The sequence below is a fragment of the Hyperolius riggenbachi genome, chromosome 1 (assembly GCF_040937935.1).
Source record: "Hyperolius riggenbachi isolate aHypRig1 chromosome 1, aHypRig1.pri, whole genome shotgun sequence".
NCBI classification, from domain to species: domain Eukaryota; kingdom Metazoa; phylum Chordata; class Amphibia; order Anura; family Hyperoliidae; genus Hyperolius; species Hyperolius riggenbachi.
Window position 1 is genome coordinate 116,792,335 of NC_090646.1, and position 72,089 is coordinate 116,864,423.

Below are 72,089 nucleotides of genomic sequence, written 5' to 3' on the forward strand. Positions count from 1 at the left end.
CATATGGGCTTGAAAACCGCCACGGCCTACACTCTCGCCACGGTGTGCACCAGTCCAGCATGGCCGTCACTACGCAAACAGCTGTTTGCGGTGCGTTACACAGTGAATTTGGTGTGTCAGTGTGAAGCAGTACTCTAATTACACTCCCTGATTGATGTATACACATGCAAGATGTTTTAAAGCACTTTAGGCCTGCAATTTAGCATTCAATGTGATTTCTGCCCTTAAAACACTGCTTTGCGTCACATCCAGATTTTTCCCCGGGACTTTGGGCATGTATCCCACTCCGCCATGCCCCCCTCCAGGTGTTAGACCCCTTGAAACATCTTTTCCATCACTTTTGTGGCCAGCATAATTTTTTCTATTTTTCCAAGTTCGCCTCCCCATTGAAGTCTATTGCGGTTCGCGAACTTTTCCGCGAACCGAACCTTCCGCGAAGGTTTGCGAACAGGGTTCGCAAACCTAAAATCGGAGGTTCGCGACATCTCTATATTCCTATAGTTCAAAGTGCAGCACTGTGGCATGGATCTAAGAGAAGTAGCACATCTGGGGAAGATGGAGGAGGAAGAACATAGCGGATATCTTGTGATGTCTGGATGAAGAATACATTTGTTATAAATCTGCTACACTCTTTGCAATGTATACATGAAACCACGTTTGGACTTAGTAGGAGCAAAGTTTTACTTTAAAGATGAAATAAATTTAAAGTGCCCAACAATAATACAACTTCAGTAAACAATCGACATTCCATTCAATCAGATTGGCTGGTGTTGATGGTGCCAATTGTAATAAAGTCATTGATTCATCAACCATATTGTTGATTCATTTTGCAAACTGACTCTATTGGTAGTGATCTGATTGGTTGTGTTTTCAGTCTCATTTATGGGCTCGATTGCTGATTTCAGATCGCTTTCTTCCAATCACAATTATCGGATCAGAAAATTGATCTTTCGCTGATATCAGGGGTATAACTGGGGGGCAGCCCCAGAGGTGTGAGGGACCCCCACTACTCACCTTCCCTTTCACCGATACTCCAGATCAGGTGGTTTTGTGACTACACATGTTATGGACGTGGAGATCCTGATGGCCACTCTCGTTTTAGGATACTTGTATGATGGTCCCTCATGTTGTGATGGTCACCAAGGGAGGCAAGGGAAGGGGTGTGACCATGAAGGGGGCCCCATCAAATTTTTGCTGGGGGACTCCATGATTTGTTGTTACACCCCTGGCTGATATATTGTTAATGGGCACCTTCACTTTTATATACAGTATACCAGGGCCGGCCTTAGGTTTCACAGCACCCTGAGCGAAACCTGATTTTTGTGTCCCCCCCCTTCTTCATCCTCCTTGCATGCACACACACACACACACACACACACACACATACACACACACACACACACACACACACACACATACAGGCCCATATGCAATTCACCCTTTCTCCTGAGATATCTCCTAGGAGCTCAGCTCTCCGTGACACATCACATACGTATAATAGAGTGCATTGTCCTGAATACACTTAAAAATAAATGCTAGAACCTTTCAGGAATATTAATAAAAATCAGTGGGACAGTTAGCTGCCCCCCATTTAGAATGATAGCACAGTACAGACAATTTGCACCATGCGTTATAGCCAAAGAGATGCCATCAGACTCAGTATAAGTAGGTAGCCAGGTATAGGTGCCACCAGTATAGGATGTCATGTGTAGGTGCCCTCAATATAGGTTGCCAAGCATAGGTGCCCCCAGTTTAGGAAGTCAGTTGAAGGTCTCCATCCCACCCATAGGTAGCCAAGCGTACTTGCCTCCAGTATAGGTAGCCAGGTGTTGGTGCCCTCAGTAAAACTAGCCAGCTATAGGAGCCCCCAGTATAGGAAATCAGGTATAGGTGCCCTCAGTATAGGTAACCAGCTATAAGCGCCCCCTTGGAAGGTGGCGCCCAAAACGACCACTCCAGTCGCTCAGGTCAAAGGCCGGCTATGCAGTATATTCTCTACATGTTTGCTTCTCCATACTTTCATTTGTATTTTGTATTTTATACAGAACATGTACAGTATTTGTTGATTCTTCCTCTACAGGTAATCTGCATAACAAGAAATGTGTTGTGCATTCTTGCAGGACAACTACTGAGCTGAATGAATAAACCACATACATACTCCTATATGAAAGTGTTTGGTCTTCTTACTTGAACTTTCAATATCTCAGGCTGTTGCAGTCAAAGGCAAAAGAATGAATTAACCTCTGACTCTCCATGCATATCAGCACTACTGCACACCTCTTGCATGGAAACCTCTAGCTGCCTGAGCTGAGATGGACTCCCACTCTTAAATAAATATTCAGACAGCATTTCATTAATAACCAAGGATCAGCTGTGACTGCTTTACAATGGAGAAATATCTGCCTTGCTGCACTGAATCTTTTTTAAAAGGATGGCAAAACACTCACTGCTTTGGACCAAAGAGGCACTCTTGGTCACTTGATCACTGTGATGACCAATTGCAATATGCACAGTTGCATATTAAAAAATGTTATAATTACATTTCTCTTCATACTTAAAAAAAATCAACATGTTATAAAATTAAAAATAAATGTTTTATTACAATTTGTATCACTCTGTAGCCCATTTTCTTCTTTCTACCCTCTACAGAACAAAATTAAATTGCATCATTTAATCTATTGGCACCAAAAGAAAGTGCTCTAGTGTCCTAAAACGCAGATTGAGATTGCTTGAGCGGACTAGAAAACAATAGAGCAATTCTATTAAAAATCTGTCACATTTTCAAGGCCTGAAACCTATTCTGGAGATTTAAATTAAATAGCAAATTTCAGTTTAGTTAACCTCCTTGGCAGGTTATCATCACAAGTCAGGGCTCAGGGTGGATAAAAGAAGCCAGGAGCGGTAACCCCGAGCGTGACGCGTGGTAGCTGCCAGCAGGACTGTGCAGAGCATATTGTGTGTGTATTTTCACCTCCCGGGGGATCCAGATGCCGGCAGCCATTCTCCTTCCTGTCCTCTGAGTCTCTGCATCCGTAAGTGAGATCGCCGTTTATCGTCATGACTCACTACTGGGTTACAGTGCGACCCTGAGGATGGAGGGAGAACTGCAGGGCTGGATCCCAGGGAGGTATGCTACAGATCTCTCTGCGGTGTGATTTTTTTCCCCCAGTTTTAGGGTCTTAAAGTCTGCAAAAAAATTGCACCACTTTTAGACCCTAAAATCTGGAAAAGAATTAGACCACCAGGGGGTTAAAAAAAGGAGAATAATATAACACATCAATGCTATTCAAGTAATTATATGATTATGTCTCATTAAAGATGACCTTTTTGTTCCAGTTTGTAGCTAAGTATGATTTTTCATATGTAAGATTTACTCAGAGAACCATCTGACACACCAATGTTGGAAATCTTGTAAGTCTTGTATTAACCTAACCAACCCTTTGAGGATGGGGGGGGGGGGGGGGGATAAGAGGCGCCCCATGTATGTAGATCATTAAAATGAATAATAATAAAAGAATAAGGTAAGGTCAGCTTACCCACACCTGGAGGTGTAGGCTTGTATAAGCAGGAAATGTTTATTGCAAGAAAAGACAACGCGTTTTTTGGGCTACAATCCCACTTCTACAGGTCAATAACATGAGTGATAGCAGTAGTAATAGAGCTCTGAGCTTTTATTTGGGTTCTATGGATAACAAGTTTGCAACCTTGTTACGCACACAATACAAGACACTTTAGGGCATGCCAACCGAAGATGTCAAATTGTCTGTTGACAAGCAACCTTGAAAAACAATTGTAGGTGGAAAACCTATGCACTTTTTTCGAAGGATATGTTTGATGAAGGAGTGGCAATCCCTATGTGCACTTTTACTCTAAGTATTCTACTGGCATACCTGTGGCATACCAACGGAATGCCTTCTAAAACTAAGAAAAAAGACTCCTGCAATGTTTTTTTATGTGTGGTTCTGGAGGCTAACTTTGAGCACCACTAAAATTTCTTGCATTATACTATAGGGAGATTTCACACAAAGGGTAAGATTCACCAGTATTTTTTTTTCCACACACAGCACATGGGAATAACGGTGATGAGTTCATTGTACAATTATGTATAGGGGAAGTACTGAACAGAGCAGGGTGAGATGAACACAGATTGTAGATTGTGGAAGTTCTGGCGGTCACAATGTACCTTCCAGAAGAACAAAAACAGAGAGAGCACCACAAGCCCTATATTGTGTAGTATACCAGGAAAATGGGACCATTGTGTACAAATCAATACTCACAATTCTGGCAAACATGTTGAGATGCCTGAGGAGATAATAGGTCAGTCTCCACTCTGAACACAGGTGATCCTGCTGGGCTTTGCTGAACTAGTCAGCACTAGCCTTGTTGTCTCCTTTCAATTAACCTTTAGTTTAGAGTTAAATACAACACTGCACATTTGCTTTATTTTCTGTTATCACCTCCCTGCCCACTAGACAGGAGGGTCCTTTTCCACTAGCTGTGATTCAATCCAAAAATCACATAGCTCGTGTTTTCAGATCGGTACAGCACCCCGATTAACATGTAAATTGTGGTGCTGTTTTTCCACTAGTGTGATTCATTTTTTTCTGAATCGCAGTTGCTGGTCTGCTGCATTTTTGCTTAGTTTTTATGCCTATACAACGTATAGGAGTGCAGGAAAATTGCATATAATCATACTGCTATGCAATTTTTCCCAAAATTCTGCCATTCAAACTGATTTTCCCGCCAAGTTTTTTATTTCCTCCCATCGGAAAATGCAAAACCACCGTAACTGTACTATACCTCTGACGAAACAGATCGGATCACGGCAAACTCACCGTAGTGGAGATAGAAAGAAACACGATCGTATTGCAGCATTATCACGATTGCAATCGCGGTCACTATGCTATTAAGGAGGAAGGAGATAAAATACTGTCTGTACTGTAGACTGTAGAGTCTACTGTCATTTAAAATCTATACAGTTTTTGTTTTTCCTTTTTTTTACAGTCTCCAAATGAGAAGCAACTAGAGAAAGAAAGACTGAAAATGGAATGAAGACTAAAGGAAACTGCAAGCATTATTTAAATTACGGATTAAGATGGATTAATACCTAGAAGAGAAGGATTAAAACTGCAGTAATAAGTCACATAAACACATTGAGTCTTTATTCCTGCCAATGCACACATACCAGGCCATAGTGCCTGAGTATTCACTCCTGGCATGGCAGCACACTGGAGGGGGTAAATAAGGACAATACATATCATTCTCTCTTCAAATTAAATAAATAAATCAAAGGTTAAAAAACAAGTATCCTCATGGATGAAAGTGTTGTATCTTCAGCCTTGTGTTTTCACCACAACAAGCTAAAACTTAGGCGAACAGTGTTCGCCACTGTTCGGGTTGTGCAGAACATCACCCTGTTCGGGTGATGTTCGAGTTCGGCCGAACACCTGATGGTGTTCGGCCTTTTAGTTTGGGTTCGCCCAAACTACTCAATGCCCCCCGAACAGGGCCCGAACAGGGCCCTGTTCGCCCGAATACGGCCCCCCTATGGGGTCGCAGGCATAAGGGGGGAGCATGCCCCAATCGCGGGGGGGGTCGGAAATTCCCTCCACCCCCTCCGCTAGCGTTTCCCCCTCTGCCCGCTTCCCCATAAAAAAAGTTTGCGGAAAGTTAATAGTACCTGGTGCGGCTGGCTGGCTGCTGACAGTGACTACTAGGAGACGCGTTGAGGCCGGGCAGCGGGCGGTTCAGCGGTAGTACCCTTGTGGTACTTCCGCCCTTTCTCTGACCTCACGTCCTCTACGTGATGACGCATACGAGGGTATGTGTGACGCACCTCTCATAGGCATAAGCCTATGAGAGGGATCCGAATGTGAGCCACTCCGGGGGACAGCCAAGTGACAGAGCTATCCCCAGCACAGCGCTGCGCTAGTTCACTGCACTGTACAAAAGAAAAAAATGACTTCCTAATAGCCTGCCAGTTGGCACTTGGCAAGCTGTTTACAGAGCGGAGCTCTGTCACTCAGCAGGAATGCGCATGTGCATTCCCTGGTAATCTCCGCTTCCAGGACTTGACACCAATCGGCATTAGGCTGCCCTGGGGGAGCCACTCAGCAGCTGCCATTCAGCGTTAGGCGGTCGCAGAGCAGTTAAGGAAGAATAAGACTTGACCCACAATTTCAGTGAATAAAAAGGCAATGTACGCTACACTGGAGTTTGGACAAGACAAAAGAAATGGTAACTTAAACAGGAATTAGTAAACCTTACAGAACACACACACAAAAAAAAAACAAAAAACAAACAAAACACACACAAAAAAAATTGTTTAGCGCCCTCCCCCCCCCCAAAAAAATGAGCTTAGGTGACACAAATATCACATATCAGATACATATAAACAATTTTTCTGACCGTACAGTGGGAATTAATACACCTAATAAATATTAATCACATCCCTAAATCCCCCAATACCACCACCATCCTTCATTGTTACAGCAGCTAGTGCTGGAAACAGCTTGGGTAGTAATGTAATATCCAGTTTATTCTGCAATCATACACTGCTATTTTTATTTTTTATTTATTCATTTATTTTTTGCTGTCAGAAATAAAACAACAAATGTATTTGTCTCCTAGAAGAAAATAAAAGTACTCAGGCTTTCAGGCAAATAAAAAGTTGGTTCTTAGAACTTACACTATTTTTGCTAATCTGTTGGCGCACAGGGGACATTTTGAATGTAGTCCTGCTTTAAGTGGACAGTGGACTGCACCAAGCTATAGCAAGTTTACTGTAGTCCTGTGGTCTGTTATCTCAGCAAACAACTCACTCCATGAAGTTGTATGGGGTCCAAACACAAATTATTGAATTCTTCAGAACTTTATGTGGATTTTCATATCAAATAGAGGGCCTTATGTCAGACACACTGTGATGGAGATAAATTAGACCTCATTTGCCAGAGTATACTAAACCACTTTTGAGGCCAAAAGTGACAGGACCACTCACAAGTGGTACAACACTTTTCTAGCTCTCCCATTACAATTTCCCTCCCTACTATGCACTTAATGACAACTGGACAAAACGTTTTTGTGAAGAGTGCACCATCAGTTTGTTACTAAATGAGGCACATATGGTATCATTTCTAACCGAGACGAGTTGTGGAATACATTTTGGTGTGTCTTAAAGCCTGGGGACACAGCACATAGAAAAATAGGTACGGACAAACTCAATCCAACATAAAAAAGTCATTTTCTAAATTATTATCAAATTTGGGAAAGTTTTAGCAAAACTACAAGAGACATATGTATAGTTTTAGCCGTGATAAGAAGTAGAATAGAGTTGAGAAAGTTTTAGGGTTGAGGCCCATGTCTTGTGTCTTGTGTATAGTTTATAAAGAGAACCAGAGACTAAGCACCCGCATGTATTTTACCTTATAAATCAGTGGGAACATGACAGTAAACACCTAATCTGCTCTTTGTTTCATTGTTCTCTGTTTAATCTGACTGTTATCACCTCTGATAAGAAACCCCAACTGAGCATTCAGTCTGGCTTTGCTACGGAATGATTATAGCTGAGTCTGTCCTCTCTGGTGTCTTTTCAAGCTCAAGCCTGCCCCTTGCGGCTCTGCTATAATGACTCAGCAATAATCATTCCAGGCAAAGCTAGACTGAATGCTCAGTCTGGGATTCTTATCACAGCTGATAACAGACACTTTTAGCAGTGAGGATGAAACAGAGAGCAGGGTAGGTGTTTTCTCTAATGTTCCCACTGATATATATGGTAAAATACATGAGGGTGCTTCGTCTCTGGTTCACTTTAATCGCAAACTGAATCAAAGGCAATAAAATTTTTACATATGCTGTACCAAAATAAAAGTCTTTCACAATGAAAACAAAGTGACAGAATATGAAAAAAACAACATATATTGTTACCTTAGAAACTTGGCGTTTTAAATATGTATGTCATAAGGGTATATTACTATTATTTTTTGCAAATAAGGTCTTATAATCATGGGCGTCTGCATAAAATTTTCCAGGGGGGGAAAAAGGAAGGGGGAGAAGTGATGCGGCGCACGTAGCACGCTGCGCTGAAAAATGGGTGGGACATTAGACTAGGACAGTGGTCACGAACCTTTTGGAGGCAGAGTACCCAAACTGCAACCCAAAAGTCACTTATCTAACAGCAATTTAAACTAAATACAAACGTTTTAACTCACCCATGAACATTATGGAAAATCCAAGTTGAAAATAAACTGTGAAGATAAACAATTTCATCCATCCTACTCCTGAAAAATGTATTCATTTTTTTAGAACCTCCTAGTTTTATTTTCCATTTTAAAAAAGCTAAAACAGTAGGTTTAATGCTATTGTCTCATATGATGATTATGATTCAGCTTTTCCCATAGTCTCGCAGTTAGCAATCATGTGACCCCCAACAAGTCAAATTCAGCAATCGTGAGGCCCCCAACAGGACAAATTCAGCAATCATGTGGCCCCCAACAAGACAAATTCAGCAATCATGAGACCCCCAACAAGACAAATTCAGCAATCATGAGGCCCCCAACAAGACAAATTCAGTAACCTTGAGGCCCCCAACAAGACAAATTCAGCAGCCATGAGGCACATAAATAGACAGCATTTAACATGAATAGGCAGAATGCCCCGTTAATATGGTAGACACCTTTCACCTGGATTCTGAATTCTCCTCTACTGGCTGCTGTGCCTGTCTGGCCTGGCAATACTGTTTTTGGCTGGCTTGGGGATGATGTGCGGGCTGAAAGGCCTGGTAGTGATGCTGTGGCCTGGCTGGTGGTGATGCTGTGGCTTGGCTGGCGGTGATGCTGTGGCTTGGCTGGCGGTGATGCTGTGGCTGGGCTGGCGGTGATGCTGTGGCTGGGCTGGCAGAGATGCTGTGGCTGGGCTGGCGGTAATGCTGTGGCTGGGCTGGCAATGATGCAGTGGCTGAGCTGGCTGGCGGTGTTGCTGTGACCTGGCTGGCGGTGATGCTGGGCTGGCCTGGCTGGTGGTGATGCTGGGCTGGGCATGGCTGGTGGTGATGCTGGGCTGGGCATGGCTGGTTAAAGTAAATGCTGGCCTGACTGGTGCTGATGCTGTGGACTTTTTGACAGTGATTCTGGGCTGGTTGGCTGGTGGTGATGCTGAGCTGGTTGGCCTGGATAGTTTAGGTAGTGACAGGTGCCCCCAAGTTTAGGTAGCACCAGGAGCCCCCAGTTTAGGTAGTGACAGGGGCCCCCAGTTTAGTTAATGGCAGGAACCCCCCAGTTTAGGTAGTGACAGGGACTCCCCAGTGTATGTAGTGACAGGAGTCCCCAGTTTAGGTTGTGACAGGGCCCCCCAGTTTAGGTAGTGACAGGAGCCCCCCAGTTCAGTTAGTGACAGGTACCCCCAGTTCAGGTAGTAACAGGGACCCCCAGTGTATGTAGTGAAAGGTGCCCCCAAGTTCAGGTAGTGACAGGGACCCCCAGTGTATGTAGTGACAGGAGCCCCCAGTTTAGGTAGTGACAGGAGCCCCCCAGTTTAGGTAGTGACAGGGACCCCAAGTTTAGGTAGTGACAGACATCCCCCTCACCTTAGTGAAAGCCAGAGCCCAGAGTCAGACCTCAGAATCAGCCGGCGACCAATCAGCCAGTGAGAAAAGGTGCACGGTACTCCATGAACACCACGCTGCATATGCAGACGTGATGTCACTTACCTATATTAGTGCGGTGTCCGCTAGTTCCTAGCGCCCGCACTCAGTGGTCACCGCTGATCAGAGGTTTGACACTGAGCTGCCTGGCAGTGGGGATGGCCGGGGGGGGGGGGGGGGCAGCTGGTGGCCAGGGGGGGGGGGGGTCAGGCGCCCCAATTTGCCCAACGTGCGGACGCCCATGCTTATAATCAGCAAAAGAGTACAATGAGAAAACAAAAACGACACCTTTATTTTCAAATACAATATTGTCACAATACTTTGTGCTAGGAACATAATCTAAATGTTGTTGTAACCAGGATGTATAAGCAAATAAAATTCGTGGGTTTAACTTATAGTTAGCACTGTTTATTGTAAAGCTATCATGGATGGAAATGGTGAAATAGTGTGTTTTTCAGGGTTTTTTTTTCTCTACTTAACCCTTTAAAATACATTGAAAATAAGGTAATTACTAAACAAAATTATCACACACTAAAAGCCTAATTTGTCCTGAAAAAAAACAGTATAGAGATAATTTAGGTGTGATAAGTAGTAATAAAGTTATTGGCAAATGAATGGGAGCAGTGCTGATATGTGAAAATACATTTGGTCCAGAAGTGGTTAAAGTGCTCCTTCATTTTTAATTTTGAGTAACTGACTTTGACTTAGGACCAGATGTGAAGCTTAGGAGCTACGGACCCAGTGTGGGTTTAACACTGTGTTCCCTTAAAATAAGTGTCCAAGGAATAAAAAAAAAAAAAAAAGATCCACTTACCTGGGGTTTCCTCCAGCCCGTGGAAGCCGTCCTGTGCCCTCACCACAGCTCCGGAGGCTCCTGGTCTTCTCCGCCACAGAACCCGACCTCGCCAGGTCGGGTTCCGGGTCGGCGTCTTCTGCGCTCCACCACGCGGGTCACGTGGTCCGGCCGACGTCATCAGGACGGTACTGCGCATGCTATACATAACATATGGGCAGAGCCGGCCTTTGGGGGGGGCAAGTGGGGCAATCGCCCCAGGCCCCGCGTCTGAAGAAGGCCCCGCACCCAGCAGACCTATTCCCTGCTCTAATGTACTCATGTGCGCACCGCAGTTACGTCCTGAGCGGCCGCATAGGCTAATCTCTAGGCTCCTTCTCCTTCCCTTCCCTTGCTCCACTCCAGTCAGTCACTAATCCCTGCTCCTCCCTCCAGCCAATAGAAATGAGTAAGGCAGCCGTGCCCGACCCGCCCCCACAACAAGTTTGTGGCAGCTGCAGCCCGCGTTCTGGGAAAGAAGAAGAACATGTCCCCAGACTCCCCACAGCTCACATGGCAGACAGTGGCAACTCTATCAGCAGCACACAAGGAAAACAGTGATAGCTGGGTCACAGCACAATTCCCTGCATCCAGCCCCGTACTGTCTGCACAGGCTGTGAGTCAGATCTCCTACGGACCTGTAATTAGTGTAACCCTTTCAGCTCTGAAGGGCAGCCAGAGGTAATTAAGTGCACCAGATAAGGAAACACTCAGCAAACTAAAAATCAGTGAGCTGCACAACACTGCTGCTGCTACATGATGCCTATCAGATCTTATTTATATAGACTTATTTCCGGTATATGTTTATAATAGACATTTCCATGAAAGTTCCCTGAAATATACCCTTACCCTTTGCAATGCCTGGTGTGTAATGTATAGAGGTTTGCTTTATGTACAGCTGGTATAGTTTTAAAGTGTGCGTGACATGAATGGTACACAAGCTTTTATACTATGATTCATTTCTATTGACCTGATCTTCCTCCAGCCCCCAGTATGCTGTGGGCTCCCTCAGTGTGCGTCCAGTTCTGACCATTCCTCCGCTGCCCACTGTGATGCTCAGAGACTACTGTGCATGTGTGGCCCTGGCCATGCGTGTGCTTTGTCTAGTTCCCATGGATGGTAGTGCTCTGAGCCTGCACAGTTAGAAGGCGATGAACGCTCCTGGCCATTGGAACAAGACCAAGCACAAGTATGGCCAGGGCAGTGCATGCACAATAGTCCCCAACTACCAGGTTGGGCAGCGGAGGAACGGATGGGACTGTATGCACATTAAGTGATACAACAACCTACAGGGGGCTGGGGGAAGACCCAGTTAAGTATAAAATGTTTGTATACCATTCATCTTATGGATCAGTGAATGACTGACTTGTGTGTATATGTTACGGCCAGAACCCGAAGTGTGGCCACTTCGGGTTCTGGCCGGCCAATGTGCGAAGTGGCCGCAGCGCAGCGGCCAATGTTAGAAATGTAATGTTTACACTTATTTTACCGCCGTCTCGCTGCGGCCAAATGTATTAAAAGTTGCTTAATTTAATTAAATATAGCCGGCGGCAATGAGATGAAGCCGCCGGCTTTCGCACTGCCTCCTCCTCCTCTCCCTGCCTCCTATACGACATACGGAGCAGCCGGGCGGGGACACGCGTGTCCCCGAGAGTCGTTCGTCGCGGCAGGGGAATCCTGCCGTTCCTGCAGAGCGGGTGCTGGCAGAAGCAATGTCTGCAGCCTCCCCGCTCTGCTCTCCTGCCGCGACGAACGACTCTCCCGGCGGCTTCGTATTGTATGGAAGGCAGGGAGAGGAGAGAGGCGGGGGGAGGAGGAGAGGAGGAGGAGGCAGTGCGAAAGCCGGCGGCTTCATCTATCACATTGCCGCCGGCTATATTTAATTAAATTAAGCAACTTTTAATACATTTGGCCGCAGTGAGACGGCTGTAAAATAAGTGTAAACATTACATTTCTGACATTGGCCGCTGCGCTGCGGCTACTTCGCACATTGGCCGGCCAGAACGCGAAGTGGCCACACTTCGGGTTCTGGCCGTAACATATATAAAGCACTGGGTGTGGGTTTTGCTGGGATTGTGACTTGTTTTTTCTGTCTTGTAGAGTACAATTTTTCCTTTTCCTTTTTGCATTTGTCAATTTGGGGCATGTGGTTGCTGCATTTCTTTATTAAAGGCATATGGTGGCTACATTTGTCTATTGGGTGCACATGGTGACTGCATTAGTCTAATGGATGGGACATGGTGGTGGAATTTGTCTAATGGAGGGGACATGGTGGTGGCATTTGTCTATTGGAGGGGACATGGTGGTGGCCTTTGTCTATTGTGGTCACACGGTGGAGGCATTTGTCTATTGAGGGGAACACAGTGGCTGCATTTATCGATTGGGGTTTCTGCTAATAAAGGGATCTGAAATAACCTGTTGCATCCACTAATGTAGCCTAAAAAATGTAAAATGTGTGACCACACCCACAATGGGGCACCTACCTATCAAACCTATACAGAGTGTGTATTTTTCCATAGTGTGTGCGTTTCCACAGCGTGTGTGTGTGTGTGTGTGTGTGTGTGTGTGTGTGTGTGTGTGTGTGTGTGTGTGTGTGTGTGTGTGTGTGTGTGTGTGTGTGTGTGTGTGTGTGTGTGCGCACGTGCGCATATACAGAATGTATGTATCCACAGAATATGTGTCTCTAGGCCCCGCATATGACACTCGCTCCAGGCCCCGCGTACTGTAAGGCCGCCTCTGCATATGGGACATCAAAACGGATGTGGACAGCCACAGTGTTAGAGAGCTCTAAGCAGAGAGGGAAATTTAACACCTGTAATTACCACTATTCAAAGCACATATAGAGATGATCATTAGTTACCAGCATAGCACCATGGAAGAGTTAATACAGTTGTTGAAGGTCCATGGGCCCCATGTGGTCACAACCTCTCCAGCCCGGCCCCTATTGCTATGCAACACTGCAACTGCCCAGGACACATATCAGGCGTTCTGACTTCATGCACTGCCTCAATTCAGGTTTCAAGTCAGTGACTCAGGAATTGTAGTGAAAATCGCATAATGAATAAAATTGCTGACTGTTTACATTATTCATTAATAGATTATTTAGTCAGTGTTTTCCTATTGTAAAATATTTCCTCTCCTTGATTTACATTCTGAAATGTATCACTGGTGGTGACAGTTCTGCCAGGTGATCTGTATGGAATGTTAGTTTACTGAGAGTTCTATACACAGAGGGAGATATTGCTTGCCTGGCCATTGGAACAGGCCATTATTTCCCACAATGCAGCAAGGTTCACAGACAGAAAACTGTCAGGACCTTGGCCATGACATCACACTGTGGGAGGGGTTTCACCACAATATCATCCATACAGACCCCCCTGATGATCTATTTGAGAAAAGGTAAATGAGAAAGGGGGTATCAATCTTTGGTTACAGTTCCTCTTTAAGCATGAAATAGGCAAGGATCTCAGCACTGGCAGCCTCCCTCCTTCTGTCAGTTAGCCTTTCCCTTCTGCCTGTTGCGTCTTTGGCAGAGAACAGAGATGTGTCACATTTTAGAACACGTTATGCCCACATCTGTTGTTTGCTTAGTCTCTGTTCCTTCCTAGCAATACGCGGGCAAAAAAACAAATGTAATAATCACGGTGCACGCAACCCTAATGCCGCGCTTGACGTATTATTTTTTGATGGCGTGAGAAGCTTCCCGGTGTCTGCAGGGGTTTTGCGCGGATGAAAAGGAAATTGAGGCAGAAAGGTAACAATGATTAGGCTAAAGCGTTAAAAGTCAGAAGTAATTTAAAGCCTATTTTTACGGAAGAAACGGTTCATAGGCAGCGCATGATGAACCTGGAGGTATGAAAGTGAACATGCTATAAATGAGTATAACTTCTTTATAATAAATGAGCTACTTCAAATAAGTGTCTGCTGGAAATTGTAGCCAGCGCACCTCTCACCTCTGCAGCAAGCTCACGTCTCAAACCTCTCTCCATTCATCTGCGGCTCCTGAACTCTCCTCAACTCCGTATTTATCAAACAGCCCGAGATTCGGCTTTAAAGCTCGGCTCTAAAATCCAACTCTTTAAAGAAACTTCTATTTAAAATATTTACACTGCTGATTCCGCAGGCACTTGACCCTCCTGACATCCACTGTCTAATTGATGTAATTTTACCATACGCTTCCCAACATTATTGTAAAGTGCTGGAAATGAATTGCGGATCTATTAAATGCTGTAAAATGTTCACATCAGGCACCTTCTGCCTCGTGGCAACATTTCTGGAATGGAATAGAGGAAAAAAATAACTCCTCTCTGTCTGCACACAAGCTAGTTATTGCTAGTTATTGCACAAGCTCCAGTTAAAGCGGAATATAACCCTGCATTTCAACTTTGCTCTAAAACATTATTTACAGTATATTATATGCAACCAGCATTTTTTTTTACTAGACCAGCATTGGAAGGGTTACACAGAGCTTTAAAGTTCCTGGACAGAACTGCAGACACATCCGAAGCTGACATAGATACATTTTGTTTACATAAATGTATCTAAGTGTGGCATGTGACTCACTCTCTCTGACTGAGAAGGAGCTGGAGGACAGCCAAAGAGTGTGTAACATTTATCACTTGTTACATTCTATTTAGTTAAATGTATCAATCTGAACTTCTGCATATCTCTCCACGGAACTTTAAACCTCTGTGTTTAACCCTTCCAATGCTGGTCTAGTAAAAAAAAAAAATGCTGGTTGCATATAATATGCTGTAAATAATGTTTTAGAGCAAAGTTGAAATGCAGGGTTATATTTCGCTTTAAGTTTACGGTTTGCAGTCTAATCTGTGATTTTCATGTGTTTTAAGTGTACCTGAAACCCCCAATGCTCAATGCTGTTTCCATTCCCTGCTGATCGATTGAAGCCGCTCCGTCGTCCGCCGATCGTCACCCCCCGGCCCCCTTCCATAGCAACCAAGACCGGATTTACACTTTTTCTGACCCTACGCCAACTTTCTTGTTGCTCCCTATCCACGGAAAACTTTGCCCTTCCCTTCCATGTGCAACGCCCTCTTCTTTGTGCATTTCTACTCTTCCATATGTTGCTCTCCATTTGCAGCCTTATCTTCTAAATTCAGCAACCTCTTTCTATGTTAAGCCGCCCCTTGGGCAGCAGGCCAGGGCCTTTGTGGCCTTACCAGAAATCCTGCCCTGATAGCAACAGAAAACGTCACTAGATTCAAGGCTCGGGATGTGTTTTTACAGCATCGTTCCCAAATTTATCGTCTGAGGGATCTTTTCCCGATCCCTGATGGGCAACAATTCTCGCATGTGTGTACTTAGTTTAACCACTTCACATCCAGACCTTGTTCGCCCCCATGGACCAGAGCAGTTTTGACTTTTTAGCTATGTGCTTCTTTAAACAGCAATAACTTTATCCCTACTTATGACCCTACTTATATATATATATATTGTTTTTTTTTTTCAAGACAAACTAAGCTTTCATTGTATATTGGTAGGTGAACAGAGGCGCCAGAAGGATAAAAGTACATACAATTTTTAAAAAATTGCTGGGAGGAAGTGGTGGACTCGCCTCCGTTAAAGAAGACACCAAGGACTGTAAATATATAGATATACACATTTATTGAAAATACCCCAAAGATGCAACGCGTTTTGCGGGCACAGCCCACTTCTTTAGGCAATAAGCAGGGGATAAACAACAGCAATTCAGTTATAGCAAGCAGAGCACCTCTTTCATTGTATGGCATTTTTTCACTCAATTTTGTTTCCTATGCATTTAATGGGAAAAGAAGAAAAAAAATAGAAAAACACATTATTTCCCAGTTTTACCAATCCCAGGTTAAAAATAAAAAGTGATACAGTAGATGCTATTTCTACCATTTATCACAAAACTTAGATTATGTTCCTATCAAAATTTATGGTGAGGATATTTGATTCTGAAATAAAGCAACAGTGTGTATTTTTCACAATGAACTGAGTAAATAAAAGTATTTTTAATGATAAAAATCAATCTCATTCTCTCAGGGAACATGTATTCCCTTTCATCAATTAGTGCTGCAGCAAATAGTGTCGAGGGGTTGCACAGGAGCAATGCCCAATTATACACAGCTGCGCTTTAGCTGCAGGACGTAGATCTACGTCCTCATGGCTTAGATGAAGTCACAAAGGACATAGATATACTGTAGTGGTGGATAAAGTGTTTTTTAAAGCAGCAGTGACAGCCATACTATGCCAGGGAAAAATACACATATATATAAGTAGATAAATATTTATTCTACTTACATAACATATGTATTGTACTGTCAACATTTTTATTTCAGTGAATTTGATATAGTAAATAAAGAGAAAACTGTTCCAGACAATTTCCATCTTGCTGCCTCTGACTCAAACCATTCCTGATGACATTTCCTCCCTTACTCTTTTTCCTTCTCCTAGAACCTGCACTTTCATATCTAGCTTGCTTTGTAAACACATGTAAGCACAGCATCTATATATATATAATAGAGTAAGTGCCTCAACCTTCATGCAAGAAGAAGAAGTAGCGCCCTGCCCCCAGGGCCGGTGCAAGCAAGAAGAAGGGGCTGGTCCAAGCAAGAAGAAGAAGTAGTGTCATATCAAACCAAGGGCAAAGAGGGATAATTTGCATATTCAGTAGCAGTGCATTGTGGGTAACCACAAATGTTCACTTATAGCTGAATTATTGCAGATTGTCTTCTGTTTTAAGAAGGCAAATTACACCAAGCTTTGATTTTTTAGTAGAAGGTCTTTTTGGTTCCTTTTATCCACCTATACATTCAAAGTGGTTTGGGTCACCCTGAGCTGCTTGGTTATTCTGTTGTACTGGTCCAAGCCCTATCTCATACAGCCTTATCAAGCCTTGCCATGTATAGATGAGGACCAAAAGTCTGAAACAGGCTGTCACATGTGGGTTTGGTATGGCTGTGTACAATTTAAAGCTATAGGCTTGCTATACACCAGTGGTTCTGGATGCTTGCTTGGCTTACTAAGGGTAAAAAGGAATTATTTGCATCTTTAGTTGCAGTGCATTGTGGGTAACCACAAATGTTCACTTATAGCTGAATTATTGCATATTTCTTTCTGTTGTAGGAAGGCAAATTACACCAAGCTTTGCTTTTTTTTAGTAGAAGGTCTCTTTGGTCCCTTTTATCCCCCTATACCGTCCAAGTGGTTTGGGTCACCCTGAGCTGCTTGGTTACTCTGTTGTACTGGTCCAAGCCCCATCTCATACAGCCGTATCAATTCCTGCCATTTACTGATTGGGACCAAAAGTCTGAAACAGGCTGTGTACATGTGGATTTGATATGACTGTGTAAAATTTAAAGCTATATGTGTGCTATACACCAGCAGCTTTGGATGCTTGCTTGGCTTACCAAGGGGGAAAAGGGGTAATTTGCATATTTAGTAGTAGTGCATTGTGGGTAACCACAAATGTTCACTTATAGCTGAATTATTGCAGATTTCCTTCTGTTTTAAAAAGGCAAATCACACCAATACAGTGTGCGGCATTTCAGAAAGTGACGACAGTGGAACACATGATGTAACACGGAAGAGGTGAGTCATCCCCGCCCGCTGCCTCTTACTAATAGTGGTGGCTGCTACTGTGCTTAAGCAGGAGGGGGAGCGCACATGGGGGACCCAGGTGAGGGGGGGGGTGTTCCTGCTGAGCTTAAGCTGGAGGTAGAGCACACATGAGGGACCCAGTTGAGGGTGGGGGGTTCAACCCCCCTTCCCGCCACTGTGCCCAATACCCCCTTCCTGCCCTCTACCCTCTTATGTGGCGTATGCTACGCCGCGGGTCGGCTAGTACATCATATTTCAGTAGCTTCTGCAGAGGGGTGAGGTGTATTTCCCTTCTCAGCCTCATGTCACACTGAACTTCCCTCAGCCAATCACTGAGGAGCAGGAATATGGGAGGGGAAATAACAGCTTCCTTCCACCTGCAATGTGTCAGAAAGGAGCCAGGCTGACTGAAATGAAATTCATTACTGCAGAAACATTTATGATTATATTGGAATGCTTACAATGCAGAGTGAAGATGAAGACTGCTTAATAAACACAGAGCAGTGAGTAAATGGGATTTGATTTTGTGGCTGACAATCCCACTTTAACCTTCCTGGCGGTAAGCCCGAGCTGAGCTCGGGCTATGCCGCGCAGGAGGATTTCTCAGGCCCTGCTGGACCGATTTACTTACGTTTGTTTTTTTTTGCAACATGCAGCTAGCACTTTGATAGCTGCGTGTGCATTCCGATCGCCGCCGCTCTGCGCTCGATCGCCGCTGTTCGCCTCGCCGCGCCAATCAGTGCCAGGCAGCGCTGAGGAGTGGATCGGGACTCCCTTAGATGTCACGACGTCCATGACGTCGGTGACGTCATCCCACCCTGTCGCCATGGCGACGGGGAAAGCCCTTCAGGAAATCCCGTTCTTTGAACGGGATTTCCTGATCAAAGATCGCCGGAGGCGATCAAAGCGGGCGGGGGAATGCCGCTGTACAGCGGCTATCATGTAGCAAGCCCTAGGCTCGCTACTTGATTTACAAAAAAAAAAAAAAAAAATAGTGCTGCCTAGCGGTTTCTAATAGACCACCAGGGAGGTTAATAGATGCACCACTAGTCTGTGAGTCACTATGTGTTAGCACGTCAGTAGCAAAAGCATAGTGTGGGTCATTTGTGGGTCAGACTGGGTTGACCTGTAGGTCCGATTCATTTTAAATTGTAGATTGTGCACTAGTTGCATGTCCAGGGGCTAGGAGTCAGGCGCTGATCCTCAGAGTCAGACTGGATATACTGTAGATCCTATATGAAGATATACTCCATGTTTGAAACAAATTGTTTTGTTGCCTGCTGTAGCCTCAGGATAGTAACCAGCACCATCACTGGGAACATTGTGTATGGTTTTCTTTGATTTTTGCTACTAAAAGTCAGATAAGATAGAAATGCTTTATTACAGCAAAGGTACTGATGTGAGACTCATTGAAATCTCACAGGATTGAAAATGTGCTAAGTTAGTGAAGATTTTCCATTTAATGTACTACTTTAAAAAATATATATTACCCTTAGTTCCTATCCCTATTAACCTGCATGAAGAATGCTTATAAGGCAGGACAATCAAACATATTACAAAAGTAAAAGATCTCCATCTCTGCGTGTTGTAAGCCACATGCACTTGATGCAAATATACAGTACTAGCCGACCCGCGGCGTACCATACGCCACAGAAGAGGGTAGGAAGGGGGTATTGGGCACAGCGGCAGGGAGGGGGGGCTTGGTTTAATTTTCCTTCCTAAAAGAGAAGCAAATCTGCAATCATTCAGCTATAAGTGAACATTTGTGGTTACCCACAATGCACTGCTACTGAATATGCAAATTATCCCTCTTTGCCCTTGGTTTGATATGACACTACTTCTTCTTCTTGCTTGGACCAGCCCCTTCTTCTTGCTTGGACCGGCCCTGGGGGCAGGGCGCTACTTCTTCTTCTTGCTTGAAGGTTGATGCACTTACTCTATTATATATATAGATAAATGTTGTGGCCTAATCCAGAAGAATGACTGGTTCCCTAATTGTCCAGCCAATGTGGGAAGTGGCCAAGGGATGTGACCAAGGTCAGATATAAGAATGTAAATTGTACTTTGGCTGGTGAGGTGACAAACAAGTGTGTGACCTGCAGATCTATGCCTAACACTAAGGGTACATACACACATCAGACAAAAAACGAAATAAACAATGACCGACGATCGTTCAGCACAGGTTAACAATCCCAAGTGACACACATGAACGATCCAAGAAAGATAATGCAGAAGTGACCTCTGAGGTGCAATTAACTGAAACAATCGATATCTGTACAAGCATGAGCGATTATGAGCGGTCAACTGTGGTGCATGTGCTGTACACAACAAGATCGTCATACTTTGTTTAATTAACTGTACACACTCTCTTTGATGAACAATCGTTGGTAAAAAAAAATCAAGGTTGGATCACAACCGACTCCCGATATCGGTCACCTATGGAGTAAGCCCGACTCCGGCGACTTGAAAGAAGATCCCGGGGGGCTTTTAGGTATGATGGGGGCCAGACAGGAGAACGGGGGGAGTGGTGGGCATCAAGACAGGTGATAGTATATGCCTGCTCCCCCCATTTCTCTTTGTTTATTTGCATCTTAGTTACATAGTTATTTTGGTTGAAAAAAGACATACCTCCATCGAGTTCAACCAGTATAAAGTACAACACCAGCCTGCTCCCTCACATATCCCTGTTGATCCAGAGGAAGGCGAAAAAACCCTTACAAGGCATGGTCCAATTAGCCCCTAAAGGGAAAAATTCCTTCCCGACTCCAGATGGCAATCAGATAAAATCCCTGGATCAACATCATTAGGCATTACCTAGTAATTGTAGCCATGGATGTCTTTCAACGCAAGGAAAGCATCTAAGCCCCCTTTAAATGCAGGTATAGAGTTTGCCATAACGACTTCCTGTGGCAATGCATTCCACATCTTAATCACTCTTACTGTAAAGAACCCTTTCCTAAATAAATGGCTAAAACATTTTTCCTCCATGCGCAGATCATGTCCTCTAGTCCTTTGAGAAGGCCTAGGGACAAAAAGCTCATCCGCCAAGGTATTATATTGCCCTCTGATGTATTTATACATGTTAATTAGATCCCCTCTAAGGCGTCTTTTCTCTAGACTAAATAAACCCAGTTTATCTAACCTTTCTCGATAAGTGAGACCTTCCATCCCACGCATCAATTTTGTTGCTCGTCTCTGCACCTGCTCTAAAACTGCAATATCTTTTTTGTAATGTGGTGCCCAGAACTGAATTCCATATTCCAGATGTGGCCTTACTAGAGAGTTAAACAGGGGCAATATTATGCTAGCATCTCGAGTTTGTATTTCCCTTTTAATGCATCCCAAAATTTTGTTAGCTTTAGCTGCAGCTGCTTGGCATTGAGTACGATTATTTAACTTGTTGTCAATGAGTACTCCTAAGTCCTTCTCCAAGTTTGATGTCCCCAACTGTATCCCATTTATTTTGTATGGTGCTAGACCATTAGTACGTCCAAAATGCATGACCTTACATTTGTCAACATTGAATTTCATCTGCCATGTATGTGCCCATATAGCCATCCTATCCAGATCCTGTTGCAATATGACACTATCTTCCTGAGAGTTAATGATTCTGCACAATTTTGTATCATCTGCAAAAATAGCAACATTGCTCACTACTGCATCTACTAGGTCATTAATAAATAAATTGAAGAGCACTGGACCCAGAACAGACCCCTGTGGGACCCCACTGCTAACAGTCTCCCATTTTGAGTATGATCCATTGACCACAACTCTTTGTTTTCTGCCCATTAGCCAGTTCCCTATCCATGAACACAGACTCTTCCCCAGTCCTTGCATCCTCAACTTTTGCACCAGACTTTTGTGGGGAACAGTGTCGAAGGCCTTTGCAAAGTCCAAGTATATCACATCTACAGCATTCCCAATATCCATATTAGCATTCACTACCTCATAAAAGCTGAGCATGTTAGTCAAACAGGACCTGTCTTTAGTAAACCCATGTTGATGCTGAGAAATAAGATTATTTTCTACTATGAAGTCATGTATAGTATCTCTTAGTAACCCCTCAAATAGTTTGCATACAACTGATGTTAAACTTACAGGTCTATAATTTCCTGGATCAGATTTTTTGCCCTTCTTAAATAATGGGAAAACGTGGGCTGTACGCCAATCCACTGGGACTCTGCCAGTTGCAAGAGAGTCACAAAAGATAAGATAAAGGGGTTTATCTATAACTGAACTTAATTCCCTTAGGACCTGAGGATGCATGCCATCCGGGCCAGGTGCCTTGTCTATTTTTAATTTATTTAGTCTTGCCTTCACTTCTTCCTGCGTTAAGTATTTAATATTACAGTTAGAAGATTGAGACTCTTCCGCCTCTGTAGTTTGCAACAGTGCTGTTTCTTTTGTGAAGACAGAAGCAAAGAAAGCATTTAATAACTCTGCCTTACCTTGGTCATCCACCATTGAGTTCCCATCCTCATCCTTTAGGAGTCCTATACAGTCAACCTTTCTTTTTTTAGAGTTAATGTACTTGTAAAACTTTTTTGGGTTAGATTTGATATCCTTAGCGATTTGTTTTTCAGCTTCAATCTTTGCCTGCCTAATTTCTTTTTTACAATTTTTATTGCACTCCTTATAATTGCTTAGTGCAGCCTCTGTCCCCTCCTGTTTTAAGACCTTATAGGCATTCTTTTTCCTCTTCATTTTATCTTTAACCTTTCTATTCATCCATAGAGGCCTTTTTTTATTCCTAGACATTTTGTTTCCATATGGGATATACATACTACAGTATTGATTGAGTATAAGTTTAAAAGCTTGCCATTTCCCTTCAGTGTCTTCCCCTTGTAGTACATTATCCCAGTTCACCAAACTTAGTGCCTGCCTAATTTGAGTGAACTTTGCTTTTCTAAAGTTCATAGTTTTAGTGGTCCCGCTGCCCCGTGGCCTATCAGTCACCAGCTCAAACGTTATCATGTTGTGATCACTATTTCCCAAATGTTCTTGAACCTGCACATTTGATACATTATCTGGTCTATTAGAAATGATCAGATCCAGTAACGCATTCCCCCTAGTTGGTTCAGTTACCATTTGAGTCAAGTAATTGTCCTGTAGTGCTGCCAGAAATCTGCTGCTTTTACCAGAATGGGTAGCCTCAATACTCCAGTCAATGTCTGGAAAGTTGAAGTCGCCCATAATTATGACCTCATTTTTACCTGCAGCTTTTTCAATCTGCTGTAGTAATCGCAGTTCTGCAGCTTCATTAATAAGAGGTGGCCTGTAGCATACCCCAATAAGCAATTGGCAACTTTTATTTCCACCATGAATATTTACCCAAACGGACTCCACATCTTCGCAATCTTCCTCCATCTCATCGTTGAGGACAGCTGTAAGAGAATTCTTAACAAAGAGACAAACCCCATCCACCTTTTTTCCCTGTTCTATCCCTCCTAAACACATTGTATCCTTTTAAATTAGCTATCCAGTCATGGCTTTCATCCATCCATGTCTCGGTTATTCCCACAATGTCATAGCCTTTGTCATTCAGAATGAACTCTAGTTCGTCTATTTCATTTGCAAGGCTCCGAGCATTGGTTACCATGCACTTTATATTTTTACCACCACATTTACCAATTTTGTTTACATGAAATGGGCTACTTGAATTTTGACCAACCTCCTTAATCTTTACACTGTCCCCACCCCCCTCTCCACCCTCCATAATGATAGGTTCCCACTGTCTTTTTACCTCATCTTGTCTATGTATTGAGACTTTATCCTCCCGCCTCCCCCCAGATCCTAGTTTAAAATCTCCTCCAACCGTTTAGCCATCTTCTCCCCCAATGCAGCTGCACCCTCCCCATTAAGGTGCAGCCCATCCCTGCTGTAGAACCTGTAGCCGACTGCAAAGTCTGCCCAGTTCTCCAGGAACCCAAACCCTTCCTTCCTACACCAATTTCTCAGCCACTTATTTAACTCCCTAAGCTCCCTCTGTCTCTCAGATGTAGCACGTGGCACTGGCAGTATTTCAGAAAACACCACCTTGGAGGTCCTTGCTTTAAGTTTATCTCCAAGTACCTGAAAATCATTTTTGAGGACCTTCCATCTCCCACTAACTTTGTCATTGGTGCCAGTGTGTACTATGACAGCCGGGTCTTCCCCAGCCCCACCCAGTAATCTGTCAATTCTTTCCGCTACATGCCGAACCCGAGCACCTGGGAGGCAACAGACTGTACGGCATTCGCGGTTTCTTCGACAGATTACCCTATCTGTGCGCCTAATAATTGAATCCCCTACCACCAGTACCTGTCTAGCCTTAGCTGCACTCCTATTCCCTTTCTTGTTACAGCAGTCTGCCCCTTGGTTGCTAAGGAGCACATCCTGCTGCAGCATTGCTACTCCTGAATCATCCTCCCCAATATTACGCAAACAAGCATACTTATTAGTGAGGGACAACTCGGGACTAGCCTCCCTGCCACTTTTTCCCCTACCCCTTCTAACTGTGACCCAACTAGCGGCTGCCTCTGCTTCTTGGTCCGGCTGTACTCCACCCTCCTCATCTTCAACGGTTCCATCCAGTGTCTGGATCGTGAGATCCAAGCTCTTCTCCATGTTGTGTATGCTTCTCAGTGTTGCGAGATGCTTATTTAGCTCTGCGACTTCCGCCTCTAACTGAGCAACACGCACACACCCAGGGCAACAGTAAACACCCTCAATCCGCTGATCAAGGCATGCATACATGTTGCAGGATGTACACTGTACAGCATAGTCCAACATGATGACTTTTGTGTGGGGAAAAATTATTTAAAGTAAACTGTGGTGGTAAAAGATGAAATGGGAGAGTGAGTGTAGCTGGGAGGAGGAAAGGGAGAGTAAGTGAAGTTGGGGAGTGAGTGAAGAGGGGGGGGGGGGGGGAGGGGAGGAGATGGAGGGGGGGAGGAGGGGGAGGAGGAGGGGCGGGAGGGGTGGAGGAGTGGAGGTGGAGTGAGTGAAGTTGGGGTGGAGTCCTCAAAATTTAAAGACTACACCACAACGTGCCTAGCACATTCTAACCAATGCAAAAAACCACAATATTGATTGAAGTTTTTTTTTTTTTTTTTGTCCTTACCTACTTCCTCTCACCACTCTCTTTGTGCCTGTGTTGTAACGCCTGTTTTTAACGCCTATGCCACTTGTGTCGCAGCCACTTAGTGAGCAAGCCACAGACTGAGCAAGCTCAGTACTGAGTCCTGAAGCTGACCAAATACCTCCTGTTGCAGCTAGTCCCTCCCCCTAGCCAATTGCCTGCTGCAAAACAAATGCTTTAAAATTCTCCTCTCTATTTTTATTTATTAATTTGTTGTATTTATAAAGCGCCTACATATTACGCAGCGCTGGACATTAGTTTAGGTTACAGACAATATTTAGGGGTGACTCGATACACGATACTGTGTTAGTCCAAATAAATGAATCTGCTGCTTACTGTGATGTCAATTTCTTTTTCTTGGCATTGCAGTATTGGAAAAGCAGCATACAGGTAGCAGCAGCAAGGCAACGCAGAACAAAGTAGTTATTGCTCATACTGCAGTCTGCAGCCACCAGCACACAGCACATCCCTCTCGGCAAGTGCATAGAGGTTATTTCACCAGCTGTGCATTGTATGTTTTTTATTGCAAGCACAAGCAGCAGACAGATTCTTTCCTTGAGCAGACTTTGCCCTGAAAAAGGGACATGTGTGGTCCCAAAACATGGGCTTTATTAACGGTTTCTATGAAGCAATAAGGATTGATATAGGAAGTGCCAGCACCAGGACTGGTTCTCTCATGAAGCAAGGGGAAACACTTGCATCAGATGCAGAGATTACAGGGGCAGCATGTTTGTACTGTGTGTTTAAACTTACAGCATGCAGAGTAGGAAGAGAAGCGAGAAGAGAGCAAGCGAAGAGAAGAGGTCATCATTGGGGAAAAGCAGCTTGTTGTGCTGTGTGAAGAGTCTGACAACGAGTGAGGAGGGGGTGAAGCAGGAGAGCAGCAGTGTTTCGTTTGACTTGAACAGCAGAAAGGAGGAGGTGGCACTGCTGCCCTGATTGAGGAGGAATGGAGGACAGCCGATTGGTTGAGGGTGAGCAGTTTGTTTGTCACAGACTCACAGCAAGCCAGCCATTGTGTTATTGTGTTGAGCTGCAGCATGTTATGTCTCACATTGTTGCATATGCTCCCTTGCTGACTGAGAACAGTAAATGGAGCAGAATAAATGGTTGGGTGCTGTGCAATCATTCCAAATCGGGAAGGGGGGGGGGGACATCTTCACAAGTTTGCCTCAGGCAGCAAAAAGTCTAGGACCGGCCCTGGCCAGCATTCTCTTTTGACTGTATGCGACAGTGACAGGAGGCATCCTCCTTTCTTTAGCTGTAGCACTCCTGCATCTAATGTCAGCAGCTGATCCAATTATAATTGTGAAACAACTTTGATTGTTGCTTGATTCCAGGTAGAGTCATGAAGGATATGGCGCAATGGACGCCCCCATCCAAATCAAAGGACAGGTACATACACACAACCCATACAAGTGTGCGTACTTTATAGATTTATAGTTAGTTCAGGTGCCCTTTGAGGTTGAACAATTTCTAAAGGCTAATACACATGCTGACCAAAAGTCTTTTAAATTCACAATTATCAAACAACTTGTGTTGGTGAAACAAACCAAAAAAGCTGTTTGCTATTATTCAAACAACTGATACGACACAGCTCAATCATTCCAACAGTTGGATTGACTTGAGCTGGATCTTATCAGTTGTTTGAACAACAGCAAACAACTTTTTTTGGTTAGTTCAACAACAAAAGTTATTTGATAATTGTTCATTTAAAAGACTTTTGTTAAGCGTGTGTATGAGCCTTAAGTCATCAAAAAATGATTAACTTAGCCCAGCTAGAATTGTTTCCTCCTTAGATAAAGCGGATGGTTTAGTTTTGAGAAACCCCATGCGTATTCCAGACATGCAGGACTTGCAATATCCTGAGGTAGGCCTAGTCTTGCTTTCTGTTGTATGATTATTACCTCACGCTCAGGATTTGGTAGATCAAACCCTGTAGAATATGTAATTTAAATTCGCTGATGCTGCAGGACCTTGCTGTGCATGCTTATTTAGGCAGAACAGGAAGAATATATTGCTGCATACTGCACGGTTAAATATTTGGTTTTATCCTGGATAGCTTTGCTTTGACCAGGGCAGTTTTAATTTTTGGTGATTAGTTACATTTCATGGCAGAATTAGCTCCAAAGTAACACGAATATCCAAATGTGGATCCTTCCTTTTTATAGGTTTCAGAATTTATTCACGAGGTCAAAGGAGAATGCTATGCTGAAAAGTCATTTGCAGACCTCAATAAATAACTAAATAAATCAATATTGTCAACAGCTAAAAGGCTTTTTCGATAACAGAGACATGGGTAAGCTATATTTTTTTCCTATAGCAAAACAAAATGGCTCCTTAAAAGCAACTCTGAATGAAATAATAACTCCTGTTTTGATTTACCAGATACATTCGGGCTGAACCTCTATCATGTGCTTCTGGCAACTGAGCTCATCATATGCTACTTATTAGCCTGATTGAGAGGTCTATCACTTAAGTTATTTTTTATAAGCAACCTCTATCAGACCTAATATAATCAATGGAGGGGGGACATTTTCATTATAAAGGTGGACTTCTAAGGCATCTTTTTACATTTGTTTTGCCCTTGAGCCAGGAACAATCATTTAAAATGGAGACATTTATCACTGGAAGATAGTGGAATGCTGAGGCCAACTAAACCGAAAATCATTTTAATCAATAATAGGAAATTTTACATAGGGATAGATACCCGAGGTGAGGACTCTCAGCCTTATCAACCTGTAACTCATACAACACACCCTTAAAGAGACACTGAAGCGAATAAATAATTATGATATAACGAATTGGTTGTGTAGTACGGATAATTACTAGAAGATTAGTAGCAAAGAAAATATTCTCATATTTTTATTTTCAGTTATATAGGGCTTGATTCACAAAGCGGTGCTAACTGTTAGCACACTTGTGAAAAGCCCCTTATCACGTCTAAAGTCAGTTTGGGCATGATAAGTAGAGATTGCGGTGCGCGCAAAACGTCGCATCACGGTGTGCCCCTCACTGTCCTCTCTGTCCATTTCCTTGATCCGCTGTGTGGCCCTGTAAAGTCAGCAAATTAGTTAAGTCCTGCACTACTCCACATGGGCTCAACCCGCGGTGTGACTCCTTGATCCCGCTCCCATGACCGAGAGGATTCTGCGCGTGCGCAGTACCTTACGACTCTTAACCACTTTACCCCCGCCCGTACGGATTTCTCCATCCCTTTTTCCATCCTTTAACCCCCAGGGACGGAGAAATCCGTACTTTGCGCACTCCCGCCGCTGCCCGCGCTCCCGCTCGTAAACACGCCGCCCGCCGCTAGTAAACACGCCGCCGCCCGCTCGCCCAGAGATCAATGAATGGCAAAATCCATTCCCGTTCGTTGATCTAAGCCCCACAATGATCCGCTGCTCTCCTATGGGCAGCGCGATCATTGTGAGAAAAAACAAACACTCACAGCCTCCTTGTACTTCCTGCGAGCGTCCGGAAGCACAAGTTACTGTTGCCATCTTGTGGCCAAACAGTAAAACTACACCCTTAGCATTTTTTACATAGAAATAAATTAGTTTTACACTAAAAATTAACTCATTACCTCCCACACTCCCCACTTTGTTTTTTTGGAATTAAAAAAAAAATTAAAAAATTTACAATTAAAAAAAATACATAAATAGTTACCTTAGGGACTGAACTTTTTAAATATTTACGTCAAGAGGGTATAACACTGTTACTTTATAAACTATGGGCTTGTAATTAGGGATGGATGCAAAACTGAAAAAAATGCACCTTTATTTCCAAATAAAATATTGGCGCCAAACATTGTGATAGGGACATAATTTAAACGGTTTTATAACCGGGACAAAAGGGCACATCAATTTCATGGGTTTTAATCACAGTAGCATGCATTATTTAAAAACTATAATGGCTGGAAACTGAAAAATAATTAATTTTTTTCCCACATTTTTCCTATTTTCCCATTAAAACACATTTAGAATAAAATAATTCTTGGCATAATGTCCCACCTAAAGAAAGCCTAATTGGTGGCGGAAAAAACAAGATATAGTTCATTTCATTGTGATAAGTTATGATAAAGTTATAGACGAATGAATGGATGGAGTGCTGAAAGGTGAAAATTGCTCTGGTGGTCAGGGGGTAAAAACCCTCAGTGGTGAAGTGGTTAAAGTTGCAGACTTTATCTGGTCACACAACAGATCAAGGAAGGGGACCAGGACAGCAAGAGCCCTACAAGACTACATAGGTTGGAAGAAGTACCAGGTACAGTGAGTAAAATTACATTTTTTTTTTATTCTGACTCAGTAACTCGGACATCCTTTAAAGGCAATCTCCTTGAAGAAGTGAAGGCCATTAAAGGAACAGATGGTACCAATTAGGGAAGCTCATTTGGATTCTGCAGAATTATTATATATTATATTACGGTAAATTTCTATAGTAAATTTTTTTCTGATTGGACACCGGCATTTCAGATCCAAAACCTGGAAATCAGACATCGGACCTCCATGGAAATACCGCATTACTGCAATTCAGTCATTTTAGCCCACTCACAGAACTCCAAAGCATTGGACCAATCAGAGAATGCAGAATTTGTCCACCAAAATCAGATTACTGCAGCCATTTTAGACCAATCACAGGACTTGGATACTACAGAGTATTTCAAAGTCTCGTGATTGGCCTAAAAGGGCCTGAGGACACTAACAGGTTTGTGTCTCTTCAAACTGCTTTTTGGACCCTGTGACATTGCTGAAAAGCGGACAAGGTACACGAGTGTGCTAAGGCCCTAAGAGTGGTAAAACTTTAAGGTGTGTGCATATACACAATGGGCTTGATTCACTAAAGGGTTCTAAGTGTTAGCACGCCAGTGAAAAGCCACTTAGCATGTGCAAAGTGCCTTTGCATGTGCTAATATGCACACAAAAGTTTGTGCATGCAAAGTTTAAGCGCTACGGGGTGTGTGCGAAGCGTTGCACCATCCGCGTGCAAATTAGCCTGATAAGCGTACTTTGCACGCGGATGGTGTGACATTTCGGGCGCACTGATGCAACGTTTCGGGTGCACCAAATAGCGCGCAATCAGTAACAGCTTTGCCCGTGCAAGCTACTTAGCACCCTAGTTTGCACTTGCAAAGCTTTTAGGCGTGCTAACTGTGTTAGCACCCTTTAGTGAATCAAGCCCTATAACTGTTACCTGCATGGACTGGGACTTAATCTCTCAGACAACAGTTCAGGCAGAGTGCTGTACAGTCAACAAGTCTTATGATCGCTTTAATGTTGGTACTAGCTGTTGGCGCACGCTATGACATCATGCGCATCATCCTGCAGCATGCATGCACCTTCCACACAGTGCCACAGCCAATCACAGTGGAACAGGGCAGGAAAAGTATGTGCAGGGTGGAAAGACACAGCGCCATGGCCTGGAGTCATAAAACACGGTTGGCTACCATGGCCCTTTTCTATACATAAAAGGTATGGCCATAACACTTACAATAGACAAGTGGTACCTGCATCAGAGGAGGATGGGTAAGGCGTTGTGCCCCTAAATGCCAGAGCTGCTCCCCCAGTAGCTACCCTTCTTAATCATAAAAAGTTCTGGGTAGAGTTATCCTTTAAATTTGAAAACAAATTCCTGCTATCTTGGAACGGCAGGGAAGACATGCTATCATTGCTGCACCACTTTCCAGTGTCCTAATTGACTTGCTTTCCATCGCATGATATGCCTAGCTTTTATTTACTGTTGCAGCAATATATTTAATGTCTGGTAACAGGAGAAGACAGATGAGTGTAGCGTGAACCCTCCACACTGAATCATGAATACAAAGTGCTTCCTGACAGGAGGATGATCCCTCATTTTGTTTCATGATAACAGCTGTTGTTGCTGAATTAAAAGTAACTTGTGAGGAAGATGTGACACAGGGGCATCCTCCTCCTATTCTTACTATATGCATATTCATTCTCACCAGGTCAGATGGGATGCGTGTGGCTGTCCTGTGGGTGGGGGAAAGAATTGCAAATTCAAAAGAAATAGCAGGTTGTTTTTTTTTAGAAGTAACTTTACAAAGTTTTATTAGTTGGTCAGAGGAGATATTAACAACTTCTTTTTTTGTTGTTGTTTTTAAACTCCATATTTCTAAACATATTTAGTTTACAAAACTTTCCTTCATCCAAAATACTTATTTTAATATTGGACAGAGGGGTAAACAATGAACGCCTCTGTTGGGGTTTTCGTCACCTCGTTCACATTCTGAAGTAAATCTGTTCAGCAGAGACTGGCAGCAGTGAGGAAGTGTTACATTCTCCATTGATTTTTTTTTTTTATTGTTGTCACTTATTTAATTTCCCGGCTGGATTTAGGTTTATAATAAAGTTGTACTATAATCATCAGTGTTACTGAGAGAGGTAGGGAAAAGACTTTACCCTAATAGGGACACAGACAGCAGAAACAGCCGGGAAGAGTTTTTCCACTTTATCCAAACGTGCAAAACAATTGACTGTAGTTCCACTTTAAAGTGACAAATTTCCCAGCAAGCTCGTGGTGAACCAGAAGTCCTAGGTGTTTGTAAAATGTAGAGAACCGAGAGCCCAATATAGTGTAGTATGTTAAAACATAAACGAAGTAAGGCAAATCAGTGAGAAGAATATACTCACAAACGTGGGTTACCACACAGGCAACCACTGTATAAGCAGGTGAGGAGATTAGACCTGTCCTCACTCAGGGCTAAGAAGTCGCTCTCTGTAGATGAGAAAAAGGGGTAGATCACCCCTCCACCAGGGGTGGACACGATTTTGCAGTAGGAGAACAGAGGCGCCAGGAGAATAAAAGTGGATAAAACCTTTAAAATTTGCTAGGAGGAAGTGGTGGACTTACCTCCATAAAGCAGACACGAAAGACTGTCTGAAAAGTAGCAATCACATTTATTATATACAGCACTATATGGGGTATATGGGGTATATATATAATAAATGTAATTGCTACTTTTCAGACACTCTTTCGTGTCTGCTTTATAGAGGTAAGTCCACCACTTCCTACTAGCAAATTTTAAAGGTTTTATCCACTTTTATTTTGCTGGCGCCTCTGTTCTCCTACTGCAAAATAGGTGTTTGTAAAGGTGGCCATGCATCAGGCGACTTGGCGCCCGATCGACCATACGATTCAATTATTATAATCAAGTCAGATGAAAAGCAGTGCCGCCAAGTGCATGCCCGATGAACGATGCAACCAATTTGGGGCCAATATTAATCACATGAATTAGTTGGACATGCTGCAAGATGTAGGCCCAACTTACCTGATTGGGTGTGCGGCGGTGACAGCAAGCAATTACAGGATGTTTGACAAATGCGAAACCCCTGACACTGTCCCCCCTAATGTGCAATGTGCCCCCCTCGGTGCCCAGTGCACTATACATTACCTGCTTGTGTCCGCCGCTGCTCTAGGCACCATCTTCCATCCATAGACGCCCCCATGTTGTTGCCAGTGTAATGTGGGCACATTTGTAACATTACACGCATGCCCACATATTCACCGGCAGCTACGTGGGCCACATGTATGGACGAAGGACGCAGCCCAAAGCCAGCCCAAGCCAGCAGTGGACACAGACAGGTAATGCAGAGTGCACTGGGCACCAGGGGCGGGGCACATTAGGGGGGACAGCGTTGGCCCGGCGAGGCGGCGGATACAACATCACATGGGGTCAATTTCAGGGTGAAATTGATCGGGAATCGGCCTGCGCCGTGGTATATGGACAGCCAACAGATCTCTCTCTAATCAGATTCGATTAGAGAGAGATTTGTCTCTTGGGCAAATCTGCCCATTATCGCTAGATGTATGGCTACCTGAAGGGGCTGAAAGAGACCAACCCATGCCATGTACTGATTAGGATCAACCAATCCAAAACAGTCTAAATGCATGTTGGATTGGTTTGGCTTTGTAATATTAACCTATTTTGGTTCCTGGACGTAGAAACTACGTCCAGGAACCATGCGCGCTACCGCGCGCTCCCGCGGCCGATCGCGCGCGTGCACGCGCACTCCCGGCCGTGGATTCGGTAGCCAGGCAATCAGTGTATCGGACTATGGTGCCCGATCACTGATTCCTCTCCCCCGCTGAAAAAGCGACAGCTTCTCTCAGAAGCTGTGCTTTTTCTGGCTGTTCCCTCCCCGATGCGTCACTCTAAGCGTGTGTTACGCTTAGAGTGACGTCATGTAAACAAACTCATGGCCGCCATCTTGTGGCCAAAAAGTAATACTACAACTGAAAGTAAAAAAAAATAAAAATGAACACACATTTACATTATAAATCTATTGTTTACCTCCCACCCTCCCAAAACTACCCAAATAAAATGTTTACTATAAAAAAAACAAAAAACATTACAATAAAAAAAAAAAAACATGTAAATATTTACCTAAGGGTCTAAACTTTTTAAATATCAATGTAAAGATGAAATATTTCTATATTTTTTTTTATTTTAAACTTGTAAATAGTGATAGATGCAAAATGGAAAAAATGCACCTTTATTTCCAAATAAAATATTGTCGCCATACATTGTGATAGGGACATAATTTTAACGGTGTAATAACCGGGGCATATGGGCAAATACAATACGTGAGTTTTAATTATGGAGGCATGTATTATTTTAAAACTATAATGGCTGAAAACTGAGAAATAATGAATTTTTCCATTTTTTCTTATTCTTCCTGTTAAAATGCATTTACAGTAAAGTGGCTCTTAGCAAAATGTACCCCCCAAAGAAAGCCTAATTGGTGGTGGAAAAAACAAGATATAGATCAGTGCATTGTGATAAGTAGTGATAAAGTTATAGGCTAATGAATGGGAGGTGAACATTTCTCACGTGAAAACGACGGAACGCGAATGGGTTAACAAGCTGACACATTATTGCATTCCAGCAGTTCTGGAGGAGTGTTTAGCTATTAGGCACAACAAAGAGCTGATTTGCATATTCAGCAGTGATCACTTTGGGACACCTCAAAGCTCAATCCAACGTGAATAATCGCAAATACCTTCTGTTTTAAGAAAGCAAACTTCTTTTTTTGCACTTTAAAGTGTGAATGAATGAACCCTTTGCACAGTCACAACCTACTGCAAGAGGCTAGTAAGGTAGGTAATAGAAGTGGCTTGATAGCATGGTATCATTTGAAAAGGGTGCTGGAGCGCTGCCATAGACTTCCATGACTTCTGTGTTATTTGTCGCGATCAGCGTTTATATCATGGAAATGTTTTCTGTTACAATACAGGACCTATGTAACAAATGTTGGAGATGCAGCCGCGGTGAACAGCGCTACCACCGCAGCTGCCTCCAGCTCCCTGTTTGGCGATGTTTCCGTGCCTCAGGCGTCTAGCACGCCGAGGACGGGGTTGTCAGCAGCACATAGAGTTGTTTTGTCGCGTGCGCGTGCGCACAGACAGGACCCTTATGCGGGGAGGAGGCGCGTCAGCTGACCAGCCGGTTGGCTGACGTCAGAGGAGACGCTCGCTGCTCCTCATTGGCTGATAGGAGGAGGCCTGCCAGAAGGGTCTCCTCTGCTACTTAAGCCTAGCTGAATCACTCACAACTTGTCTGCTGTTGCGAATACTCTGTGTTAGCGCTCAGACCCTTAGATAGTTCCGGTGTGCTTTGATCCGGGAGGAAACCGGGGATTTCCCACAAGATGGGAATTGTTTGATAGCCTTAAAGATTTACATTACTGTGTTATTATTTGTGCATGACTCTGCCTCGTTCTGACTACTCTTCTGCTCAGTGATTCTGTACCTCTGCCCATCTGATCTTGCTGCCGACTCTGCTTGCTTATACCTACCTGTCTCTGCCTCCTGATTTTGTACTGCATCTGTCTGTCTGTTGCCGAACCTGATCTGTCTGACCTCTCTACTCTCACCAGAGGGCCCTTGACTCTGGTGAGAGGCACGGTACTGTTAGTACCCACCAGCTCCTCTGGTGAGGTATTGCCAAAGCTATCAGTACTACTGTTGTCCCAGCCCTTGACTCTGGTGAGGGGCACTGTACTGTTAATACCCACCAGCTCCTCTGGTGAGGTATTGCCAAAGTTATCAGTACTACTGTTGCACCAATCACTCATTGCTAGTTGTTGTCACATCAGCTTCTTATATACCAGAATTATAGGTGATTCTGCAGATCACCATATAATCAGGTATATATCTGCATTATAGGTGATACTGCAGATCACCTAATAATCAGAATTCTGTTCTTTGCTGACACAAATCGTTACAACCTAATTTAACGTTTGTCTACACTATTAGCCCCTTAATTTTACAGCTACAACAATTTAATTTAATACTGTTTACCGTATTTTTCGGACCATAAGACGCACTTTTTCTCCCCCAAAATGGGGGGGGGGAGTCTGTGCGTCTTATGGTCCGAATGTGCAGCCGAGTGTCTCCCCGACAATGTGGCAAGTTCAGAGCCGACACGCGTGTCCCTTCCCGGCTGACTCAATTGAAGCAGCAGATGCTGCTAATGCTGGTGGCATGTCTCCCTCACATCCAGATCTCGGCTCAACACAAGAGCGCCAGCCTCTTACCAAGGCATGGCATCCAGATCTCCTGTACCATGCAGCGCTGGCATGTGTGTCCCATCCTGGCTGCCTTCATTAGCAGCAGAAGCTGCTCCTGTATTGTCGCCTGGCAAGTGCAGCGCTGGCACGTTTGTCCCTCCCCGGCTGCACGCTGCCTCCATCAAAGCACTGCACTAGATGCTGCTAATCCTTAAAGGGATACTGTAGGGGGGTCGGGGGAAAATGAGTTGAACTTTCCCGGGGCTTCTAATGGTCCCCCGCAGACATCCTGTGCCCAAGCAGCCACTCACCGATGCTCTGGCCCCGCCTCCTGTTCACTTCTAGAATTTCAGACTTTAACGTCTGAAAACCACTGCGCCTGCGTTGTCATGCCCTCAATCCCGCTAATGCCACCAGCACAGTACGCTCCTGGTGACATCAGCGGAATCGAGGACATGGCAATGCAGACGCAGTGGTTTTCAGACTTTAAAGTCTGAAATTCCAGAAGTGAACCGGAGGCGGGGCCGGAGCATTGGTGAGTGGCTGCGTGGGCACAGAATGTTTGCGGGGGACCATTAGAAGCCCCGGGTAACTTCAACTCATTTTCCCTCACCCCCTACAGTGTCCCTTTAAGTCCACCCTCAGGTCATCACATAAACGCAGCCCCATAACTATCGCCTGGCATCCAGATCTCCTGTAACCGGCACCCAGATTGCCGGTCAACACGTGAGCGCCGCCCCTCACCATCACGAGACATCCAGATCTCCTGTCACTGGCACCCGGATTTCCAGGTGAACCTGTGAGAGCCGCCACCCTCACCATCGCGCGACATTCAGATGTCCTGTGGCACAGGGATTGCCGGTCAACACGTGAGCGCTGCCCCCCCCCTCACCATCACGCAGCATCCAGATACCCTGCCACCAGCATCCAGATTGCCGGTCAACACGTTGGTGCCACCCCCCTCACCATCACACGGCATCCAGATCACCTATACTCCACCATGAAGCACCGGTCAAAATGCGAGCACAGAACAGGACCCATGAATATGGCATAATGTCACTCTCCAGTCCCTTCAGCATGACATGGCACCAAGATCTCAGGTCAATAACATGAGGCCCACTCACCTACCTATCATGGAAATGAAAGTAGCAATGAAAGTATTTTGCACAAGACAGTGGTAACTTTAGAAGCAGACTGCATGTGCAAAGCAGTGCTAATGGAAACCTTTTCTACATCTGTACTCTCTTTCTTGTTCCTGCTTGTTGAGTTCTGACTTGTTGCAGGTCACAAGTATGCGTATTATGTTTGTGTGTAAATGTCTCAGGCTTATTCATTAGCACACATATAGCTAGGCCTTGTTATGTGACAACTATAGTTCTGCAGTGTTTGCATTATTATCAACAATCGATAACACCGAGGGCTTGATTCACTAAAGGGTGCTAACACCGTTAACATGCCTAAAAGTTTTTTTTACGTGCAAACTAGGGCGCTAAGTAGTTTGCACGGCAACGCTGTTACTGTTCGCGTGCTATTTCGAGTTACGCGCACTACTTCGAGTGCTAAATCAGCTGCTTGGCGTGCAAAGTACTGTATGCTTATCACACTACTTAGCACACGAAGCAGCTGATTTTGCATGCAAAGTAGAGCGCATAAAACTTTATGCGTGCAAAGCTTTAAGCGCACTCGCGCGCAAACTGTTACGCGCGCATTAGTAGCTTTTCTCTGGCGTGCTAACAATTAGCACACTTTTGTGAATCAAGCCCAGAGTCTGTAAATGACATTTCATGATTACAGCTTCTTTTCCCTGGGTGAATTCATATTACATATACAATACCTCCATGGTTTTCCACCTGTAGACTTGCCTGACAGCACTTTAAATAGATAATTGTTGACTTCAGTTTGATCATGGATTTATTTAAAATGGGCTCCATAAGACACCCCTGCACCATGGAGCACCAGGGTTAAACTATTTTTTCCCTTCGTTTTTGTCCCTTAAACCTAGCTGTGTTTTATGGTCCGGAGCATCTTATGGTCCGAAAAATACAGTATATCTTTGAAATAAAACATGTCTGATCACGCCAAATACCGGTTAAAGCTTTCAAAAATTGTGGCTACAACTATTTCACTGAATATTGTGATTAAAGTTAGGCCCCACCATGGGGGGGGGGGGGGGGGGTTGGGGGGGATTAATGATAGGTGCCGGGGGAAGGGTTGTTATGGTTAGGCACCACTATGGGGAGTTAAGGTTAGGTGCTGGGGATTTAAGGGTATAAAACACAATGGGGGGTTAAGGTTAGGTGCCCCCATGCATGGACGAGGTTAAGGTTAGCCACCAGGGGGGTTTAAGGTTAGGCACCACCATGGGGGTTAACGTAAGTGTAAGGGCCTGTTTCCACTACACACAGATTGGATGCAGAATGGATGCAGAAAAACTGACTCCAATGAATGCCTATGGGCCTGTTTCCACTAAATGCAATTTTTCTGATGCAGATTTTCCCATAGGCATTCATTGGAGTCAGTTTTTCTGCATCCATTCTGCATCCAATCTGCATCCAATATGCGTGTAGTGGAAACAGGCCCTTAGGATTATATTCTAATAGCAACTACAACCGATGCCTGTTGTAAACATATTCTTGCTCATCAGCTATAAATAGGCGCCTTTTTAAAAATTAAATCCCATTTATGGACTCCCTTTTATAAAGTAAATCATGTTTATCAGCTACATCCTGTGCCCTTTTATGAACAGAATGACGTTAATTGGCTATATCCTGTGCCTTTTTTTTTTTCAGGCCCCTTTTTTTCCTGTACGCTGATAGCACAAGCCCACATGTGCTGGAACTTCATGCTTTCAGACCCACATCACTAGCTTTTATTACTGTATCTCATTCTCAAAGAGATGTGGAGCACCTCAGACCAATAACGAGAGGGAAGGATGCTTTCATGTACACATTTCAGAGACTAGGAAAACTATGATTCATCAGGAGAGATCCTATTCATCCAGTCTGATTGATTCTCCTGAACTGTGGTTAAGTTAATCTTTATTGCCAGTTTCAGTTTATTCAGCTTTTCATGATAACATTCACCCTAATTGAGCCCACTCTTCCAGCTGCTGATGGTGGGTATTTAGCCTAAGCTTGGCACGCCATGGAGTCTGGCCTCCATCTGTTCCTAAGCAGCAAAAACATGTAATTTTTTATTACAGCTTGATATGAAATCTCATAGACCAGCAATTAGTCCACAGGAGAGAGTGTAATAGCATTAGAACATTTTTCTATTGAAACTATTGTGTTTCCATGGTCAAATTCAAAGCATAAATGCACTTTTAAACATTACACATAATTCCAACTCAACTTTTACCAAGCTGTAACTCATTACAGTGGCTGGATAGTGTACTGGTTAAGGGCTCTGCCTTTGACGTGGGAGACCAGGGTTCAAATCCTGGCTAAGTCAAGTACCTATTCAGTAAGGAGTTCAAGGCAAGACTCCCTAACACTGCAGGGTGGCCTCTTGAGCGCGTCCCAGCGGCTGCAGCTCTTGAGCGCTTTGAGTCAGACAGGAGAAAAGCGCTATACAAATGTTCAGATTATTATTTTGGTGTTAGTTACGGAGCAACCTTCTGCTTTAGGTTCCCATCTTAGATCTTCCTCAACCAAAGCCATTATTCATGGTCATTTAGGCTGGAAAACTAAAGTGTGTACAGGTGTCCCCTGAAATCTCTAGCCTCCCTAGCAGTCATCCATCTGGTAGCATTGCTGTTACCCATGCTTATTATTCCCTGCAGAAGCTTCAAAGGAAGTTCTTACAGCACAAGTCTGCATCTGTCAATACATTCTTCATAGAGTAATACACACACTACTTGGCTGGTTTAACAGCATGTCCATACAGTGATCATTCCAAAACTGGCACCCAAAATGATTTCTAAAAGTAATTTCAAATGACAGACCATTAAGAGGTCTTTGTGGCTTTAGTTTCAAGTGTGTCTAACATGAGTATGTGTATTAATGCCCTCTTCAAAGTATTCATAGCAAAATCACTGTGCCAGGGCAAACGGATCAGTGAATAATGGCGCACAGTGCCTATGCATACAAATGGCGCCGCATTAAAAAGATACGCTTATCGCTATTTATCGTTAGTACTGCATAATAATGGTGCACAGGGAAAAAAAGAAGAAAAACGGCACACACTAACGTTATTTATCAATAGTGGCACACACTAACGTTATTTATCAATAGTGGCACACACTAACGTTATTTATCAATAGTGGCACACACTAACGTTATTTATCAATAGTGGCACACACTAACGTTATTTATCAATAGTGCAGTTCATTTGCCAAACAGCAGAGGTTATTGCCCACAGTAACGTTATTTATCAATAGCACCCTACATAAGCCAAACTGCAGACGTTATTTAACTGCAAAACGGTGAATGGATTTAATGTAACACTGTCAAGGTTAGGGTTAGGCACCACTGGGGGGGAGTCTTAGGGTTAGGCACCACCAGGGGGTGGTTATGGTTAGGCACCACCAGGGGGTGGTTAGGGTTAGGCACCACCAGGGGGGTGGTTAGGGTTAGGCACCACCAGGGGGATGGTTAGGGTTAGGCACCACTAGGGGGGTCTTAGGGTTAGGCACCACCAGGGGGGTCTTAGGGTTAGGCACCGCCAGGGGGGTGGTTAGGGTTAGGCACCACCAGGGGGGTGGTTAGGGTTAGGCACCACAGGGGGTGTTTAGGGGTTAGGGATAGGTACAGAGAGGGTTCTGTGTGTTAACGCTTAATAACAATAAGGCTTTAACGTTAAATAACAATAAGGCTTTAACGTTAAATAGCGTTAAGCGGCAAACGGATTACCGGCAACAGCATGCGCCATTATTCACAGGCGCCATTTTCAGATGGATCCCAGGGCAAGTCCTAGATATCCCCATTTGCCACAGTATAATGGTATTATGTGCCCTTCCCAGATTTTCTCCCTCCACCCCTAGGGCAGCATTGGGTGGCCTTTGTGCCCCCCTTCCCCCGAATAGCAGCATTTTTTTGTCTTTGGTACCTTTGTGCCTTTGTATTGTAGATATAAATAACATGCTTAGTCATCAAAGTGTTATAAATAACATGAGTACTCCCTATACATGGAAATTATCTTAAAGTGGAACTGTAGTCACAATTTCCCCTCTGCTCCAGTAGATTAGCTACACTACTCTAACTTCTAAGAACAAAAACAAGTGCCTGAAAGTGTTAATAGTTTCATTTTCTCCTGCAGCTGTATTAGTCACCTCTGCTGCACTGAGCTGGGCTCTCTAGTCTGCTTTTTCATTTGTGAAAGCAGAGGATAAAGCTTGAGAGAGCTTCTGTGTGCAAGGTAGAAGGAATGAAAGCTGTGTAGTGTAAAAACAGCAATGTAATGCTTAAATGGGACTGAATTAGTGTTGAGCCGAAATTTCGCGTTACTATAATTACGCATGCGAAATTTGCTATTACGATGCAAAATTATGGTAGCGTAATTGCCATTAAAATTGTAATTGAAAATACCGTAAGCGTAATTTTCAACGCGTAATTCCGCGTTTCGTTTATAACGTAATTTCGCGTTAAACCATAACATAATTTCGGGTTCGCTTAATTTTCAAGAAATTTAGTTTATTTTTTTCGCGTTTTTTCGTCTGCACGGCAAATTTTGATGCGAAATATCACTACATGGCGAATTTTATATGCGTAACGCGAAAACAACGCGAAAATTAACGGTTACAGTAATATGAACTATCGCAAAATTACATTATGTAACTACGCTTACAAACGGTTGCATGCAAGGCAAACATAATTTCACGATACCCACTGTGATGCGAAAATTACGCTTACGCGGAATTTCGCGAAATCCTTCTTCATTACGATTATGTACTTACGGCCATAATCATAATTACACTAATTACGCGAAATTTCGCGAAATCGTAATTAAGTCATTACGCTCATCTCTAGACTGAATATTACATTACTATACAGGATGGTAGCTTCCAGTCAGTGGCATAGCTAGGGAGCTGTGGGCCCTGATGCAAGTTTTACACTGGCGTCCCCCAAGCACTCTGCATAACAATTGATATGGCGCACCAAAACCTGCCATTGGCAACTACAGTGTCAGAGTTGCAAGAAGGGGATGGGGAACAGTTTGTTAATGATTACCAGTATTCAAAGTATCTATCGAAGTGATTATTATGAGCACAGGACCAATAGAGAGCCAATACTACAGTTGAGGGAGAGCCCCTTGGGGCCCCTCTGGCCCAAGGGCCCCGATGCAGTTGCTACCTTCACACCTCCTATTGCTACGCCCCTGCTTCCAGTTCTAGCTGAATGTGACTGGGGGGATTAAGATAGTCACACAGATGAGTTGAAAGCAGGTTGGATAAACTTTATAGTCAATAAACTGTAAGATGTGCCAGGCTGTAGTTTCACTTTTTATATTATAACCAGCTAACTGAGCATATCCTCCATGAGCACCGCACCAATGATACTCCTGGCAGCCGTGCCCGACAGTTACTCTATAGTTCCGGCTTCCGGGCCCGGCCAGCCAGGGAGGAGTGACGTCACTGACGTGCGTGCGTGGAAGGGAGCGGACCGGCTGCAGACAGTGCGGCGCCTGCCTAGTAGTGTGCTGTGCTGCGCTGCGATCCTGACCTGCCCCTGTCTGGACTGGAGGCCGGAGCGGAGGAGAGGAGCCTAGGAGAGCGGAGGGACCTGACCCAACCCCACGCAAGCTGCCTGCACCGTGCACTGCGCCATTTGTAAGTAATACTAAATGTGCCTGCCTGGCTAGTGCTGCTGGCTGCTGTGGAGTGTGGGTGGGTGGGGGCTGGGAAATGGCCTGGCTGGGGGACTTGATGGCTGCTGTGGACGGAGGTGGGTGGGCGGGGGCTGGGGAATGGCCTGGCCGGGGGACTTGATGGCTGCTGTGGCAGGAGGTGGGTGGGTGGGTGGGGCCCACTGGCTACATATACTGGGCACATATACCCCTGGCTACATATACTGGGCACATATACCCCTGCCTACATATACTGGGCATATATACCTCTGGCTACATATACTGGGCACATATACAAACAATGAATGTATGGATAAACGGTATCTCAGGTCTGTAAGCACCTGCACATTGGCCGGTGCCTGGTCTCAGCTGGACTGCCTGTACAGCGCATAAGATATCAATAGTAGAAAAGAGACGGCACACCACTGGCTCTGCAAAATTTGCTGTGTATTGGCGAATTTGTTCGCCAATACACAGCAAATTTTGCAGAGCCAGTGGTGTGCTGTCTCTTTTCTACTGGGCACATATACCCCTGACTACATATACTGGGCGCATATACCCCTGACTACATATACCCCTGACTACATATACTGGGCACATATACCCCTGACTACATATACTGGGCACATATACCCCCCTGACTACATATACTGGGGACATATACCTCTGGCTAAATATACTAGGCATATATATCCCTGGCTACATATACTGGGGACACTAACTGTTTCGTCATTATGTGCATTTACTGGTGAAAAGTTGTCTCTTATTATGTGCATTTACTGGTGAAAAACTGTCTCTTATTATGTGCATTTACTGGTGAAAAGCTGTCTCTTATTATGTGCATTTACTGGTGAAATGCTGTCTCTTATTATGTGCATTTACTGGTGAAAAGCGGTCTCTTATAATGTGCATTTACTGGTGAAAAGCAGTCTCTTATTATGTGCATTTACTGGGGAAACGCTGTCTCTTTTTATAGCATTTACTGGTGAAAGGCTGTGTGTCATTACGAGTATTTACTGGTGAAAGGCTGCCTGTCATTACAAGCATTTACTGGTGAAACGCTGTCTCTTATGTGCATTTAGTGGGGAAACGCTGTCTCTCATTACGTGCATTTACTGGGGAAACGCTGTCTGTCATTATGTGCATTTACTTCATTTTTTTTTTTATGTAAGTACATTAGCTAGTATAACTACATTAGTTAGCCCCATCCACATGACATCATGGCCATGCCCATTTTTTTTAAATTTCCTCGAACATGTTGCCCCCTACCGATTTTTGACTGCCCCCTCATATGTGCCAGTCTAGAACTGGCCCTGTACCCCTGCCTACATATACTAGGCACATATACCCCTGGCTACCTGTTCTGGGGACATCTCTGCCCCTGGCTACCTGTTCTGGGGACATCTCTCCCCCTGGCTACCTGTTCTGGGGACATCTATACCCCTGCCCACCTATTCTGGGGACAGCTATAGACCTGGCTACTTATACTGTACTTAGAGGGGTGTGGGAATGTTGCGGTGGAGGGTCCTGGAGGAATGTTTGGGTGGGAGGTCCGAGGTCCGTGGGGTTGGAAAGTCGTGGGGGTGGGGGGGGGAGTCATAAATTTTTTTTGCTATGGGGCCCAGTCATTTCTAGCTATGCCCCTGTGTTGAAATATGCAAATCAACCATTGTTGCCCTTAGAATCTAAAAACACCTCCAGAAACGCTGGAATGCAATGATGTGTCAGCTTGTTAATTTGTACAGAGCCATAATAATCCAACATGCATACAGACTGTTTCGAATTGTTTCATCATAAGTGCATGACATGGATTCATTTGGCTCTATGGAGTAGGGCTTGTAACACCAAGAGGTGCAGACTAACCAGCAAGCTTATAGTGAACCAGAACTCATTGGAGTGTGTAAGGGGCTATAAAGGTCTAAAAAGCCCCCTTACTAAAATGCATGGAAAACACAATAGAGAAATGAAGATCAAGCACCAGCTCAGTTTTACCATTCAGCAACGTCAAAGCTGTATGTTTGGCTCAGACAGTCTTAAAGCAGCAGGGACAGCCATACTATCCAAAGCAAAGAAAACACATACATAAGTAGATAAATACTCGTTCTACTTACAGAACATATGTATTGTACTGTCCAAGATTTGATTTCAGTGAATTGTACATAATAAATAAAGAGAAAACAGTTTTAGGCATTTTCAAAAACTCAAAACGTCACTTCCATTGCGGGCAGATCTTGTTGCACAGTATAAAAGGCCCCACAGATTTTCACTGATGTAGCATTGGCATGCAGCAAAACAGGCCAACGCAACGCCGCAGTGTAAAGAGGCCTCAATGTATTCAGTGTATGCCACTAGCGTAAGGTAGCTACTGCCATATCAGATTAAAATTGGCAAACTAAAATACACAGCTGGCAAAAACATGCACTATTGTATGTAGTTATAGTGAGATGCTATGCAGATATAATATTACTGTTAGCATACATTTCCAGTATGTACGTTTCCACAAAGCTGTATGTAGATGAAGATAGGTGCTATTCATTGAATTCACACATGGAGTCTCTCTATCTAAATATTCATATGCTTCTCACATATCTGTAAAACAAAACTAAAAAAGAATAACTATACATGTACCTTAATTATCACCGCTGAAGATATACCATCCAGTCTGACCTGGGATTATACACTAAAGGCTCAATTTACATACATAACAGTTAGAGAAAACAAGGGCAGGCTTTGTATCATTTCCCATGTCATCCTATTAGAATTCTCATTGTTTAGTCCCATAAAAGGAGAGATCAAATCTGATTGGTTGACTGTTCATTTCTTGTTTTTCTTATGAAATGGACTCTTGTTGACTTCACAGTAAAACTTTTGCTTACGGTAAATTGAAACAAAACTTTGCCAATTTGCATTTACTCCATAAGGATTTGGAAAGCATTGCCACTGTTGTAGACCTCAAGCATTTTCAATTAACCCATTCAATGAACATTAATGAGACACAACCAGCGCAGAATCATCCAGTGTGAGCAGAAGACTCCAATTGCCAACTCCAGCAGGAACTACTATTTCAGGTGGACAGTTTGGCCCTTACAGAGCCGGATCATCCACAAGGCAAACCTAGGAAGCTGCCTAGGCCTGGAGAGAGTCCAGGGGCCTGGTGGATGCTCATCCCCACCAAATCTGGGGGGGGTGGGTGCGGGTGTTTGTGCGAGCTAGTGGACAGTGCCGTGCGCAGCAGGCTATGGGGGGGGGGGGCTGGGGTGCGGCTGCATAGCTAGCATAGTTGCCCCAGTATAGGGAGTTTAGTTTCCCCAGTATAGCTAGTATAGTGCCCCAGTATAGCTAGTATAGTCCCAGTATGGATAGGTAGTGCCCCAGTATAGTGCCCAGTATAGCCAGTAAAGTGACCAGTATAGCTAGTATAGTGCCCATTATAGGTAGGTAGTGCCCAGTGTAGCTAGTATAGTGCCCAGTATAGCTAGTATAGTGCCCAGATAGCTAGTATAGTGCCCAGTATAGTGCCCAGTATAGCTAGCATGGTGCCCACTATAGTGCCCAGTATAGCTAGCATAGTGCCCAGTATAGGTAGCATAGTGCCCAGTATAGGTAGGTAGTGCCCAGTATAGTGCCCTGTATAGCTAGTATAGTGCCCAATATAGTTTACTAGTATGGGTAGGTGTGCCCCTCCCCCCTCCGCAGCCACCGCTCCTGTTACCTTATCATGAGCGGGCGGCTGCTTGTCCGATTAGATTCCCCTGTAGTAGCCGCTCTCCTCTGTGGAATCTCCTATTACAGCAGCGCGCGCTCGGCAGCTGCTGTGATGAGCAGAAAGCGGTACAGTGGCTTCCTGTAGCGGCGATATGCATTGCCGTTACCATGGGAACCGCTGTACCACTTCCTGGTCATAACAGCAGCCGCCGAGCGCGCTGCTGTAATAGGAGGTGCCACAGAGGAGAGCGGCTACTACGGGGGAATTTAATCGGACAAGCAGCCGCCCGCTCATGATAAGGTGACAGGAGCGGCGGATGCGGGAGGGGAGGAGCGAGAGGCCAGACCTGTACGGCACACCAGGCAACATCCCGCGGCACACTAGTGTGCCGCGGAACAGCGGTTGAAAAATGCTGGTCTAGAGGAAAGGCAGGGCTGACTATGGTATGCAACTTCCCTCATTAGCAACTCTTAGCATGAATGTAAGTGCCATGCAGTGAGGTAGACAGGATGATAAATCAGTTATTGTATGATTTGGGTTGATCACATGACTGAGCCATACAGTCAGTATAAAACTGAATATGGAAGTAACAATCACCCCTGCGACCCTTGTCATCGCAGGGGGGCCCAGAGGCTTTGGGGGCCCCTCCTCCTCCCTCTCCAAGCACAAAATAAGTCCCTGCCACTTTCTCCCACCACGTAGAGTAGTGTGTAGTGGGGGTGTCTATATATTTTTTTCCAGGTTCTTCACACTGCTTCACGGCAGAACACTCTCTACTGCAATTTGCCGGCTTCCAAATATGTGTCCCTCATGGGGTTCAGGGACCAAGGGGGCCCCATGCTGTCATTTTGGCAGGGTGGACCTATTAAGTCTAGTTACTCGCCTGAAATTGACCATATGCTATGAAAAAACTTAAATTGATTAGCTTTTATTTTCAATAAAAAGGCATATTATGAAATGGATATTCCAGAGGCTTTCCCCGTTCTCCTCCTCCGGGTTGTACCAGCATTGCTTTCCACTAAAGACCATTGACATGCTGTTGTTGACAGCTTGCGTAATAGCATGAACTCAATTGGACTCGGCTTTTTCGGCCAAAGCCCAAGCAGGTCCATGCTGATGTGATGCGTATGCGTGAGCCATCTGTGCCTGCACATCAACACAGAACCGATTTGGCTTGGCTATCTCCGCATGCTACTATGCAGGCACAATGCGACCATCTACCTCCAAGCTTCAAGGGTTTCAATGCTGGAACAGCCTGGTGGAGGAGGACAGGGAAAGCCTGTAGAGGAACCCTCTCTCAAAGAAGGTATCGAACATTCTAATTTGCAAGCCTCACAGAGTTGTTTTGGTGATAGTGGGCATCTGCATAGCAAACCAACAGATAGGTTACTGAATATTTTTGGGACAGTATCATCAGAGCTTCGAAACAAAGCCAAAAACATATTTAAAGTAGAGTAACCAAGCAGCTCAAGGTGACCCAAACCACTAGGGAAGTATAGGCGGCCAAAGGAGACCGAAAAGCCCTCCTACTAACACATCACAACAACAAGCATATTTAAAGCAGTTGGATGGTAAAATACAATAATAGTGAAGAAAAGGCGGCACACTCACTTAACTAGCAAACCACCTGACAGAATGATCTACCTGGTGGATTGTCTCAGTTGAGGGCAAGCCAAGGGCATTGTTCTTCTACTAACTCCACCCACTCTGTGCTGCTTCATCATGCACCACACCATCCTCCCCTCTACATAGCAACAGTGCAGTCTTCACACCAAACTGTCATCAGAGGGATCAAATCCCAATTCCTGATGAGTGACAGTCTTCATACATGCGCACAAGGCTTAACTTTCTACCTCACCCAGTTCCTTAATATAGCTGTTTGCTAACTCTAAGAGACACTGAAGCGAAAACATATATATATGATATACTGACTTGGTTGTGTAGTACGGATAATTACTAGAACAGTAGTAGCAAAGAAAATATTCTCATATTTTTATTTTCAGTTATATAGTGTTTTTTTTCTATAACATTGCATCATTCTCTAATATTTGCAGTTTACACACTCCTCAGCATTCTAACTGATTTTACAGAGCAGCCCGGTGATCTATTGACCTGTCCTCTGCAGAAGGAAAAAACAATACAGTGACTGACAGTTGAGATAACAAACTTCAGAACACAGAGCTCTCTGAGACTTTCAAAGTCATGGAGCTCAATGGCTCATTTGCATAGATAACAGCTGGAGCTTCTTAACTCTTCCTGTACTGGAAACAATATTAGCCTTATGTCTCTGCTCCTAATCTTTTACTTCTTAGCTGTACTACACATACATATCGTTATATCATAATTTGTTTTTGTTTTTGCTACAGTGTCTCTTTAAGTTCACCAAAAACCCATTATACTTTTTCTTTTCAATTGACATGCACTGCAAAGATGCAAGGGATGCAAGTCCTGTTGGTATATACAAAAACACTCTGATAGGTCAGTTACGTGTGGTTCGGTATTAGTCATGGAGAGAATCCAAAAACATAATGACAAAAGTTTTTTAGGTGATACCTTTAACCACTTTGTCCTCCTTGACGTAGAACTACGTCAAGGAAGCCATGTGCGCTCGTTAGCCCAGGAATCAATGAATCGGGCCATGGTGCCCGATCACTGATTCCTCTACCCTGCAGAAAAAGCACCAGCTTCTCTCAGAAGCTTCACTTTTTCTGCCTCCTATGTCCCTGACGTACTGTAAACGAACTCAAGGTTGCCATCTTGTGGCCAAAAAGTAAAACTCTTTCTAAATGTAAAAAAAAAAAAAAAATACACATATATTTACCCAAAACAAATACTATTTACATCCCACCCTCCCAAAAATACCCACATAAAATGTTTAATAAAAAAAAAAAACATACAATAAAAATAAAATATTACAATAAAAAAAAAAAAAAAAAATATGTACCTAAGGGTCTAAACTTTTTAAATATCTATGTAAAGATGAAATATTTCTATTTTTTTTTTTTATTAGCTTGTAAATAGTGATGGATGCAAAACGGGAAAAAAATGCTCTTTTATTTCCAAATATTTCCAAATAAAATATTGTCGCCATACATTGTGATAGGGACATAATTTAGACAGTGTAATAACCGGGACAAATGGGCAAATACAATACGTGGGTTTAAATTATGGAGGCACGTATTATTTTAAAACTATAATGGCTGAAAACTGAGAAATAATGAATTTTTTCAGTTTTTTTCTTATTCTTACTGTTAAAATGCCTTTACAGTTAGGTAGCTCTTAGCAAAATTTACCACCCAAAGAAAGCCTAATTGGTGGCAGAAAATACAAGATATAGATCAGTTAATTGTGATAAGTAGTGATAAAGTTATAGGCTAATGAATGGGAGGTGAACATTGCTCGGATGCATAAAGTGAAAAGGACCGAGGGCTTAAGTGGTTAATGACTAACTGTACAAGATGTCTTTGCAAAAAAAAGGGTATTACAACAAAAACTATCCCAAGCAAATTGAGGTTTTACATGTGTTGGAAATCCCCTTTAAGCCTTTAATAATGCATTATTTTTATTTCTAAGAAATAATTAGTTTGGATTCTGAAAAAAAAAAAAATCTGTTTAAATAAAAAATACCTATTAGGACAGCTGCAAATCCTGAGTTGACACTGCATGTTGTTAGAGGAAATAAAATTTGCGCCGCTCCCATTAATTGATACACATGTGAAAAGCATGGCTATGTATAAAACATGAGCGGCATCAGGACGGATCCAGTCAGACAGCCCAGCATTAACCCTTAACAGCGTTTGATCAATTGTTATGACAAATGAAACCAGTGGTGACATGCAAATGAGCATGTAGGGTAAGTGACAGTTTTATCTCCCTAACCACTACATTACAACAGCTCTCCGGGGACTTGTGCTGCTGTAAGCAGCTAACATGGGAAAACACAGGACAGGCATGATGTAGTATCACTGGATTCACTTAAAGACAGCTACTCCATCCTTTTGGACTTATTACTCTGACCCTGTTCATTAATTTTCTCTTGTTAAGCTGATGCTAGCAACATGTCACCTCCAATACTGCTTCTCGCCTGTATTATGTTCGTTAATAAAATCAGATGATTGCCAAGTACTTTTAGCTGTGTGCCATTGCATCTAAAGTATCCTACAAGGTATGAACGTTTATTGCTAGGGTCCTCTACTTGTATAGCAGGTATCTCTGTAAAAGAGCTCTTGTGCTTTTAAAGAGAAACTCCGACCAAGAATTGAACTTCATCCCAATCAGTAGCTGATACCCCCTTTTCACAAACATACCATCAGGGGGCGCTGTATGACTGATATTGTGGTGAAACCCCTCCCACAAGAAGCTCTAAGGACCATGGTACTCCTGGAAGTTTTCTGTCTGTGAACCGTGTTGCATTGTTGGAAATAGCTGTTTACAGCTGTTTCCAACTGCCAAAAAAAATGCAGCAGCTACAGTACATCACCTGCCAACAGTAAAAAGTCACCATGTGATAAATGTCAGAATATAAATCAGGGCTTTAAAAGATTTTACAGAGGGCAAACACTGACTAAATCATTTATACATAATTATTGTAAAAATGAAGCACTTTTTTTATTACATTATTTTCACTAGAGTTCCTCTTTAAATGAGAAAGATATCACAAAGCACTTATGCTCATTACTATCTTATATCTCTGATTTTCATCTGCACAATTGCCGTAAGATTCAATAATGCCTGGTACACACGATAAGATTTTCTGGCAGATTTACTGCCAGATCACCTATTTTCAAAAATGTTCGATCTGATTTCCGATCAATTTTCCATAGAAGTAAAATGGACATGTTGGAAATGATCGATCTGGCAGAAAATCAAGGCTTTCAGCATCTGGAGAGACAAGTCTGACAAACTCTTGCCCGAACTGGAAGGAATTGTTGGTAGAAGAAAGTGGTGAGCACCTGAGAGAAACTGACAGTAAGGTAAGTATGTAACATGTATTTCATGTGTTACTTTTAAATAATGTTACTAAGTTAAGGTTAACTTTAAGTAATTAACCGTATTCTGGTTTAGTGAAGCTGGTTCTGTTGGTTTAACAGTGCACCTCCCTTGTCAGTTGCCCGGCCTTCACTGATTCCCCCTAATGCTAAATCACTTTCTTGATGCCTAATCTTAACATCCCTCCCCTGTAAACCTTTGCTTTACCCCCTTTAACTTCACCTCCCCCACATGTTAAAGGATCACTATAATGAAAATGTAAAAGACATGTAAACACATACAAATAAGAAGCACATGTCTTCCAGAGTAAAAATCTGACAGAAGTGACAGTTTTTGAACAGCCCATCTCCTCGTGGGAGGTTCTCAGGGCTTTCTTTATTTTTTAACCATTTCAGCCGCACGGACGTGAGCTTCACGTCCGCAGCGGCAGGTGCTAGAGCCGCAGGGACGAGCTAGTCACATCCTTGCAGTTTGGGGGTCTGCAGGTGATCCTACAGGCAGATGCCCGCGATCGCCCTGCTGCTGCTAGCAGGGGGATTGACTGCAGGGGACAAAAGTCCCCTGAGTCAATCCGAGCAAGTCCGCCGAGAATAAACACTGTATTTGTTCAAATACAGTGTTTATTATGTAAATGGAGCCGCCGTCATTTCCACCGGTTTCCGCCGCCTGATCGTTAAATTTATGAATGGAAACAATGTTTCCATTGATAATCTCCCCGCCACCGATGTGATCGGAGGCTTCCGATGGAAGCGTACGTCACTTCCACTTGTTACAATGTAACAATACATTGTATCCTATGTAGCGTAATTGTACGCTTAGCGGGGACATCTTGTGGCCAAATAGTAAAATACACTTACTGACTATAGGGAAAAAATAATAATATCTATGTCAAGAGGACATCTTATTATTAAATAATGGGCTCAAAATTAGTGATGGATGTAAAACTGAAAAAATGCACCTTTACTTCTAAATAAAATATTGTCACCATACATTATACTAGGGATATCATTTTAATGTTGCAATAACCGAGACAAATGGGCAAATAAAATGTGTGGATTTTAATTATGGTAGTATTTATTATTTTTAAACTATAATGGCCGAAAACTGAGAAATAATTATTTTTTTTCATTTTTTTTTTTATTATTCCTGTCAAAATGCATTTAGAATAAAATAATTTTTAACATAATTTACCACCCAAAGAAAGCCTAATTGGTGGCGGAAAAAACAAGGTATACATCATTTATTTGTGATAAGTAGTGATAAAGTTATTGGGGAATGAAAGGGAGGAGTGCTGAAAGGGGAAAATTCCTCTCGTCCATACGATGAAAAATACCTGTGGGCTGAAATGGTTAAAACACTTAGTGAATGACATTGCTCCGTCCAACTGATAAAAAACTGTGCAGCGAGCTGGGAGGCTGGCCAGCATCTTTATATCAATTTTTTTCAAGAAGTGTCTTTATAAGTAATAAAGGCCATGCTGAGAATCCCCCATGAAGAGATGGATTAGACCAAAACCTGTTGATTCTGTCACATTTTTACTACCTACTGTAAGTGATAGCAAGATGGGAGAGCAGTAATTTAGGGCTAATTTTCATCAGGAAGAAACATACTCCTTATTTGTATGTGTTTACATGTCTTTTAAATGTTAAACATTTTTGCGATAGTGGTCCTTTAACTCCTTCTGACACCTTCAGCAACCTTCCTTCTAATTGTAACTCCATTGTGATGCCTAACCTCATCCTCTACCTACTGTGGCTAGTGGCGGTAGTTCGCGGGGCGGGCTCTAGGTCTGTCAGAAACACAGACCTAGAGCCCGTTTTTAAACGTGCTTAGGTATACTAGTGTATTATAAAAAAAATGAAAAAAGTGTTTAAACGTGTTAGTGAGGGGTGGAGTGGGTTTTCAAAATGATTTCTGTGCTTTATCTGCTCTTGCATATTGCACTAACACTCTTATTCCATGTCAAATCCAAACCTGTAACCTGAAAGAGACTCTGTAACAAAAAAAAAGTTCCCCTGAGGGTTACCCACCTCGGGAGGAGGAAGCCTCAGGGTCCCAATCCCAATGAGGCTTCCCCCTCCCTTGTAGCTGCAGGAAATCCAGCGCTGGCTCCCCCGAAGCGACCGGCAATCCTGGCTCGACAAGCCTGACAAGGCTTGATGTACTGTATATTATTTACCTTCCCTGGCTCCAGCGGGTGGCGCTGTTGCGGCTTTCAGCACCGAGATAGGCGGAAATAGCCGTTCTCTGTCAGGTCCGCTCTACTACGCAGGCACAGGAGACTTGTGCCTGCGCAGTAGAGCAGACCGACTGCGATCAGCTATTTCCACCTATCTCCGAGCAGAGAGCCAATACTGTGCCTGCGCTGGAGCCGGGAAGGTAAATATTTACATCCCTGCTATTCTGAGGGGCACAACGAGACCGCCTTGGGAGTGGGACACAGGAGGACGGAGGATGCCTCAATAGGATCCGGAGGCTTCCCCCACCCAAGGTGAGTAACCCCCAGGGGCACTTTTTTTAGTTACAGGTTTAGGCCCCGTTCACACAGCACGCGTTTCTAGCCGCGTTTTGGAAACGCGTGCAGGAGGCAGACACGCACGACATCAGACAGTGCATAGAGTGCACTGTCTGATGTTCACACTGCATGCGTTCCGGACCTGTGCGGTCCTGGAACGTATGCTGCACGCATTTTTTGTAAAAACGCGTGGCTGTCCCATTCACTTTTCAGTAATGGGATCAGCCACGCAACGCACACAAACGCGGATGGCGTGCGTTTGCATGCATTGCGTTCCGCACGCATGGCCATCCGCGTTTGTGATGTGAACGGGGCCTAAGCCTGGGTTCGCACTTAAACTCTCTATATTTTTAGAATGTGCAAAAACACATTTGTCGCACATCTAAGTCAGTGGAAAATTGCACTTCTACTAAAATGCGTGTTTTCACATTTGCACGTGCATGAAAAAAACATACTTCCTGCAGCATAAATGTGCACATTGCATGCGATTTTCCCTTCAGTTTCATTAGCTGCGGGGAAAAAATAAACTGTGCAAAAACCATATACTGTATGAATGCGAATAGTGTTCAGAAAAAATGGGTATGGAAAAATGTCGCAGAAAATCGCAGAGACGAATGTGAACCCTCACTAACCGATACTTCCATTATTCGCTTTAGATTTAGGATTATTTTCCCCTCACATCTTGGGCTTGATTTACTAAACCGTGATAACTCAAATATCACACCTTATCAAAGATATCACACCTTATAAAAGTTAGCATGCCTTATCAGAGTAGCATAGCGAGCGCTACGAACCCACAGGGGCTCAGGGCAGGACGAGTGCCATTGCCAATTAGCAGGCAGAAGTTCGAAGTGCTCGCTATGCTACACTGATAAGGCGTGTTAACTTTGATAAGGTGTGATATTTCAGTTATCACGGCTTAGTGAATCAAGCCCCTTGTCTTCATTGACCTTGTTATTTGAACATGCAATAAGCAGAGTCTTTATAACAGGATCACAAAAAGTAACACAAACTTCAGAGATGAAGACCTACAGGATCTTCTCAAAAAATTAGCATATTGTGATAAAGTTCATTATTTTCTGTAATGTACTGATAAACATTAGACTTTCATATATTTTAGATTCAAATGGAGATGAAGATTTCATTTTTCAGCACAACCTGGCACCTGCTCACAGTGCCAAAACCACTGGTAAATGGTTTACTGACCATGGTATTACTGTGCTCAATTGGCCTGCCAACTCTCCTGACCTGAACCCCATAGAGAATCTGTGGGATATTGTGAAGAGAAAGTTGAGAGACGCAAGACCCAACACTCTGGATGAGCTTAAGGCTGCTATCGAAGCATCCTGGACCTCCATAACACCTGAGCAGTGCCACAGGCTGATTGCCTCCATGCCACGCCGCATTGAAGCAGTCATTTCTGCAAAAGGATTCTCGACCAAGTATTGAGTGCATAACTGAACATAATTATTTGAAGGTTGACTTTTTTTGTTTCAAAAACACTTTTCTTTTATTGGTCGGATGAAATATGCTAATTTTTTGAGATAGGAATTTGGGGTTTTCATGAGCTGTATGCCCAAATCATAAATATTAAAATAATAAAAGGCTTGAACTACTTCAGTTGTGTGTATTTTAATCTAAAATATATGAAAGTCTAATGTTTATCAGTACATTACAGAAAATAATGAACTTTATCACAATATGCTAATTTTTTGAGAAGATCCTGTAAACCCTGAAACATGGACCTAGTATGCACATGGACCTAGTCTCCACACGGAGAGAGGCCAGAATGAATGAAGTAGAATTAGCTCACTGACTCAGAATTACACTTTTGTCCAAGCATAACCACTTATTCCACAAAAATAATTTCCCAAACTATGCGCCACATGCCACTAGTGGGACTAAAACTCACGGTAACCAGAACATGTAAGTATTTAGTCAATTTAATCTGTCTAGTTCCCCCATATCTTCAAGTAATCAATAGTGTAATTTGATCTCTCAGCTGTGTCAGCACAGTCTAAATTCGGCAGACCTCCACATGCACAGCTATTAAGTAAACACAGGATTTAAACCCTTTGGGCTTGATTCACAAAGCGGTGCTAACTGTTAGCACGCCTGTGAAAACCCCCTTAGCACGTCTAAACGAGCTTATCGTGCATAAAACTTTACACGCGTAAAACTTTACGCGCGTACTGCACAGAGCGCAGGGCGCTCCGCGCGAAGTGCCCATTAAAGCCTATGGGACTTAGCGCGCGTAAAACTTTGCACGCACAATGTTAGCGCGCGATCTGATTGAGAAATCCGGTGCTAACCTACTTAGCACCCTGGTTAGCGCGTCTAAAGATTTTAGACGTGCTAAGTAGGTTAGCACCGCTTTGTGAATCAAGCCCTATGTCTGCTTCCATAAAAGCAGGAAGTAGACACACTGCAGATGTATTGCAAGAGTTCTGTTTTCTTTAAAGGTTATTATGCTGTTGCTTATTTTTTAGAGCAGAGAGGAAGTTCTGAATTCAGGTTTTCTATAAGGCAGCTTGGCAAAAGTGTTTCTGTGGGTCTATAATATGAGCTCAAGTGTAGAAGATAATGGTCCTTATCCAATTAACATTTCTCCAAAATTTTTCTTCCAGGAGATATTTCATCTTAAAAAAATGAACTATTTAGCAATTGAAAAAGTATTAAAAAGTAAGTAAAAAAGTAACATCAGCGTGCACGCTGTGCGCTGGTAATTGTGAACGGTGCAATGAAAACGTTGCCCCTGCTGCTCTGTAAACGTCGCACCCGATGTGATGAACATGGCGCATCGGGTGCCCGCGAAACAGCGCATCAGTGTGTCGTTTCAGGGGCACCCGATGCGCCGTGTTCGTTGCACCGGGTGCAACGTTATCGTCGCACCGCGCACTATTACCAGCACACCGCGCACACTGTGCGGGGCTGTGTGCGAAGTAGTTTTGCGCGGCTGTTAGTGCGCGCAAAGCTACTTATGGGGCACTAAGTGGCTTTTCACTCCGGCGCTAACAGTTAGCGCCGGTTAGTGAATCAAGCCCCTAGTTGTGCTGTAAATTCTTCTAATGCTTTGATTTCTCTCTGTTAGCAGAAAATATGGAAACTAAAAACAGAAGTCCGCTTGTCTCACGCCCCCAGTGACAAGTGGCCATAAATACACATTACAGCAGTACTAGTTAAAAGCAAGGAAATGAAACAAATAAATAAAAAATAATGTGCTAAAATAAATTGGTCTGGAGCACTTGCAAGCCTCTTAACCTCCTGCCGACCGCATCACGCTGATGGGCGTGGCCGCGGCGGCAGCCCCAGGGCCGCCTAAGGCCGATTGGCATAAAGTCCTGGGGCCAGCTAATGCAGGAGATCGCTGCATTGCTGCGTGTCTCTTGCTTGGGGGGCGGAGCTCCGCTCTGCCTTCAGTCTCCGCTCGGGAGACTGTTAGACGGTGTGATCGCCGTCTATTTACGTGTACAGTGCTGTGATCGGCAGCAGCGCTGTACTGGGGACAGCCATGTGACACGGCTGTCCCCCTGGGACACTGGAGAGCGATCGGCTCTCATAGGCAGAAGCCTATGACAGCCGATCGCCATAATTGGCTGACTGTAGGAAGGGGTTATATTTAAAGAAACACTTTTTTTTATTAAAAAACAGTAAGAAAAATATTTTTACACATAAAAATAAACAATGTGGGGGAGATCAGACCCGACCAACAGAGAGCTCTGTTGGTGGGGAGAAAAGGGGTGGGGAAATCACTTGTGTGCTGTGTTGTGCGGCCCTGCAGCTTGGTCTTAAAGCTGCAGTGACCTATTTTACTAAAAATGGCCTGGTCACTAGGGGGGTTTAGCACTGCAGTCCTCAAGAGGTTAATAGATTGGCTGCTAAATGTTTAATAGCCCTGGTGGTAGGCAGACACTGCAAAGATTGCAGTGGCAGCCCACCACCATTAAGCATGTTTTGGAAAACACTGCACTAGTCATACATCAATCTGAGCGTAAAGGTGGGTACACACATCAGATAAAAGTCTTTGGAAAATGAAAGATCACAGATCAATTTTACCCCCTTCCATGTAGTATGAAGGCCATACTCTACACAATCTATTCTATGGAGCTGAACTCCTCATCAGATGAAAATCTTTGTAAGGTGCTGCACACAAAGATGCTGTACACATGCAACAGATCAGTATCTGCAAAAGATCTGTTCCTGCAAAAGATCCGTTCCTGCAAAATGCATTCATAGTCTATGATATCTGCAGATCTCAATACACACCTTGTTTAACAGATATTCATCTGCAGATCAGATCCACCAGGATGGATCTTGCAGATGATTGTCTGATCTGTAGATGAATGTCCGTTAAACAAGGTGTGTATGAGATCTGCAGATATCATAGACTATGAATGCATTTTGCAGAAACAGATATTTTGCAGGAACAGATCTTTTGCAGATACTGATCTGTTGAATGTGTGCAGCATCTTTGTGTGCAGCATCTTGCAAAGAATTTTATCTGATGGGGAGTTCAGCTCCATAGAATAGACTGTGAAGGTATGGCTCTCATACTACATGAAGGGTGGTAAGATTGGTCTGTGATCTTTCATTTTCCAAAGACTATGGTCTGATGTGTGTGTACTCTCCTCTAGCCTGGCCTGACCTCTCTATGCTTACCTACTGGGAGCTAGTGATTGTGTCATCTGGTTGAGATTGTCTGCAGCAGAGACATACTACTTCACCCCATGTGTAGGGAAATGATGGCACAAAGAAACACAAAAGGTTGCTGTTGTGTAACAATCTTCAAAACAAATAAAAGGACATGAGAAAAGGAAAAGCGGTCAACAACGGAGGGTTTTTTTATTTTAATGAGAAGCAATTTAACTGTTCTACTACACAGCAATGTTCCTTGGTCTCCTATTATGATTGTGATGTTATTGTCATACAGGTGATAGTCATGGTTCTTCTAGTACGATGTAGTTTTTATCACAAGGAAACGGGATAAACTCATACGGAGACCCTTCAGAGCCGTCAGGTCTCCAAATGTTTCTACACATCAGAGACAAAAGGCCACAGCGACATAAATAATGTGATGCGGGTTCCTTACTAATAAACTTAGTATGACTGGTAATAAAATGCAGCTCAGTACAGTGAGGAAGATAATGCTGTGTGTGAATACTGTATATACCATAGACAGATAAAGGCTGACATAAGCGTTATACTGGTGACTTTACTAGCATATTTTAAGCAAAGCACACAAAGCAGTTAGCAATATTATCTCATTCGACAGACTCCTTTTCATTACCAAATTGTTGTTTAAATGTAACAAAAACTGAGCTGTTTTCCCACATTGCATATCTGTTACTGAGACTGTAAAATTAGCTAATTCTGGAGTTCAACTTCCTCATCCACCATACAGCAGAAGTGGTGGTACAACTACAAATTAAAAGAACTTTACTTTCTTAAATTGTCATGCAGGAAGTTAACGTACTCATACACTACATCGATTTCTCGCCGTTATACACAAGATTCGATTACTGCGATCAAATCTGCTGTGAAATCGTTAACACAAATGTTGACCGATCGATCGATTTTTCATCCAAAATCGATCAATGCAGTCAATCTGTCAAGACGTAAATTTTGTTTGAAGGCGGGTCGGGAGTGTGTCGTTAGCGGCGTTCAATTCGGCGATGACCGACGCAGCAATACAGTACATAACCTTTCTGCCGGCGCGAGTCCCCAGGTCCGTGCTGACCTTTTCTCCGGCTGGCCTTCTTTTCCATCACCTCTTCACTCCCTGTCCCGCCCTGTGAAAGGGGAAGTCCAAACAGTAGTGCGCCCTCTCGGGACAGGAAGTGAAGATGGAGAAGAATGCCAGCCGGAGATGGAGAAGAAGGCCACAGACTCGGACTCGCGCCTGCCGACAGGTGATTTATTGCTGCTGTATTGCTTTTAGGGTCTTAAAGCCTGTGAAAAAATTGTACCACGTTTAGATCCTAAAATCTGAAGCTTATCATTCCACCAGAGAGGTTACTCACTGTTTTTGTTTTTTGTTTGCTTTTTTTTTTTTTTTACTACATTTTATTTAGGTTTCATTTAGACATTTGAGCCAAGGTCTCTTTTGAATTAACTTTTCTTCTTAGTTTTCTCACAAGAAAGTTTTGACACCTTATTAACAAAATAACGTTTAAGCCACCAGTTATTAACCTGTTGCCGGCCGCTTCACACCAATTGGCGTGAACGTGTCGATGTGCGCGCATCCCCACTTGAGTGATGGAGCAACGTTAGACGTCTATTTACAATGTATAGCAATAAACCCAGCAGCTATCGGAGCCCACCAACAGAAATCTCTGTTGGTGGGCTGAAGGGGGGGGGGAATCACTTGTGTACTGAGTTGTATGGCCCTGCAGCAAGCCCTTAAAGGTGCAGTGGCCTTAATTGTAAAAAATAGCCTGGTCACTAGGCTCCATCTGTAAGCCCATGGTACTGAACAGGTTAAGCCACTTATCAGAATAAGCCTGGTATTACAAAAGTTCTACTCTTTTTTTTTTTAGTACTGTTTCCCTTGTTAAGTGCTGAAGAGTTAGTTTGCAGAAAAGCCAGTTGTGTGTGACCTGGTGCTAGTCATGGAGAGAACCCGAAGACATAACATCAAAAATTGTTTAGGTGATACCTTTATTGACTAACTGTATAATATGTATTTGCAAGCTTTCAAAACTTAAAGTTTCTTCTTCAGGCATGATACAGAATTGGATCAGAGTGATAGGCTAAAAGGTTGTTTTATTATAGATATACATATGCACAGAGGGAGATAATGGTTGCTTGGCAGTTGTAAATAGGCATTATTTCCCACAATGCAACAAACAATGCTCCCACAGTGTGACATCACACTGTGGGATGGGTTTCACCACAACACCACAATATCAGCCGTACAGACCCCTCTGATGATCTGTTCGAGAAAAGTTAAAGCTTTCTCATGGGAAAAGGAGTATGAGCTACTAATTGGGATGAAGTTCAATCCTTGGTTACAGTTCCTCTTTAAAGAGGAACCATACTGAAATGAACTTAATGATTAAAAAATTGCTTATTGTTTACAATATTCATTTATAGATTATATAGTCAGTGTTTGCACATTGTAAAATCTTTTCTCTTTATGATTTACTTTCTGAAATTTATCACTGGTGGTAAACTGTTTTTCAGAGCGATTCTAGGAATGTTTAGAGCGATTTTCTAAACATGCCTAGCGTTTTTGGAGCATATTTGTGTAGTCGATTTTATATTTCGTTACAGTACAGCTGTAACTGAACAGCTTCTGTAACAAAAACGCTTGGAAAACCGCTCTGATCTAGCATTTTTCAGAGCAGTTTTCCACTTTCCTATACATTAAATTGAGGCCGAAATGCCTCAGAAATCTCAAAAATGCTGCAGCATCCGAGTTTGCATTTGGGGGAAAAATGAGCCGCTCTGGTGTGCACCATCCCATTGACTAACATTATCCAAGTGGTTTTCTCCCTGAAAGAGTTTTAAAAAAACGCTCAGAACCGTCCTTGGTGTGAACCAGCTCTCAGACCAGTTGCTGTTGGAATTTGATTTTTATGGTGACAATCCCACTTTAAGGAGAAAAAGAAAGAAAGAAAAGATGACAGAGGTTTGAAAGGGAGGAAGTAGACAGTTCTAATAGCCCTTATCATCTTCCATTATATTGAATAGGTTTTCTTTTGTCTATATAACTGGCAATGCATCTTATCCTCTTACATGTTTACATTTCGGTGGTTAGTAGTGTAGGTTAGGTAGACTCCAAAGGAGTCATATGAGGATGAATAGTCTGGCACCTGTTATTGATGCTCTCAACTGCTTTTAGAAATGTGCACAGAATTGCCATTCAAAATAGTCAGCATCTCATTGAGTGTCCATACTGGTCAGAGATAGGGATGATCACAGATATGGACATTATTCTGAGTTGATGTAAATGTTTGCACATTCTTATGCAAATATATGCAGCTTGAAAATCGACCAATCAATTTAACTGGTCCATTTCTAAACTGCATACATATGCACAAAAATTTGCATAATTTCGGAACAATTTGCATCTCATGGATCATTCCTAGTCAGAGACAGAACTGAAGCCAGAAGGAAGGCCCAGTTCAAATCTGCACTAAAATTTACATCATTTCAAATGTATTATCATGATGTCACTGACCATCTCTACTGGTCAGTAGGGATGGTAACCGAGATGCTAATAATCCCAAATTGCTGCAAAAAGCGTGCCAATGTTATGCAAATATATGCAAATTGGAAATGGACAGCAGCTGCTGCAGTTGTTTTCATTTTAAAGCTGTGTAAATTTGCCTAAAATTTGCATATTGGCATCTCATTTTGGTCCCCCTAGTGGTCAGGGACAGAACCGAAGCCAGTAGGAAGCTCACTGCTCAGTCACTCCATAATCTTCTCTGTGCAAGTACTGTTGAATAAATATAAGCATGTTACCATGGAAAGCCCTACAGAGATGTCAGCAAAACAACAAAATAAGAAAAAATCACAACTGAGAATTACTTAAATTAAAACTAATGTTTCTCGCTTGTAGCCCCTTCCAATAATATTCTGAAATAGGCTTTGCGGCACAAGCCGGTTACTTATCTCGGCGCTGGTGTTCGGGGCCTGTACAGCGTCCCGATCTGTCACCGGGCTTGTCAGCGGCTGCGAGCAACATGAAGTATGCGCCTGTGTCATTTTATTCTGCCTGGAATACATTCTGCAGAAAAGAGATTCCATTAGGCTGGAAATATTACGTTATAAACATGTGACTCCGTAATCCTTTATCATAAAACAATGCAGCTGGAGCCTTCGTGCACAAAGGTTCGATAAGCAATGCACAGTAATGAGTGTTGAACCCACTGGTGGGTTCACTGAGCAAGCAATACAAAATAAAAAATGACCTTTGTTAAAGGGAAGCGATTTTCCTTTCCACGCAGATAGCTGAATAAATTCTGCGACACTTTAGATTTTTTTTATTAGAAACAAAAATGAACATTAACAATGTCCAATTAGATGATACAGCGCAGAGGAAATGCATAAGGTCGTGATCCACAATTAATGTATTAGTCATACAAAATAGCGAAAGCTGACGGTAGGTTCGGCGACTGCACATCCTGCGGGAATAGTGTTCAGCAACCTGCTTTCTCTGATGTTGACCTATACTCCGGAGATCTCAGATATCCATCGGGAGCCGTGAGAATTAGAGTCATTGTTCAGAGGTACCTTCGTCCAATTAGGAGGGTCCAAGTCTTCTTCCAACTTCCAGTCCTAAATAAAACACAACAAACACAAAACAAACGGAAAGGACAACAGTGGTATAAATATGTAACTGAATGTGCTAATGAAATGCCACAATTAGACATGTTGTAGGTGAGCTACACAAATAAACAAACACATAAACAGTGCAATAGATCCAATTAGTCGATATCTTAAGGTATTTTTCCGTTAGCAAAATAAAGCAAGGTACTGAATGTTCTTTACCAGTGTTTCTCAGCGTAATTATAGTAAGTACACCTTTATCAATGAGTTTCCACCCAAATACTGTGGATAATATGATCTCAAGTCCCCATTGATGCATGTATTTTGTGTTAAAGGAACACTATCGATTTACAGATTTTTTCAATTGAGATAGGAATTGTTTGGGAAGTGCTGCTATGTACTGGTGTATACATTTCACTGGCAACCTGTAATGATCCGCTCAGCTGGCTGCACAGGCAGACAGCTGTTTGACCATTCCTCAAGTCTGTGGGCTGTAGGACTCTGGAAGAGAGACCTGTCTTCACTTTGCAAGTTTCAGACCTGCTTTGCTGCTGAGGAATTTGCATACATTTGTCAAGCAAATTGCCTAGTCGTCTTGCAGCATAAATACCATGTGATCCCACAATCCTTTGCTGGTCATGATGGTTTGTTACTGATGAACTCTCCTGGGAGTATCAGCCCTGTTTGTTTGTTAAAGGTTATCTTAGAGTAATTCCTTGGGACTGCACTAGGCAGCTCCTCTAATGCAGTCAGGTTGCATTATCTGTTTTGCCTGTGTTGTCTCTCTGCTGCGATTGTCCTGCCGCCAGCAGCGGTCAACAGGAAATCGTTCTGTCTGTCTAGGGGTGCTAACCAGAGCAGCGGTTGCTACTGGGAGCCCCATCTGTTTGGATCGCACTCGCTCTAGCGGTAGCAGCGGTGGATCTTCCGGGCCTGAGTTTCTGGAGTGTAGACCATAGCCGTGGTGGCTACTGGCTGCACTCATCTGTCTGTCTTGTCCTGTGTTTGCGCCTGCTGTTGCCTGGTGTGAGGCAACTGATTAGCAAGCGTCTACGCAACCTGTTTGTCTGTGTTGATCGCTTGCTTTCACAAGCGTTCATTCTGTCTGTCTCAGTCTATTTGTGTTCATTTATATTACTTGTGGTTAGTTAGGGTGGCACGCTTACCACTGGGTGCCTAACACACGGTGATCGTGCCGAAACGCATTTGCTGTTGGGAATGAGTGCGGTGTTCGCGTTTAGCTAGCGTTTGTTATTTTCCTTATCTTCTCATTGTGGTTTGCTGTGCCTTTGCTACTCTCGTGCTCTGTTGTGCTCAGTCTTGTGTCCCTTCTGGCAATCGCCCCTCTCGCGATTGTGTTCCTACTTTGTTTCTGCTGTGGTGTGTTCACCGTTGCTGGTTGGCGACTAGATTGGTGCACACACATACACTCTGTCTCTGTGCTCTCTCTCTTTAAGGGCTATCTTGCCCTGCATTGCTTCCCCTCGTACAATTCCTATCTGGAATCTGTGGCTGTGCAGAGGATCTGTTCCTCTGCACTCCACAGCTCCATCTGCCGGCATAAATTCCCCTCTACTGGCACATAGCACCATTGCTGGGTTCTCTCAGATTATACGCTTGTGGAGGATTTCCGCAGTGTCAGCGCGCATCCTGTGCGCTGACCACGGCAAGAATTACACAATCGTTACACAACCTCTTTGTTTACTGTTATCACAATACTGTCACATTTTACTGATGCCAAAACTGACTGCAGAATGAACCATGAGGGGAGGGGAAATTCCTCACACACTTCATCAGTTAACTCTGTGTGTGAGAGAGAGAAAGCTCCCAACAGCTGCAGCTTCTCTGTCCTGTGTTTCTGACTGAAGTGAGCGAAGAGAGCAGAGGAAATGTACAGTAACTTGTTAAAATTTGTAATTGTCACAGCTTTTGATACTGTTTTTGCTTTCAGAGAAAAATACTCTGTAGTCTGATATGCAACCCTGGCTGTGCATTGAAGCAGACACCCCTTCTGCAATTGATTTGTCCCAATATAGCTAAATCCTACCCTCAATAAGTTAAAGCTTTTGCCTCTGATTTTTAACATGAAAAGTAGGAAAATGTTTACACATGCCATTTTAGAACACTTGGGTATTGATAGTATTCCTTTAAGTTGTGTGCACACGCGAGACTGATGTGGCTGATATACACCGTTTTGGTTAATAATCCGGCGTGGTACAGCAGCCCCCAATGAATGACCGCCACTTGGCTAGCAATCCACCCAGAGGATCAACTTAGCCAAGCACAATTAGAGGAAAGAGGCACCCTGGGGGTATATAAAACTATTTAAAAACAGATGAAAATCAAAAAATGAGGTGGCTTATCTCAGTGACGAGATCTTTGTATAAACATAGTGCTTTTATTTAGCACAGGCAACTTAGCCAAGCGACAACCGATTGCTTTATCTGCGCTGGTCGCCCCGCCCGTTGCGTGATGACACATGTGTGCACACCATCATCCCTCCGCCTACCGCATAGCAACAGCAAGCATCATCAGCTGTACAGCTAACATATGTCTGTATAGTCCAACCCAGGTACCCATCCCCAATGGGCAACATCAGTCAGCCCGTGTGTACAGGTCTTCAGGAATACTCCATAATTGTGTATAATTACAAACAATGCTCTTACTTAACTATAAATACTACTTCTGAAAATAAAAGTATGGGACTCTTTTCTTTGCTACTAATGTTCTTTTCATTATCCATGCCACACATACAATTCATGTATTCATTTTTTTTAAATTTATTTATTTTTGCTTCAGGTTTGCTTTAATAAACGGTGCTAATTTGCATTTCTTTCCGGATCATCATCATTATAAAGTCCAATCTATAGGCCTCAGATTTAATGCTAAATCATTTTAAAGAATGTTTTCTTGAGGTGAGAATATTTTATTGGGAAATATTAATGTCCCTAGTCAGTAATCTAATCAAATACTGAATTGCCATATTTCTAAGGGCTGGTGCACACATAAGAGCGCTTCTGAGCACTTTTCAAAACATTAGTACTTCCAAAAAGTGCTTGGCTAATGCATTTGTATGGCCTTGTTCACACCAGAGCAATGCGATTGTTTTTCACAAACACAAACGTAAAGAGCACCAGAGATGAAGCACCCTCATGAATTTTACCATATACAGTATCTGAATGGGAACATGACAGTAAACACCTACTCTGCTCTCTGTCTCATTCTTCTCTGCTAAATCTGCCTATTATCAGCTCTGATAAGAATCCCAGACTGAGCATTCAGTCTAGCTTTGCCCCGAATGCTTCCTGCTAGGAAGATACATAGCAGGAAATCAGAGCCAGGAGGGGGCAGACTTGGGCTTGAAAAGACATCACAGAAGACTGACTCAGCTATAATCATTCCGGGAAAAGCTAGACTGAAGGCTCAGTCAGGGATTCTTATTGGAGCTGATAACAGGCAGATTTAGCAGAGAAGAAGAATGATACAAAGAGCAGAGTAGGTGTTTACTGTCATGTTCCCATATATATGGTAAAATACATGAGGGTGCTTCGTCTCTTGTTCTCTTTAAGTATAAGAAAAGTGGAAAATCACTCTAAAAAGCGCTGAACAGCAATTTTCTCAGCAATTTTTTTGTACAAGCTGTTCACTTCCAGGTCAAATTATACAAAAAGTATTAAATTGCTATACCAAGAAAAAGTTCCAAAAACCGCCAGGCATAAATACAAAATCGCTAGGCACATGCCTGGAATCACTTATAAAAATGGCTTCAAAAAACGCTAAGCGTTTGCGATTACGCTGGCGAATTTATTTTTGGTGTGCGCTAGCCCTTACATAAGAATAAAGCAAGCTTTTTTTTTTTTTTTCATCTTCAACAGAATAAGGAAATGCAGGATTCAGTGACCTTCGTAGATCCAGTCATGTGGCTTGATCCTGTGACCTGATGTAGAAGGTGATGATTGTTCCCAAAGCTACTAACCTTAATGTGATTTTGTGGTTATGAATGCCCTCTGCACTCTTCCGCAGGTAATTACCTTCCGTAAAGTAGTGCAGGGTAGACGATGTTTCAGAGGTCAATGAGTACCTGCCTTGTGGCTAGTTACAGAATGGTATGGATGACATAATTATACATGCCATCAGTGCATGGGTTAATGGTGGACAGTACATATAAGGTAAACTATATCCCTAACCTCTGTATCATCGCTATGATCTGTTCTGCTGGCTGTTCACAGGAAATTCATTGATTCAGCTTAGTTTGTGGTAATGTAGAACAAAACTCTGTTACTGCTCTAAAGCAATTACCTAAATTGCCACTTCAACTAAAACACAAGCTGACTTACACTGCAAGCTCATTTCTCATTGTACTGATGGAAAAATGCATAAAGTGGACTCCAACTACAATTATTTATTTTTGTTTTAAGAGAGCGTGTGGAAGTGCTTGAAACTCTATGAGGGTAAAGGGTGCACTCAGTGTACATGCAAAAAGGGCGCGCGGGGATTTGGGTGCTCAAAATAAAAACTAGTAGAATATCCATAAATTTACTAATATTGTACTATTGTGCAGTGTAAATTCAGATAGTATAATTAGGGATGGTCGCTGCATTCCGCGGAATTATAAATTCTGCAATTCCGGCCGGAATTTGGTGATTCCGGTTCCAAAGCGACGGGACGAAATTGCTATAGCCCTATTTCGGAATTTCCGCGGAACAAAACGGAATTCCGCAGTATTTTGCGGAATTCAATTTTTTCCCCCCTAACTGATTTCTGCCTAATAAGAAGTACTAGCCGACCCGCGGCGTAGCATACGCCGCATAAGAGGGTAGAGGGCAGGAAGGGGGTATTGGGCACAGTGGCGGGGAGGGGGGCTGGACCCCCCCTCAACTGGGTCCCCCATGTGCACTCCCCCTCCAGCTTAAGCTCAGCAGGAACCCCCCCCCCCCTTGCCTGGGTCCCCCATGTGCGCTCCTCCTCCTGCTTAAGCACAGTAGCAGCCGCCACTATTAGTAAGAGGCAGCGGGCGGGGATGACCCACCTCTTCCATGTTCCATCGTGCATTCCACTGTTGTCACTTCCTGCAATGCTACACACTGTATTGGTGTAATTTGCCTTTTTAAAACAGAAGGAAATCTGCAATAATTCAGCTATAAGTGAACATTTGTGATTACCCACAATTATCTGCTACTAAATATGCAAATTACCCATTTTCCCCCTTGGTAAGCCAAGCAAGCATCCAGAGCCGCTGGTGTATAGCAAGCATACAGCTTTAAATTTCATACAGTCATATCAAACCCACATGTAGACAGCCTGTTTCAGACTTTTGGACCTCATCAGTACCTGGTAGGAATTAATACGGCTGTATGAGATAGGGCTTGGACCAGTACAACAGAGTAACCAAGCAGCTCAGGGTGACCCAAACCACTCGGAATGTATAGGGGGATAAAAGGAACCAAAAAGGCCTCTTACTAAAAAAAGCAAAGCTTGGTGTAATTTGCCTTCCTAAAACAGAAGGAAATATGCAATAATTCAGCTGTAAGTGAACATTTGTAGTTACCCACAATGCACCGCTATTTAATATGCAAATAATTCCTTTCCACCCTTAGTAAGCCAAGAGTAAGTCAAGCAAGCATCCAGAACCACGGGTGTATAGCAAGCCTATAGCTTTACATTTTACACAGTCATATCAAACCCACATGTGACAGCCTGTTTCAGACTTTTGGTCCTCATCTGTACATGGCAAGGATTGATATGACTGTATAAGATAGGGGTTGGACCAGTACAACAGAGTAACCAAGCAGCTCAGGGTGGCCCAAACCACTCGGAATATATAGAGGGATAAAAGGGACCAAAAAGACCTCCTACTAAAAAAAGCAAAGCTTGGTGTAATTTGCCTTCCTAAAACAGAAGGAAATATGCAATAATCCAGCTATAAGTGAACATTTGTGGTTACCCACAATGCACTGCAACTAAATATGCAAATCATTCTTTTTCACCCTTAGTAAGCAAAGCAAGCATCCAGAACCACTGGTGTATAGCAAGCCTATAGCTTTACATTTTACACAGCCATATCAAACCCACATGTGACAGCCTGTTTCAGACTTTTGGTCCTCATCAGTACATGGCAGGGATTGATAAGGCTGTATGAGATAGGGCTTGGACTAGTACAACAGAGTAACCAAGCAGCTCAGTGTGACTCAAACCACTCGGAATGTATAGGTGGATAAAAGGGACCAAAACAACCTTCTACTAAAAAAATCAAAGCTTGGTGTAATTTGCCTTCCTAAAACAGAAGAAAATCTGAACATTTGTGATTACCCACAATGCACCACTACTAAATATGCAAATTATGTCTTTTCACCCTTGGTAAGTGAAGCAAGCCAAGAGCTTTAAGTTTTACACAGCCTATTTCAGACGTTTGGTCCTCTTCAGTACATAGCAGAGATTGATAAGGCTGCATGAGATAGGGCTTAGAGCAGTACAACAGAGTAACCAAGCAGCTCAGGGTGACCCAAACTACTAAGAATGTATAGGAGGATAAAAGAGACCAAAAAGCCCTCCTACTAAAAAAAGCAAAGCTTGGTGTAATTTTCCTTCTTAAAACAGAAGCAAATCTGCAAAAATTCAGCTATAAGTGAACATTTGTGGTTACCCACAATGCACTGCTACTGAGTATGCAAATTATCCCTCTTTGCCCTTGGTTTGATATGACGCTACTTTTTCTTCTTGTTTGGACCAGCCCCTTCTTCTTGCTTGGACCGGCCCTGGGGGCAGGGCGCTACTTCTTCTTCTTGCTTGAAGGTTGAGGCACTTACTCTATTATATATATAGAAGATTTCTACTTAATGGACTCCTCTCCTTCCTCCCTTCTCGTCTTCCAGGATTTCAAAAGCCAGCTTACATACCTTGGCTGGGAATTGAACCCAGGTCTAGTGCTAAGTAGGTAGCTCTCTGCACCACTATACCACCACCAAAACTACATGCTGAAGCCAGCCTATCATGTACCATTATGATATATCCAAGAGAAAAATGAGCTTGCTTAGGGATTTGTAGGATTTTAAAAGCCAACTCACATACATTGGCCAGGCCCAGGAATTGAACCCCGGCCTACCACTCTGTAGGCTGCTATCCTAACCATTATACCACCAACACAACACACTACAATGCTATATGCTGAAGCCAGCCTAGCATGTACCATTGTGATATATCCAAGAGAAAAATGATCTCTCTCTCTCTCTCTCTCTCTCTCTCTCTCTCTCTAGGACTTGATGCCATTGAACTGAATTTTCAGCTTAAAACCATCAACAGATACCGGCAGAATTTCACAGGCAATTTCTGATTTCTGCCAGATTGAAAAAGCAATTCCGTTCCGACCAAACGAAATGGAATTACCAATTTCCGCCTAAAATTGCGGAAAATACAATTTCGCAGAAAGCGGTGACCATCCCTACTAGAGAGAGAGAGAGAGAGAGAGAGAGATGAATCTACATGGCTATCTGGGGTTCTCTGCGGACAACTGTTGAACACAAAAGGCAAGGCCATGCCTGGGTGGGCTTGAACCACCAACCTTGCAGTTAACAGCCAAACCCACTAACCAATTGTGCCACAGAGACTGCAAGACTGTGCATGCAGTTGCTGTTGAATGATTTTATGGGGATGTATGTGTGTCTTTTGGAGGAAGGAAGTAAGTCTGCTTCAAGAAGTTTCAGCATGTAGTGTTAGTGGTATAATGGTTAGGATAGCAGCCTACCAAGTAGTAGACCTGGGTTCAATTCCTGGCCAATGTATGTAAGCTGGCTTTTAAAATCCTACAAATCCCTAAGCAAGCTCATTTTTCTCTTGGATATATCATAACGGTACATGCTAGGCTGGCTTCAGCATGTAGCATTGCAATCTGTTGTGTTGGTGGTATAATGGTTAGGATAGCAGCCTACAGAGTGGTAGGCCTGGGTTCAATTCCTGGGCCTGGCCAATGTATGTAACCTGGCTCTTAATATTCTACTGTAACGATTGGTGTAGCACACAGACGTCTGATTATTGTGTGATCTGCAGAATCACCAATAATACAGACTCTATACCCAATTATGTGGTGACCTGCAGTATCACCAATAATGCAAGTATAGACGGCTGAGAAACAGAGGTGTAAAGTGTTTGGTGCAACAGTAGATTCAATGGATAGATCTCACCAGAGAAGCTGGTGAGTACTATCTGAAACAACAGTGCTAGACCTCACCAGGGGAGCTGGTGGGTACTAGCTGCAATAACAGTGCTAGCCCTCACCAGAGGAGCTGGGGGGTACTAGCTGCAACAACAGTAGAATAAATAATAGGTCTTTACCAGAGGAGCTGTTAAAGTACTAACAACAGGAGTGACAACAACGTTTGGCTAAACCTTACCAGGGGAGCTGCTAAGGTACTATCAGCACAAGCGACTGAATAGTTTAACTAGACCTTACCAGAGGAGCTGGTAAGGTACTATCAGTCACAGGAGCTGTATAACTAAAACTAAACCTCACCAGAGGAGCTGGTGGGTATTTAATCAAAAGAGCACATCACCAGTGGCAAGGGCCCACTGGTGAGTAGAGAGGTCAGGCAAGGTTTGGCAACTGAGAGGCGAATACAGTAAAGAAACGTGAGACAGAAGAATAGTGAGTATCAGGCAGAGATTCAGCAACTAAGGTCACATAGGCAGAAGTACAGAATCGATGAGCAATAGCAAGGTCGGAGTATAGCCATAATCATACACAGGTAATCAGTAATACAATAACAATAGTCCTAGTCTTGTGTGAAATCCCTGGTTTCCTCCCAGATCAAGGCACACCGGACACTAGTCTAAGGTCTGAGCGCTAACACGAGTGTATTCACAACAGCAGACAAGTTGCAAATGACCAGTGAAGGCTTAACCACTTCCCGACCGCCGTATGTACAATTGGCGGCCGGGAAGTGCACCCCGCAAGGACCGCCGTATTGACAAATGGCGGCGGTCCTTGTAGGGGCATGGGCGGAGCGATCGCGTCATCCGTGACGCGATCCTCCGCCTCCGCCTGGCGCCGCTCACCCGCCGCAACATCCCGCCGGCCATACGGAAGCGCCGGCGGGATGTTAACCCGACGATCGCCGCATACAAA